We start from the raw sequence: 72,089 nt of genomic DNA, 5'->3' as shown, positions 1-72,089 counted from the left end.
GCTCCACTGGCCCTTGCTACTCTTGGTTACTTCCTAGTTGACTCATCAGTTCCTGCACATGGTGCATCTTTGGAGGAAATTAGGCCACATGCTTTTCATGGCCTAGAGCTAGAAACGTGAACATCTCAAATTTTTACCTTTCATTTCTAAGGGTTCTTTCCACTACAATTTTTAAGAGTAAGGGGTGCAGTTCTTAGTTCACTGAAAGAAGGACAAATACCCATGACAAACAGAAGCAAGAAAGATGGATCACTATCATTCATTGTTACTCTTCTACATCTACCTGAGCATGGTAAAAACTGGAAAATAAATAGCTAAATAAATTGGGAAGGAAGAAACAAACCTTCCTTCTGCACAGATGTTATGAGTATATACATAGATAATCTAAGCAAATTTATGTCACCTTTTTAATGAGTTTAGAAACTAGATGGAGACAAATAAATATAAAAAAATTAATCACTTTTCTATAACCTGCAACAGAGTGTTAAAATGTAATTTTAATAAATATGCTGCTTATAATAACGATAAAAGCAACAAAATACATAAGAATAAATCTAATAAATGTTGTTTAAAAACTTTAAAAAATAATGTTATTGTAGGACCTAATGAAAGGTTTAGAAAAAGAAGAGATGGTTTCTATTCCCATTTAGGCAGAATAAATATTGTAAATGTAACAATACTCTAATAAATCTGCATATTCAATGTAATTCCACTTAAAATTATTAGTATAGTTTAAAAGAAAAATCTAAATTCAACAATCTGAGTGTAAAACTTTCAAAAGCAAACCCAGTAAAGGGCCGAGAGATGAGAGTAAAACAAAATTTAATTGTTTGGTGATTTCACCCACTGTTATAATCATTATGCATGCAATGATATGCCATTAAGAATAAAAGTTGCTGTAGGCTTTTGATAACCTTTTTCAGATTAAAGAAGTTCCCTTCTATTCCTAGTTTGCTGCTTTTTTATCATAAAAGGATGTTTAATTTTATCAAAATGCTGTGCCTCTATTGTAATAATTATAAGCTTTTTACTTTTCTACCATATTAATATGGTGAATAAGTTTCATATCATTAACCTTTCTTCCATTCTTTTGATAAACTCTATCTTATTGTGATTTGAAGATAATTGATAAATGTAGCTAACTGTTTTATTATAGGACTTTTGTATGTAGTTTAGGAAATGAGATTTGCTTATTTGTCCGTTTTCCCTCGATTATGGTACTCACCTATTTGGGGAGAATTTTCCTCTCTCACCTTTCTGGAAAGGTATTTATCAAGTAGGGTAATTTGGTCCTTGAAAGAGTGGTAGAATTTACCTGCAAAAACTGTTAGATCTGATTTATTATTGTTTTGTGGGTAGATTTTAAGCTGATGATTTTATTTCTTTAATGATTGTAGATTTATTCCACATCACCTAGACACTAATTCCAACAGGTTCCTTGAGATACTGCCTCCTGTGTACCCTCTCATGCCTAGTGACTTCATCTTTTCACTTCCAGCCCTTAAGCAATCCTAGTAGGCTGACAGACCAACCCAGTCAGTAACTGGCCATTACTTAACTCTGGCCAGTTGACTCTAAGGACAGCTGGTTGACTCTAAGGACAAGTGTTTACCCATCACCTGCTGTCCTTAGGCCCTAACTTAGGTTCCTGGCTGGGCCCTGTTGTTGAGAGCCACAGCCGAAGGGGCCCCAGCAAACTTCCAGCTGCCAGCAAACTTCCAGCTGCCGGCTGACGATTGGCTCACAGCAGCCCCAGCAACATCTAGCTGATTGGCTCCTCTGCGGTGATGCTCATTGGACTGTTTCCCTGCCCTTTCAGACCACGGAGCTGCTCATTGGGGGACTTTTTTGGCTCCGCCCACGTGACCCAGCCAATCGGCCTCAAGAGCAGGAGGATTGTGGGAGGTGGAGAGAAGCTTGTGTGGGAGAGAGAGGCTTGGGGAAAGCCGGTGGTGGCAGTTGAGGCTCTGAGGGTTTTTCCTGAGAGACTATTTTGTTTGTCGTGTGTGGTTCAAAAAATAAAGTTAGTTTCTTTTGACAAGTGGCTCCTGATTGTGCCCAGCCAGACTGCGGCATTTGGTGGCTCGCACGGGGAGCGACTGAGGGTAAGTGAAACTGCTCGCCCCTGAGGGCAGGGCGAGAGGATGGGTAGCCATTTTAAGATTCCTCTTTTATTTTGCTTCACTTTTGTTTTAAGTTGCCTGTCCCTGGAGATGAGTGAGACGGAAGAAAAACCGCTCACATCTGAGGAAAAACTATTTACGTCTGAGGAACAGATAGGGAGAAAGGACGGATGCACATGTCAGGAGGATAGAAAGGCTATAATGACTTTTTGTTGTTCCCTTTTTATTTCATTCTGTCTCGGTTTTGTTTGGCGTCATCTTGTTGGGTTGTATTATAGTAGAAATATGGGATCAGAAATTAGTAAAAAACAAACTGAAAGAGTGTTAAGTAAATTGTTAGAGGAAGGAGGCATCCCAATAAAATCAAGAGCAGTCAGGGCATACGTTGATACAATACAAAAATGTAGCCCATGGCTTTTTAAGAAGGAGTTGTTGAATATATCACAATGGAACCATCATGGTGAAGATTTAAAAAGAATAGAAAAGAAAAGCCCAGGGACTCTGCCAGTTGGCACATTGCCATTGTGGACATTCGTATCTTGTTTGCTTAGTCCAAAGCCTTCAGTTCAGACAATGGTAGAGGAAGGAGAAGACATAATGATTCAAGTAAAAGAGAAGGTCTCTCAAGTTAGTCAGACAGAGGAAAAGATTCAAGTAAAAGAGAAGGCCTCTCAAGCTAGTCAGACAGAGAAAGAAAGTGTAAAACAGAAAAAGCCATCAGGGGGAAAGTTACAACAAGAGACTGCTACTAACACCTTTCTATCACCAGAGGGTGTAAGTGTCCAACCAACAGCACCACCTCTACAGGAGACTGCTACTAACACCTTTCTATCACCAGAGGGCGTAAGTGTCCAACCAACAGCGCCACCTCCATATGCTGGGAGGCCCCCAACCCCCGCAGTTGATAGTTGGGATCCTGAGACAAGGTCTCAAATATTAACATGCCCTGTATTTGAGGCAGGAGGGCAGCGATTTTACCAAGTTTTAAATTTCAAAACAGTGAAGCAGCTAAAAGAGGCTGTAACAACCTATGGTCCTCAAGCACCCTTCACTGTAAGCTTGGTTGAATCCATTAACAACTTGAACATGACGCCAGCAGATTGGGCTAATATGTGTAAAGCTGTGCTAAATGGAGGACAATACCTGTTATGGAAGGTTGCCAATGAGGAATTTTGCAAGGAGACGGCTAGGCGAAATGCAGCAGCTGGTTATCCTCAGAGAAATCTAGATATGTTGTTAGGAAAGGGACCTTATGAGGATCAGCAGCAACAAATTGCATATGATCCTGGCGTATACGCACAAATTGCTGCAGATGCAATTAAGGCATGGAAGACTTTACAAGGACATGGAGGTTTACAAGGTCAATTATCTAAGGTAATACAAGGAGCTAATGAACCTTATGCTGAATTTGTAGATAGGCTTATTCAAACAGCTACCAGAGTTTTTGGGAATACAGAACAAGCAATGCCATTACTAAAACACCTGGCTTATGAGCAAGCGAATCGTTGGTGCAGAGATATCATTAGACCATGGAAACATGAAGATTTAAACACATATATTAAATTATGTAGAGACATTAATGAACAAGAGCAAGTCGTGGCAGCTGCAGTAAAACAGGCTTTAGATGCCAGAGACATTAATGAACAAGGGCAAATTGTGGCAGCTGCAGTAAAACAGGCTTTAGATGCCAGGCCAAGAACATGCTACAATTGTGAACAAACAGGACATTTTAAAAGGAATTGCCCCATTGGAGGAGGGTTTAACAAAACTAGGTATCAAAGAAGTAGAATACCAGGTATTTGCCCACGATGCCGTAGAGGGAGACATTGGGCTAATGAATGCCGTTCTCAAACCACCATAGAGGGTACTCCATTATCAAAAAACGAACAAGGACCAGGTGTTTATCCACGATATCGTGGAGAAAGGCATCGGGCTCCATTGCCAAAAAATGGACAGGGGGGCCCAATGCTCCGGGGCCCCAAACCACAAATATACGGAGCACTGGAGGAACCCAGCAACCCCATCAGGGTAGTGCCCAGGACACATTGTCCATCAGATCCCTCATCAGACAAACCAGGGGGAGCGCAGGGTTGGACATCTGCGCCTCCGCCAGAGCAGTACTAACTCCAGAGATGGGAGTTCAAATCATTCCCACAGGGGTGAAAGGACCTCTTCCCAAAGGAACAGTAGGCTTATTATTGGGACGCAGCTCTTCTACTCTAAAAGGACTTATGATAAGTCCTGGGGTAATTGATCCCGATTATGAAGGTGAAATAAAAATTATAGCCAGTTCTCCAAAGGGTATATCAGTAATTTCACCAGGAGATAGAATAGCACAGTTACTAATAATACCCAGCCTACATGATAAATTTTCCAGTCGTACTGTAGAAAGAGGTTCCAAGGGATTAGGCTCCACAGGTGTAGATTGGGCTATGCTTTCTTTAAATTTAGATTCTCGCCCCATGCTAAAACTAAATATTCAAGGACATGAATTTAATGGGCTACTGGATACAGGTGCAGACCTTAGCATCATCTCTCGTCAAGAATGGCCAAAACATTGGCCATTACAACAAGCCACTCAAACGCTTCGAGGCCTAGGAGTGGCGACTAATCCCCATAGAAGTGCAATGGTATTAGATTGGAAGGATCCTGAAGGATGTGAAGGAACTATACAGCCATATGTATTGGATCATCTTCCCGTAAATTTATGGGGACGATATGTCCTAGATCAATTAGGTTTGACATTAACAAATAACATCAACCAAAATGCACCCACTATTATGACTAGACAAGGTTTTAGGAAAGGAAAAAGATTAGAAAAACAAGAACAAGGTATAGCAGCACCAATACAAATAGATCAAGGAACAGACAGACATGGGTTGGATTTTCAGAAAGGGCCACTGAGACAATAAAAATTACTTGGAAATCAGAAAGACCAGTATGGGTTCCTCAGTGGCCCCTGACTAAAGAAAAGATACAAGCAGCCCATGACCTGGTCAAACAACAATTAGCAGAAGGACATATACAACCTTCTGTATCTCCCCATAATACTCCCATTTTTGTCATCAAAAAGAAATCTGGTAAATGGAGATTATTGCAAGATTTAAGAGCCATTAATAATGAGATGGTTATTATGGGACCTGCTCAATCAGGGATTCCTCAGTTGTCTGCTTTGCCAAAAACCTGGTATGTTTTAGTTATAGATATTAAAGATTGTTTTTTTTCGATTCCAATTCATCCTGAGGATAGTCCACGTTTTGCATTTACTATCCCTGCACTGAATCATGAAGGTCCTGATCAGAGATATGAATGGAAAGTACTCCCTCAAGGGATGGCTAACAGCCCAACTATGTGTCAAATTTATGTTAACAAAGTAATCCAGCCACTTAGAAATCAAAATCCTGAACTACAAATATTTCACTATATGGATGATGTATTATTAGCACACAAAGATAAAAACACATTGCTAGAATGTTATGCCACACTTACAAACTTATTAAAAAATTATAATCTAGAGATAGCAATAGATAAAGTACAATTAAATTTTCCAATTAATTATTTAGGAGTTCTATTATCCTCAACCATGGTCCGTCCACCAAAAATTCAAATACGAGTAGATCAACTCAAATCACTTAATGACTTTCAAAAGTTATTAGGAGACATAAATTGGATAAGGCCTTATTTAGGTATACCAACAGGAGAGTTGGGACCTTTATTTGATATCCTAAAAGGTCCATCAGATCCAAATTCACCCCGAATGTTAACGCCTGAAGCAAGAAAGGCATTAAAAATCATTGAAACATATATGGAAAATATGCATTTGGATAGAATTGATATAAGTTTGCCTTTATTATTTATTGTACTACCAACAAAAAATATTCCTACAGGAGTATTTTGGCAAGAAGGTCCATTATTATGGATACATTTATCTTATTCTCCTAACACTATTCTTACTAGGTATCCTGAGGCTGTAGGACAATTAATACTCAAAGGAATAAAAGCAGCAAAGGGAGTGTTTGGAATTTCTCCCAATAAAATTATTACTCCATATACTATGAATCAAATTGATGAGTTAGCTAATGAGTTAAATACTTGGGCAATAATCATGTGTAAATCTAATGTTTCATTTGATAACCACTTACCATCTAATCCTTTATTGTCTTTTTGGTCATTGCATCCTGTAATTTTTCCAAAAATGACAAGAAAAACACCTATCATGAATGCTCCAAATATATTCACTGATGGGTCAAATAATGGTACAGCAGCAGTAGTTACCCCTGATCAAACTTTTACATTTTTAGTTACCAAACAATCAGCTCAAAAGGTAGATCTTAATGCAGTTTTACAAGCTTTTGTGATGTTTAAAGATTCTGTATTTAATTTATTTTCTGATAGTCAGTATGTAGTTAATGCTATAGTATCTCTTGAAGATGCTGGTAGGATTTCCCCTTCTTCTACTGTTTTCTCTTTGCTTTCCACTATACAAAGTCTAATCTGGGACAGAAAAGATCCATTCTTTATAGGACATATCAGGGCACATACAGGATTGCCTGGAGCCCTTAGTTTGGGCAATGATTTAGCAGATAAAACTACACATGACATACATATTTTCTCTACACTAATAGAAGCTATAAATTTTCATAAAAAGTTCCATGTCAATGCTAATACTTTACAAAAGCGTTTTAAAATAACTAAGGAACAAGCTAGACAAATAATAAAACAATGTCAAAATTGTGTGACCTTTTTACCACAAGTTAATCTTGGAGTCAATCCTAGAGGATTGATACCTAACCATATTTGGCAGATGGACTTCACACACTTGCCAGAATTTGAAAAATTAAAATATTTGCATGTTACAGTTGATACTTCTTCTGGATTTTTGATGGGCTCCCTTCATGCCGGAGAAAAAACTAAAGATGTTATAGCTCATTGCTTACAAAATTTTGCCACTGTGGGTGTTCCAAAACAGTTAAAAACAGATAATGCCCCTGGTTATACTTCTACCTCTTTTAAACAATTTTGCTCAACATTTGGCATTACTCATATAACAGGAATCCCATACAATCCACAGGGACAAGGCATAGTTGAAAGAGCTCATCAAACTATTAAAATGTACTTATTAAAGCAAAAAGAAGGAATTGGGAAGGGGTATATATTCCCCAAAGATAAACTTAAAATAACCCTTTTTACTCTAAACTTTTTAAATTTGGATTCATCAGGACTTAGTGCTGCAGAAAGGCATATGTGTCCAAAAAATGTACATAAGCCCAAGGTACTTTGGAAGGATATTCTAACAGGACAATGGAAAGGTCCTGACCCAGTAATTGTCTGGAGTCGGGGGTCTGTTTGTGTGTTTCCACAGGGAGAACAGCAGGCGATTTGGATTCCAGAGAGATTAACCAAGGTCCTGACCCAGTGATTGTCTGGAGTCGGGGGTCTGTTTATGTGTTTCCACAGGGAGAACAGCAGCCGATTTGGATTCCAGAAAGATTAACTAAAGCGATTTCTACAGACCAAAAAGAAGATGATTTGGCTCAAATCCATAACAACTGATATCCAAAACTCCAGTTTGGCTATTCTTACATCTGCAACAGAACCAGGATGCTTTTTTCAATATCTATTTTATTATTGCCCTTTGCCATATCATGAAGTTCTATTTTGTTTTTTGAGCTCATACAGACCTAGGTTAATGTTTTGCTGATCAGTTCTATTTTTTGACTATAGAGTTTTTAAGCATTGCAATGGAGATTTCACCTGTAAAAAGTTATAAGGCCTTTACTATAATGTTATGTGTTGTATGTATTATATTATGTGTGCACACTTGTGTTTTGTGTTATATGTTTGAATGTACGTATGTCCATATATCATATATGATGAGCGCTCATGATAAAATGGATCCAAATTTTTTTTTTTCACGTGATTTATATGGTTTAATTTAAATTGGGTAAACAACTGTTGAGGATTGTTTTAATATGTAAACAAAAAAGAAGGTTAACAGATCTGTTTACTTTCACCTTTCCTTTTCATTATATTTAATAATTCTCTTAAAGATAATGTAAATTGTTAAGAAAATTGTTTTCTTTTAGTGCCTTCTGTAATGTTACATAATTTTTTCTTTAGCCATTATTGCCAGAATTCCTATCTTCATCCCAGTGCTGGTGAAGTCAAAGATAAAACCAATCTACAGCTTCTACAATAGCCATCACTGAACTGCTTGCAGAACTTGCCTGGACACATTGTGAGCTCACCTGTATGCATTGTGAACTATCTGTTGGTACAGCGAATTGTGGTAGTGCTGGAGTATTTTTGCTGATGATGTCACCGGTGGTACAATTTTTCAAAGGAGCCCTCAATTGGCTTAATGTCATGGCATTTTGCATCCTCCTCTACTAGTGATGGTCTAAAATTTGGGGGCCAACAGAGGTGAGGCAAAGAACCTCACCCCCCCACTGGTGCAAAGGCCTATCCACAAGTATGGCTGTATGCTGGACCGGTAGTCAGTGACGGGTATGATCCAATTGCAGTGGTACCAACCTAAGACAGGAGGCTGACGCCTAGAGGTCAGTTCATCCGATGACGGGTAAGGACCATATGTTGAATTGGACTGCCTAACAGGCACGGTCCCTAAGCCACATGCTTGTTGTTTAAACAGAGAGGGGGAGATGTTGAGAGCCACAGCCGAAGGGGCCCCAGCAAACTTCCAGCTGCCAGCAAACTTCCAGCTGCCGGCTGACGATTGGCTCACAGCAGCCCCAGCAACATCTAGCTGATTGGCTCCTCTGCGGTGATGCTCATTGGACTGTTTCCCTGCCCTTTCAGACCACGGAGCTGCTCATTGGGGGACTTTTTTGGCTCCGCCCACGTGACCCAGCCAATCGGCCTCAAGAGCAGGAGGATTGTGGGAGGTGGAGAGAAGCTTGTGTGGGAGAGAGAGGCTTGGGGAAAGCCGGTGGTGGCAGTTGAGGCTCTGAGGGTTTTTCCTGAGAGACTATTTTGTTTGTCGTGTGTGGTTCAAAAAATAAAGTTAGTTTCTTTTGACAAGTGGCTCCTGATTGTGCCCAGCCAGACTGCGGCACCCTGTAATGTTGCTGCCCTTGTGCAGTCTTATCAGGAAGTGGTCTTTCCTTTACTCAGACTGCTGTGCCCAGGGTGATTTAGGTGCATTTTTCAGTCTTTAGTCTTGCTTCCAGAAAATTCTATCCTTAGTGACCCTAAGCTTTTGAAAATATCGTACCATCAATATTTACCATATTTTTTTCTGAGAGATATAATGTGGGCAGGGGCTCAGTTAATTCTAAGTCCTGGTAATTAGGGTGTTCATTGCCTGTAGAGAATTTTAAAAGAAATAATAAAACTAACACAAATAAACTATGTTTTTTATTATCACCATGCTTCTCCAGTTCTAAACAAGGTCACGACCCTGTGGTATGTCATTGCACACTATCCTTTCTTATCCTAGGCCTTTCCTTCTTTTGTTGGAAGATTCTGTTTCTGGCTCACTGTCCATTTCTTCTTATGTGATTATTATTATTTTTTTAATTTCACTATTGAAGTAGATAATCTTTTAATACACCCAGTTCAACCTCTGCTTCTCCAGGGATCAGATCTCCCACCCCATTTCAATGGTTTAATTTTACTGTCCTATACCAGTTCTTTCCATGGCTAAAAATGGCAACATATCTATAACCTTAGTTTGAGCATACCACACTTTCATAACTACATCCTAGGTTTCCAGTTCCTATAGTAATTCCGTCTAATCCCACTGCTTTTAAACCACATCCCTGATATCCTTTTCTCTTTCCCTTCCTTAACTTAAACTTCATCCAGTGTTTATAACTACTTCCTGCAATATAGGCTGTGGAGAGGAGTTAGTCTCCGAATGGCAGCTCTCATATAACAGGCCACTGCATGTTCCACATTCCTCATCCTTCAGGGAGACCCATTCTTGAAGCCATTCTTGATGGATCTTCAGAGGTTCCTAGAGGAATAGAGCCCCAGTTTCCCAAATTGGTTACTGGTTAAATAACATACCCTTTATTGGATTTTTTTTTCCGCTTTATCCCACTGTTCTTAATTCTTCATTTCTGATTCCTAGGATTCCTTAACAAACAAGCTAACTGTATGAAATGCTTGTAACTGGTTCTGTACTCAGAGGAACTCAATTAAGCAAGTATGGATGAGACTCATACACCCCCCGGTAAGGTCAGCCCTCTGCTTGGTACTAGATCCTGCTCCCCTTGCCCAGTCAGGTACATTGCTTCAGCTATTACCCTGATTTCTTATATTATTTTCTCTCTTATCTACTAATTGTTATACCAACTTTTCTTTCTACATACTGTCTGATTTATTTACTTCTCTTACAGTTTAACTCAGGGAAAATGTTTTTAAAAATTATCATAAAAATAATTAAGGTGATTTGTGACTTCTCTGGCATTGAGTCTAGGGGTCAAGCTTTAGTCTTCCTTTCCTTGGTTGACTCTAAGGACAACTATTTGCTCATCACCTGCTGTTCTCAGGCCTTAACCCCAGGGGTTTCATCCTTCTGAGACTGACCTCTTGCACAACCACTTCTGCTCACAATGATGAGTTCTCCTCACTACCCTGTGATGAGACTCATCTATATTCTCACTGCTTCCTATGACAACCTAAGGCTTTTACATGAAACCTCCTCCTCTGATATTTCAAATCCCCATGTTTCCACTAGTTCATGGCAAGTTTGTTAGGGAATTCAAATAAATTCTGTAGAAATATCTCACAGATTTTTCTTCTATTTGGTTAATTATTGTGATTGTGATTGATTGTGATTCTCTCTGATTTCTGTAATCTCTTCAGGTTGTTTTTATTGTTTTGGAAAGATGTTAGAAGTTTAAATCACCTATCAGTATTAATGGGAACTTAAGCAGTATTGAGTTACCTCAACAAGCTGGGGCTTCTCATACCCTGCACATTTCAAAGAAACTCTATCTGCAGTTGAGTTGGCCCTTGTCCTGTTCCTAGAAGATAATCTTTGAGCCTTTGGAACACACTGGCTGATAAGAATGTTTTAGCATACTCCAGGCCTTAATCCACTGGGTATCTGTTTGACCAGATAAGTTAAGCTAACAAAGTTACTTACACTGAAATTTTATTTTTATATATTTTAGGCTGCAAGCCATGCTGTATCAGTTGGATCTCTGGGAGGTCATGTGGGTCCACATACCTGTATGATTAATTCTCAGTTGGGTCCATTGATGTCAAACTTGAATGAGCTCTCTGATTGACAGCATTTGGTTTGTTTTGTCACACATCCTTGCTGGGAGAGTTAGTGTGTCCCATGCAACACTGTCAGGAGGGGTCACAGGGAGTCTTATACCAGGTTTCCAGTTTTCTCTTAGACTTAGTCTGTATACTTTTTCTCTTTGTCAATTTAGATTTGTATCCCTTTGCTGCAATAAAATGCAATATGCTTATAACATTTTTCTGAGTTCCATTAATTCTTCTAGTGAATCACTAAGTTTAAAGTTTGCCATGGGGGGGGCCTTACCACAGAATCAAATATTTATAATAAGGATGTAAAAAAGACCAGGATTACAGAGATTATTAAAAAAGATTTCCAGAAGGATTTCTCAAAGAGATCTTCTCCATCATCCCCCACTCTCCACAAAAAACAAACAAACAAAACCCCATAAAATCACCCACCAAACATGTAGCTAACTCCAAATACATGCCAAGTCTGGGTAACACGAAGTCAACTTAATGAAATATCCATTAAGCAAGAACTTTTCTACCCTTACCTTTTCTCCTTCGGCATTTGTGCCTGACAGGATATGCTGGGACATTCTGATTGGAAAGATAAGGAGAGGAGAGCATAAGGGAGAGGGAGAACAGAGAGAAAAGGACCATCAACATTTTCCATACTTGCCACTTGATACACATTCTAAAGAACTAAAATGGTTTTACTTAGGAACAGGTTTAGAATTTTGATTAAGTTTAAAGCTAGATATTCTTCTGTTGTCTGAATTGGGACTGAATAACAATTAAACCATAGGGCATTTTGTTGTCTACAAAAACGGGTTATGGGACAATGAAAGTTTCTCTTTTTTAAATTTATTTTTTTTCAGGAACATGGAAGAATCTTTCCCACTAAATGCATTTGAAATAGCTATTAGAGAGGAAAAAGCATTATTCTATTCCATAAAGACTCCTGCTTATTTAATAAATCTGTAATACACATTGTGCTTGTTTGCAAGAATGTGAGTCATGTTTCCTCTCCTGTGAATTGGTACAAACTCCTCAAGGGGGATAATATTTTTGTTTCTTTTCTTTCTTTTTTCTTTTTGCTCTTTAGTTGGTGATCTTCTGTCCCAATTGCTAGAGCAGTACCAAGTCAGAAGAAGGGACCAATATGGACTGGTTATATAATATCCTTTTCAATGTGGTCCATTTGTCTAACTGATATTTCTGCCTTGCATTTGCTTTGGATGCTCCAGGCAGTACCTGAGCATAAATTTACTGAAGGACACTAGACCCCGCCTGAGAAGAACAGGTTATGAGAGAAACTTCAGGGACCTACTCTCAGTTTTCTTATTTCTTCCTAAGAGTGTATGTTCTTGATGAACAAAGAAATCACCCTGAGCAGGAGACGTGGTTGATAATCATCCGCAATATAATGAAGGGAGATTTGAGTGTTGTATCACACTGCATCATAATTACTGTATTTTCAGTGGGTTTTGCAAAAGTAAGAGAAGCAGAAAATAAGCAGCTTTTTAACTGCCAGGAATGAGCTATTCGCTCAGTGCAGTCCTTATTCCTCCATGAGTTGAATAGGGCCTCTTTTATTTAACAAAACAAATTCCAAGAATCTGTCAAGGCAGTAGGAAAGAATTAGAAAAGAAAGACAGATAGTGGCAGGTAGGCCATTACTAATTGTAAATTTCCTAGGTCCCTCATGTGGAAAAAGTCAACCTTGATACTCTTTTTGGCAAGTAGAGAAGATAGGTTTTCATACCTGAAATTCTTATCTTAGTGCAGGTGGGTTGAAGCAGAGCTGAAGCCACTTAGTCTGTTTGTGACCCATAGTCAAATACAAATTCTCAGTCTTGATTTCCCAGGTGCAGAGAGCCACACAAATAAAATCTGCCTTTAAGTTTAATTATATCAATAGACACACAAGTATCACATTGAGATATTCAAAACTGATAGTTGATGGATTTTTCCTATATTAACCATTTAAGTAAGATAATTATTTGCCATAGTGTGACATGTAATTATAATGCTATGACTGATCCACATAGTTTGAAGGGAAAAAATGCTTTATATGTCATTTAAAATTTATATGATTTAAACTGTAGAAAAGACTGCTTGGAAAAATGCAGAGGTGGCTCCCAAGAGCTCTTGATTACCTTCTGTATCAAGACTATTTTTTAAAAGGCAGCTGTACTAGTACAGCGTGATTTCAAGGTGACCACCTGTCAAAGAGCTTCTGGGGAAAAAGGCAAAATGTCTCCCTGTCTCATTTGAGCATTTATTCTTATAAGCATTTCTAATTTTCCAGAGGGTATTATAGGCTAAGGTTTTAATGGGATGGTAATAGTTAGCAATGAGTAAATAATACGAATTCTCAGTTGACATAAATTTCATGCCAGTTGTGAATGATGAAGGTAAAAGCTATCATAGAATCTGGAAATACATTTATTTGCAGATGTTCAGTTGAGCAGGAGAGATCTATACGAATGGCAAAGTTTGTCCTTATTTGTATTGACAACTCTCAATTTCTTCCTTTGGAAGGAAGTGAATGGTATTTTGGACTGAGCTGAGTCGTAATTAAGCAGTGCTAAGAAAACATTCAAGTAACAATGATTTGCAAATGATCAAATTATTGTGGGTTTAGCTTAGGGCTTCACCAGCTGGAGTGATTTCTCTATTATAACCATATGTTTGTTAATAAATTTGTTTCAAATGTAAAACAATTACAGATATTTGAAAGACTGGGCAGAGCAATTAAAAACAGATAAGGTTGTTCTTGTGACTTGGTCTTAAAATAAATGAAAACAATAAAATGGTGAAGCTGAACACTACTTGGCTAAATATTATGAGATCTGATAAAGTAGTTAGCATATTTTGAATTTAATTGTCTTGCATATAATATGTTGACCCATCACACAAGAATGGCTTGACAGAGTAGAACTTAAAACATTTGTGTGGGCTTCTGAGGAATTCCCCTATTACTTTCCAGAGTTTACCTCATGCATATTTCAGTGAAAGCAGGGCATGATCATTAGCAAGGTGAAATCAGAGAGTAGATCATTTAGGGCAAAATACTGTACTTGACTTTTAAAAGTGCAACTGTCTTGGTAAAGGTATAGGTGAGAAGGGGAGTTTCTTGGGTTATTCTTTTACAGTTCTTTGAAAGAGAAGAGGCTTCACCTTCTAGAAACTGGTTAATCTTCCTTTCTCCTTAAATCTGCTCATCAAGCTTTTTTAAATAAAATTAATCTGCAATGTCCCATACTCTCCTATCACATATTCCAGTTTAAATTATCTAGGCGAGCTGGCCATAATTCTCTATCTTTAGTAATTCATGATCTTTTAAGAAGAGTGTTACTGGAACTGCTGACCTCTCCCATCCTCACATCTTACAACAACATGCTCCTGACAGCTGTATTAGCAAAATTGTAAATTCAGTAAAGAAGGTATTAATCTGGAAAGGTCAGTACATGTCAGAAATGGTAACATGTGAATAACTGATAGAAAATTACAAATTGGGAACTTCTTAGATGAAGGCAAAAGACCCTTTGACAGGTTCAATATATTTAAACTTCTGAAAATTTGTTTAATGACTTGAGTCATTGTGAATCATTTTGAAATTGATTGAATCCTATATTCCTCTTTGAGGGGTATTTCTGCTATCTCTGTATTTCTTTATCACAAGCACACTTTTTCCTTTTTCAGATAGCTTTTAAAAATATAACTGTTAATTTCTCTTTGTACAAAAACAACATGGTTTCTTGAAGGTGCAGTTATTCTCACTCAAATATTGGAATTGTTTTGAGAAGTAAATACACATAAAAAATAGTTTGAGAAATTTAAAACTATTTTATATTATTTTTTACAATCAGCAACATGTATAGGTGTATAAAGTAATGTAAACATTAGTTGTCCTGAGAAACCTATGGGGCATAGCATTTATAATTGTTTTTGAACAAACTATTTTCAATGTTAGCAACCAAAGGTAAGAATGAAAGACTACTTCCCTGAATAAGTTAACATTATTTATTCAAAAATACATCTGTATCTGTTCTTATTTAATGTTCTTAATTATCTAAAAAAGGGATGGCCTAGTGAGACTACAAATTTTAGATGGTGCTAATCTCTCTGAAGTAGTCAGTAGCTAGCCTCTGGTAATGAGCTTCGGGATTCTGTAAGGTAATTAGAATGTTATTATTATATTAGAATCATTGCATTTTTTGCATTACATTTTTTATTAATTATTTAAAATTTGATTATAGGGACAGGACATTTTGTGTTGCTTTTTTTTTTTTTTTTAACAGATAAACAAATTGAAGTGGTGAGAAGTAAAAGGATTTCCCTAAATTTGTTCACCCAGTAGGAGAAACAGTTGGTTCTAAAACAAAAGATATTTGACTCCTAACCCAAGGCTGGCTAATATAACAGAGGCATCCGAGGCCAAATAAATGTATATGTTCACAAAGGATTTAGATAAATCCTTAGATGTCAGATTCATAACAGATTATTAAAGGTCATCATTTGTTCTTAATATACATCTCCTGCTTCCTCAGGCTAATGTCATGGAGGGTAGTCATGCGATCCCCTAAAAATCCCTTTGCTGTCACTGTTGGAGACAGAATCCTGGACTCCAGGCCCATTGGCCTGTCCCAGTGAGCCATTTCTCAAGTCCTTATCTTTTGGATACAGAAGCATATTACTAGGGAGTGTGAAGGGGAAGTTGACTTTAATCTTAATTGCCTGCATAACAGTATTTTTTAAATGATCTCACTCTGTAAAATATAAAAACCCTACCACTACCATAAAAGTCAGGAATCCTAGAGCAGAGCAAAGGTTATTAGAAAAGTCATGCTTGCAATAACTATATCTTCTATCTGTCTGAATTTGCCATCAAAATACAGATGCAATTCCAAGCAGACCATAGCCAGATTATAGAATGTGCTGTCTGTGAATGACTCTATGCCTGTTCAATTTGCATGCTAGGAAAGGACAGGTATTTATCTGGATGTTATTTGATTTTTTTTTCTTCCTTGATGTTAGAACACTCCTGTAAATTGTTTTTTCTTTGTGAAAGTAGCTCAATTCCGAGAAAAAGTGCAATGCATGTGGCCTTTTATATGATGTATATTTTGTTAATCAATATTGTAATTTCATTATACTTAGTGTTATGGTTAAATCTGTGACTTGCCCTCATTTAGGAGTTAACCAATTTTACTAAAAGATATATGGAACTCAAATCATGGGCTCAAGTGTTGGAGCATGTTTTTGTTGGCCAGTACAAAGTAAATAAATCTGTGTTAGTCAGTCTTATGCCACTATGATAAAATAAGCTGAAAAGAACAACTTAAAGGAAGAAAGATTTATTTTGGCTCACAGTTTCAAAGGTTTTAGTCCATAGTTGCTTGGCCCTCATCACCATGGGGATTGTGTTGTAGAGGGAAAACAACTGGCCTCATTGCAGCCATGAAGGAGAGAGAGAGAAAGAGAGAGATAGAGTTCCTAAGGAAGGGGATGGGACAGAACATCCTTCAAAGGCACATCTCTGTGACCTACTTTCTCTAACAAGGCTCCATCTCCTAAGGTTTGCACCACAACCCAACACCTTCAGCCACAACCAAGCCTTGAACACATGAGCATTTGGAATATCCCTGATAAAACTATAAGAATAATCTGGCTTCATCACATAGCTTTAGATTTTAATGTTTCTAAATTGAAGTATTCTAAACCTGTGTTAATAATGTGATATGCTTTCAATTGTGTTTGTGCAATAATTTGTGATCTAACATATTAAGAGAAACTATGTATAAAAAATGCATTTAATTACTAACTTTCTGTAAATGTGGCTTGAGAGGCAGGAGAACACATCCCTCTAGGTTGCTTTTGCATGAAGACAGTTAATCCACTCAGAAAGCTATTTGTTCTCATCATGAACAGAAAGTTCATGAGTAGTTTCTGCAGAAGAAACTGAGATACAGGGTCCAGACCAGTGTTGCATGTTAACAGTGGTGACAGTCTCTAGAAGGCTTTTAATAATTTTTAATGCATTTCATCTTGGCTGACAAAGGTACAATTTCATTATATGTCAATTTCTATTCATATGTATATTATTATGTATATTATGGTACACACAGTTTTGGGGCCCAAAGACTTGGAATTGAACCCTTGTAAATCCTGATGTTTATTTGCTCTGTCTTGTTGGCCAAATAATTTTACACCTTAGGTTTTTAGTTTCTCTATCTGTAAAAACTGAAAATAAAATCCGCTTTGATTAACTTACATATGTCCAAGTGTGGGGAAAAATTCTTGTTAATAAAAAAGTAATTTTTATTAATTTTTAGTAATTTTTTGGAATTGAATATGACAATACATGTAAAAATACTCTTAAAACATTAAAATATTAGGCATAGTTAGCTACTACTGTAAATATTTCAAATAATGTTAATGGTAAATGTACTAAGCATATACATCTATGAAATTTCAGATTATTCATACAAATATGTATATAATTTTAAAGCTAACTTTTGAAATACCAAGTAAAGTGTTTTAATTAATAGGAATATGTATGCATATGTGCTTATACACATATTTAATATCATTTGGCATATGCCTATTAAAATTGCTAATATAGAAATCTTACTTTGTGATTTGGGTAATGTATTCTCCTTTACTAACCTGAAGAAGTTTGTTTTGTTTTCTTTTTTTTTTTCTATTTCATTCACTAAGTGAGATTAAAACAATCTGTATCATCATGGATTTGTGGCTAGAATTAAATGAAGCTAGTTTACCTAGAAATAGAACTTCAAATGACCCCTGATAATTATTAGTTGAATATGGACTGGACAGAATTCAACTATATACAGGCAAACTGTCTTTCAAACCTCTTTTTTCAGCTCTATTATATTTTTCTCCATAAAACTTTCTACTTGTAATAATAATATACTTAGAAAGAATAAATGAACATAATTGGCTTATATTCAGAGCACACACATAAGCATTTTTTAGTATGGAAGATCCTGACATTTCTAATTTTTCACTAATTTCTTAGCATAGACTTCAACTTTGGATATTATGAATCTTAGCCTTCCCAGGATTCTGTCACATTAGAGTTTTCCAATACATATTTTTAATGAGAAGACTATCCATACTACAGAAAGGAGAAGACGACGAAATCATTTGGGGGCATCTATTGCTCTTGGACATGTATTTTCTTATGTAGTTTCTGGGCCTACACTATTATCACAGCCTCCCTATGGGGACAGTGTGCATATAAAACCCAATATAGTGTGACAGGACTCCAGTACCTTTCTCCTTGCCACAGAGTATTTCTTCACCAGGTTTAATGAGCTGTGTTTGCATGTAACTCTGCTGAAATACTACTATTTTAAGACATATAAAACTGCACATCTTCCTATATGATCCAATGGGACATCTCTAAACAATGTTATGATAGCCATATGCTCATCATTTCTATTCCTGGAGGGTTGAAGAAAGCTGTCCTGAGCTTACTTTCCATGTTGCTTTTCCAAATCAGACTGTCTTATTTGTTAGATGATTCCAAGTCAGAACACAGAAATATACATGGATTTTTAAACATTGTCTTCGTTTTTCTTTAAATCTGAGCAATATTCATAGGACCCCTAACCCTGCCAAAAATATTTTAACATATGTATGAAAGGAGAACCATGTGCTTTTAGCAGTGATCTATGCTGCTTCAGTCTTTGGATGGATGTTTTAATCAGTTTTTCACTTTTGTGACCGACAGACCTAATAGTAGTAAGTTTAGGAAAAAAAGTTTATTTGGGGGCTCACAGTTTCAGAAGTCTCAGTTCATAGATGGCCAACTCCATTACTCTTTGCCAGAGATGAAGAAGAAAATTGTGGTGGAAGGGTCTGACATTGGAAAGCAGCTCAGAATATCACAAGATGAAGCAAAGCAAGACTTCTCCTCTCACCAAGGACAAAATATATACTCCAAAGGTATGTCCCAGTGACTCCTCAAGCCATACCCTTCATCCCTACAGTTACCACTCAGTTAACCTTAATTGCTCTGATTAGGTTAAAATACATAACCCATCAGTGAATTTCATCATTTTTGGATCCATAGATTGTTGCCTCCTTAATAAATCTTGATGTGGATATTTTAATGATTGCACTTGGTGGTTGCATATTTTAGGATTTCTTTAAATACTTTAAAGTAAATGCTAGAACATCACAATGTTTTTTAACTTGTAACTTTATTCTTCTAATTAGCTCATCCCTAGTAAAGTAGGAGTCTTGGATTACTTCAAATTGATCTTGCTTCTTCTCTAATAAAGGGATTCACTTAAGACTAGAAATTGCATTGTATGATTCAGGTGGAAATGAAGTTCCAGAAGCATACACAATGGATGGTTTATGGCTTCCCATGCTGAAAATAATTAGCAATAGATCTGTTGCTTATCATGGTGAAGATCTTCTGGAGACAGTGATTATGGGATAAAATCATTCTAAATAAAGTCTTCAGGGGACAGAGCATAGGCATATGTCTATATTAGGCACTTTGTCAAATAATAATGATGGCTAACATACCTGCTATTGTATATTTAACAAATTTATCCTAGGTTTTCTCTCTTCATTTTCACAAATAATATGCTAACATTATATATCCTTATTAGACAGATGCATTACTTCAGAAATTAATTAATTTCTCAATGGTCACTCTTCTTAAAAGTAGTAGAGTCAGGCTAGGCAGAGTGGTACACATATATAATCGCAGTGACTCAGGAGGATGAGGCAGGAAGATCACAAGCTTGAAACTAGCCTTGGCAACTTAATGAGACCCTGTCTCAAAATGAAAAACTTTAAAAAGCTAGGGGTGTAGTTCAGTGGTAGAACACCCTTGAGTTCAGACCCCAGTATTGGAAAAGAAAAAAAAAATATAAGACTTGTCTATCTGATTTTAAGCCCATGATTTTCTACTACTCTACATTGCTTCACTAATAACAACCAAAATTAGAAAAATAGTAATAAAAATAAAGAATAGCTTGGAATGAATCATGAACAATAACAATATTGAATCAAGTCTAATAGGAAACATTCAATTGCAGAATTTGTAAGAGCCTGGATGGACCTAGTAAAATTTCATGTGAAAAAGAGTTAGGATGAGAAAGTTATAGCTAAATTAATTTTATGTTCATACTGTGACATAGTTTTCAAATCTTGGACCATGCTTACAGTGTTTCTCCATGGGGCTGTTGTTTGGGGTATGAAAAAGTTTTATTGTGTAGTGCAATCTCTATTTGGCAAGATATTTAATCCCTACACACCTATACCATTTTATACCCAGACAATAAGAGAAAGACTCTTTCTAGAAAAACACCCTCTATACCTGCACTGCCTTGGTTGGACACTGCTGTGTTAGTGGACAGATATCAGTCATACAAAGAAAATAAAACATAAACTTTACTTTGAACTGGTCAGAAATTATTGAGGCTATTTCCATCACATTTTAAAAGGAAGCTCTATTGTCAAAAGAAAGGATAATAGATTTGAACTTTTTGGATTTTGTGAAACATCCCAGTACATGTGATATATTTTCTTCCTTGCCTAACTAGTTTTCAGTCATTTATAACTAAAACATCCTAAATAATATGCAAGCACATAGTTCCTAAGCCTTGGAAGTAGGTAGTATGAAAAAATGCCAAAAGAACTGGAATTAAGAACAAAACTTGAGAATAAATAGTGTTTTACAAAATTGTATGAAAAAATATGATTAAGGAATTAGACTTGTGTTATGGGCCTCAGGTGGTAGAATTGAGATCAGTGGCTACATGAATGAATAATTAGGAATGGCCCCAAATAAAAAAGTGGGGCACAATTATCATTAAATATGTTCAGAGGGATGCTACTTTTGGAGATGATCTCTATGAAAGATACAAGATATTGGACTAGTGAGGTCTCATTCAGTGATTTTAAGTCCTATGATTCTAAGTCTTTTGGGTGTAAGGTCATCGTAGATTCACTTACTTCTACTATTTTTTAATAAAATGCCTGCCTTTTCTTTCTATATTCCCTGAATACATATCAAGTAATGCTTTCTCTTGAAGACCTATTTTTAGATGCACAAAAACTGCATAGATTTAGACTGAGATCAAAATATTCAGGCAGCACATCAGGGTCCCCAGAGCTTTCTGCACCTGGAAAGAAGAAAAGAAAAATCCAAACACTTTATTAGCAACTGTATACTCTCCTTAGAGCACATAGGCTTAGCCTGCTGTGCTCCCATCGCTTAGTCTTCCCTCCTCCAGGGAGGCACTCAAAGCCAAGCTCATCGGGCTGCAAAACATTCTGTGAGGGAACAAAGCACTCATGGTTAATGAACTGGTCCAGCAGGACTAGCCTGCTAATGGGAAACTGGTCTTCTAACACTCAGGTGAAAGATTTTCCCTGTCCTCATAGCCCCCTACATCCATCGTTCGTTCATTCTTTTCTTTCTTTCTTTCTTCCTTCCTTTCTTCCTTCCTTCCTTTCTTTCTTTATTTCTCTTTCTTTCTTCCTTCCTTCCTTCCTTTCTTTCTTCCTTCCTTCCTTCCTTCCTTCCTTCCTTCCTTCCTTCCTTCCTTTCCTTCCTTCCTTCCTTCCTTCCTTCCTTCCTTCTTTCTTTCTTTCTTTCTTTCTTTCTTTCTTTCTTTCTAACAGGAGAAGGAAAATCTCTTTGATTACTATTAAGTTCTTAGGAGGCCATGAAAATCTGCTATCAGAATGGCAGTAACTATGTGCCACACAGAATTGTTACAATTGTGCTACAATCAACAAAGATTACTCAATGCAAGGACACTTACACCCCATTTCCTTTCTCTCAGGGTGCATTTATTTCCTTCACATGGTGTACACCCAGAAGAAGAAATAGAAGGCATCCCAACTGATGGGGCTTAGTAAAAGTTGTAGCATTTCACTTCTGGAATAGTGCTTGAATGGAAGAACTTGGATCTTAGGCTCCACTCAGAATAATTATCTAAAAACAGCCAAGTCCAGCTTACCTTTCCTGTGAGTGAAAGGATTGTATCTTTATACTTTTGTGTGATTCATCTCACCTTTCTCTCCTATTGCCATCTTTCCTGTTGCCTGCATTAACTAGATTTTCTAATGACGACCCATAAGGTTTACTATAGACCTTCTGCTCTTTCTTGTATTACAGAGTCCTTTAGAATACTTTACCCCTTGATGATTGCACCTTTATGTCTGAATTTTATACCACCTATTGTTGATCTCCATGGAGATTTGTATTTCTTATTTTTTAAATTGATTCCTAGGGAGGTCCTTCTAGTACCACTAAAATGTAATCTGATAACAGCAAGTTTATTTCCTTCCCAGAATAGTTGCAGCCTGAATTATCACCAACATTAGGACCTCAGATTGTGCTGTTTCCACATGTGGAAACCTCCAATATGCTATGTCTCACCATTCCAATCTACATACAATCTTTACCCCTTATCTGAGGGGTTATAATCGAAGATACTTTAGGAATGCCTGAAATCATACATAATACCAAACCCTACATGCACTGGGGTTTTTTTCCTTAATAATAAAATCAAATTTGTAATTTAGGAAGAGTAACAAATTATCAATAATAACTAAAAATAAAGTTGAACAATTTTAACAATATGCTGTCATAAAAGCTATGTGCATTTGATCTCTCTCAAAATATCTTACTGTACTATACTTAACACTTATTCTTCTTATAATGATATCAGATGATACAATGCCTATGTGATGAGATAAAGAGAGGTGAATGATGTACACTTGTGATGTAATGTTAAGCTACTATACAAGGGTTACTTACACACAAGTAATGTGACACGGATAATTGAGATGACCACTAAGTGACTAACAGCCAGGTTGTATAGAGAGCACAAATTTGCTGAATAAGGAAAATTTCATCTCCTGGCTAAAACAAAGGGTACTGCATGAAATTTTATTTCAGTATTCAGAATGGCAAGCAATTTTAAAATAATTATTGTATTTTTCTTGAATTTTCCATTCAATATTTCATACTGTGTTGACCATAAGTAGCTAAAACACCAGAAAGTGAAACTCAGAAAATGGGAACTACTGTGTCACACACTTCCATCTTCAGTTTTGGACTATGTACTTAACTATCATAGGTCTGAACTAATCTGTCATTGCTTCATACATGGTATTCTTTCTTTTCCACAACATGTTTCAGTATGTATCTTAAACAGTGAACAAAAAAGTATTAAAAGTTTGGAAGGAAATGGCAGTCTGTTCCATGAGGCTAAAACCCCTCCATGTCTATGTCAAATATTAACTTTGGGTGGGCATGAAAGATTAAATACCATATCCAAGCTCATCAGTATTGTTCTCACTTGTCAATGGTAATAATACTATTCCTGGTCTTCAATGTGCCTTAGGCCTGGTAGCAATCTTACACTCAGAACCAATTCCACAGCTTGTTCCCTCTTCTACAGAGCATACTAAGACAGGAAGTGGTTAAGTATCTTGTGTAAAAATTATGCTTGAGCAAAGTGATGGCTGACTCTGGATCCCAAAGACACAGTTTCTCAGCCAAGACCTTTCTCATGTCAGGGATATGCTAGTGGTGCTGGGAGTGAGTATTATATTTTGCTTTCAATGTCTTCCTTCCCAAGACTGATTTCATTTGAATATTAATTGTTTCTATCATAAATTTTATCCATTTACTTTTTGTTCTGAGTAAAACTTCAAATGATTCCCACAGAACAGTTTCACTAGACATTTAATACTTAAGACTCACTGGTTAATATTGATTATAGTATTCTGTTTCTATTATACAACCCAGAGCTTAAAAGAATTTTGAAGTACTTAGCAAATGTGTCAAATGTGCATAATATGTAAAATACTCAAGTAATATACATTGATGTAATGCAACAATTATAAATAAAACACAGAGAATCAGGGAGGATTGATTTAAAAAGCTATGGTTAATTATAATTAATAATGTGAAAACATTGTCATTTCACAATGTTATTCAGATAAAAGTTGAAAGATCTGGTTTGTATCAACTATGATATCATCACAAGACTCTATTTGAGTATGTCTCTTGAAGCATTTGGAATTTGAGGAAAACATTGGCAGTTTTTGGAATGAAACAGAATCCTAATGATAAAAGATTTTCTTGGATAAATAACCTGGCCTCGGGGGTTCTTGAACATATCCTAACCAAAGAAACTATCTACAGTGCTGTCTTTTCTTCAGTTGGCTTCCTGAATGTATAAAAGTGCTGCAGAGCCTATCAGGAGAGTCTGCCTATTACCAACTTCTCTAAGTTCAGTGGCAGCTGGATCAGTCATTCTGGCTACTGCAATTCTGTCTGCTGGGTAATCCTTTTTTTTTCTTCAATCCATTGGTTTTTGAAGGTTAGTCTGAGAAAGTTTTGAGTTAAAATTTCATTTGATTTCCTATTACTTCTGCATTCACTATTACTTTAGAATGCTAGTAGCTAAATATCATCTTGTTTATTTAGTTAGGTTTTGCAGTTCTGGAGATTGAACCCAAGGCCTTGTACATGCTAGACAAATGCTCTACCACTGAACTACATCCCCAGCCCTCTTATATTTTATTTTGAGATACTACATTGTCCAGGCAGGACATAAACTCGTGATCTTCCTGTCAGTCTCTGAAGTATCTGGGATTAGAGGCATGTACCACTAAACTCAGGCATTGCCCTAATTTTTAATCAATCATCAGTCTTTAGTGAGCATGAGATTTATCCCCAAGTGATAATTGGCTGCCCCTCCATTTCACTGATGAAGAGAGTCTTCTTCAGGAAGTTGAGTCATTGTCTTTAAGTCTACAGTCAAGATTGCACAACATCTGAATGACTTCTAATTATATAACTAGGATTATGAATTCTATACATCAAATTTACTCTGTATTTAATATTTTCTGTTTGAAACATAGATGGGAAACCACAGGCTGGTATAGACAGAATAGTAGATACTTTTTTTTTTCTAATTATTATTTGAGTGTCGTTCCTTACTTATTCAATTTTGTCACTTTGGGGATTCATTTTAGATAATTGTCAGTAGAGTAAGATTTTCCTAGATTCTAATTTTCTTAGCATCTCATTCCTGTTCTCGAGTTTGCATAACCCCTAATTGGTGCACTGGCTTGAGGCTACAGGGCTTCAGTGAGGCCTTTAAATAGGGAAACCTCATTAGTGCTTAGATTCCTGACTATGGCAGAAAGCCTTTTCTTAAGAAATGCAGTTCTTCTGTTATTCCATTTCAGTTGTTCCAAGGCTGACTTCTATTATAGCTTCATAAACCATAGAAAATATACATATGCTCTACTATTCTGACATTTTTAAGTCTTCTTGAGTACATGTTTCAATCTCTAAAAACCTGAATAGGATAGTTTACATATCCTGGGAGGATAAGTTACCTCTCATAAGAATGATCAGGATCCGTATTGAATGTGTCTTACCTAATCCTACTTCATCCAGTTTCACATTATAGGTCTTATCAAGTTCAATCCTCACGTCTGGAAGCTATTTCTCTATCAATTCATTTCAAGCAGCAGAGAAACAATTCAAAATATGTACAATAGTTTTTATTTTTTTCCTTTTTTTTTTGAAATTGGGGATTGAACTGCCGATGTGACTCTACCACTGAGTCACATCCCCAGCACCATTAGACAGGATTTTGCTAAGTTGCTTACAGTCTCACTAAATTACTAATGCTGGCCTTGAACTTGCCACCCTCCTCTCTCAGCCTTCCAAGTCTCTGGGATCACAGGCATGCATCACTATGCCTGGCTTCTATACAGTACTTTTAACCAAAGGGGCTAATTTTTTACCATGTTGTTCCATAGAACCCAGAGATATGTCACTCTTAAATTTTGTGATTGGTTTTCAAGAAAAAAAAATGAACCAAATATTTTGGGAAAAACTTTCTCTCCCCCACCCTTGAAACTACAGTTATAGTTAAGGTAGAACCAGAGACTTGCTTGAAGAAGATATAAATGTTTGAGTTCTCTTGATAATCTCCCTGAATATATATCTCTCCATTATGTTGAGATTTTTGTGTGGTGTAGAGGGTCAAATGGTGGAAGAAGTGAAAAGTTATTATGATTTTGTAGGTTGTCTAATTTTTAAGAAAGCACACGTCTTACTTTATATTTTACAGGAATCATATAGATTATAATTATATATACTAGAGAATATTACTCAATTCACCTCACATATTTGCTCACAAAGGAGTCTATAACTCAATGCTTTGTTTTGAACTCAAACTCGAGTTCAGTACAACATGTCTCAGTGACTATTATTTGGGTCTACAGTGACTATTATTTGGGTCTATCACATAAAACTTTCTTCATTATTAAAATAATAGGGTACCCTTACTTTAGTGCACAGATTGAACATCTCTACTTCAAAAATCTCAACTCTAAAATACTCCAAAATATAAAAACTTTTTAAGAGTTGGCATGATGTCACAAGTAGAAAGTTTCAAACCTGACCTTGTCATATGGGTCACAGTTAAAATACAGGTGCATTAAAAACGTTGTATAAAATTACCTTCGGGCTATGAGTATAAGATATATCTGAACCATTATAGAATTTTGTGTCCTATTTTGGGGCTACCACTCTGGATTTGATTCCTAGGCCTAAAGTATTTCATTATGTATATTCCAGTAGTGTAGAGTCAAAAAAAAAAAATCAGAAATACAAAACACTGGCTGGTCTCCAATAATTCAGAAAAAAAGATAATCAACCTATATCATTAAAATAACCATTATTTAAGAAGTATTCCCTTTGTTCTTATTTCCCACTTAATATAGATATGCCAACCACTTTATTCAGCTATTTTTACAATGATAATATATCATAATAGTAAACACTTGAACTTAGTAGTTTATAATGATAACACTCGTTTTTCTTAGTCATGGTAGATATAGAGGTTTTGAGATGCTTAACTTATTTTTTTTTTGCTCAAGTCTACTTCATGTGCATTCCTATTTTTCATGGACTATCAGCTTCGTTAGACTTCTTATTGGCATGGTAAATCATTGGAGTGAATGAGGATAAGCAGAGACACTCGATATCTTCTGCCACCTTTGCCAGGACTACACATTTTAACTTCTACATTTCATTGACCAAATATGTCACATCAATTCCAACATCAGTGAGGCAGATAAACATATCCTTCCTTTGGTGGCAAAACTATGCAGGCATATGACAAAAGGTGTGGAAAGCCTGTTTAAGGGCAATCTTCAGTCAGCAGCCATGGTATAATATCACACTGAAGTGAAATGAATTATGCTTGTGAGTTTAAAAATATCTGATATTCTTCTTCCCACTATTGAGTGGCAGGAGCATAATAACTTTGTTTCTTTCTTACTTGCTGGCACTGGGAAATACAATGAAGTCTTCAGAGGACCTTGTTTTGGAACTTGCCAAATATCTAGGATAATGAACAGGGATCTTGAAACCTCACATAAACAGCAGTTTGTATACACAGGTATAAAACTAAATTAAATTATAACTCTCCTGCAAAATAGCTTAGTAAATGATCTTAGAATACCTTATTATTAAGTCAGCATTCTGCCTCCATTCTTTTGAAAGTCCAAAGATATTTTCCCATTTTTGAAGGGAAGTTATGAGTTTGATCCAACTTTCCCTTTACACTGAAGGGTATAAATTAAAAATAAATAAATAAATGAAGATCAACTGTAGCCTACATGTGTATTGTATTGTAGCTTGCTTCTCTTCTTCAGGCAATGATTTATAAAAGAATCAGAGAATAGCAGGTTCACACATTTCATTTGCTACTAAAGTAAGGATTTGCATTAAAAATAATTTGACACTGTTAAATATTACTGTGGCACTATGAAAATATCAACCAATACACAAACCAATATTTCTTTTCAAATACCAAAGGAGGGTTAATTATTTCAATTTAAAAGTTGCACAGACTTTATGTTCTTAATATTTTAGTATCTCCAAAGTTCACATTATCATCTTGCATATTGCATGAAAACAACAGAAGAAAAGAACACTGGGTTACCATCTTTAAAAAATATGTACCTAACAAAGCTGAGTAATATTTTAATTTAGTCTTGAATCTCTTCTTATTTTTTAATTTGAGAAGGAGTTTGTATCAGGAATTATTATTCTGGAGACTCTTTCAAATGTAATTTGAATTCTCTTATTTTTTCAAAAACAGAACTTAATCAAGGAATTGTAGTGGAAAGCAATGTGTGCAGGTTATAGAGTTATGCATTTTATTCTTTGCAACTAAACCAAGCGAAAATAAACAAAAGAGAAGACAGTTGGAGAAGCACCAGTTAAGGAATATCTGAGATTTAGGACATATTTTACTACATTCATTAGAATCATTTTATTGAGATAAAGTAGTGATTATTAGGATACACAAATAAGACTATTCTTATTGAATGAAATATGGCAAGAATCATTTCAGGTAGAAGCAATGGGGATTTAAGTGGTAGAGGTAGTATGTGTTTCTAGGTGATGTAATTCATTGCATTTAAATTTAATTTGGGGGACACCTATAGCATGCTGGATGCTACTTTTAACAATATGAGTCATGCAGAAAAGAACAATGCTTTGTTCTGAGACTTTAAGGAACTTACAGTTACAGCAGTAATTTAACAAGGCAAATGGTTTTGTTTAACTGAAATAAATCTAGTTTCTTACTATGTTAGTTAGGAAAAGAAAGAAGCTACCGAATAAATGTTATAGATACTTTGTTAGAGAAAATGTCACAGCATAGGAAGGAGGCATTTCCTGGGGAAGCAAGTTTCACAGACAATAGCTCTTTACTAAGAGTCTTGACTTATACTGTTTTACTTATTCCATGATACAGAGAGGCAGTATTTGTTTGTATAGATTTGACAATGATGTGTAAAATAGAATATGTGTAAATATCGAGCCACTCAAATTTCCTTCTTTTTAAAGCTAAATGGTGTTATTTTGAGTCCTTTTAGAAAGTCTAAAATTTTCAGAAACTTAAATTTAAAAATCAAATCATTTTATACAAAGAACTTGACTTAGGTGAACCTAAATAATCATAGATCCCAATAGTAAAATTCAGTGAATTTACAAAAATTGATATTGCAAAAAATAACTTTATTTACAAGTTTTGGTGCCAAATATATTTCCAGCTAATATCTTGCCCAATATAAATTCCATGCAATTTCCTACACTTTTCACTTGTGCAGATAGTGCAAACCGAGTGAGGACTCCAAGGCCCTGTAAGCTTTTCCAACATCAAAGAAGTTTCCATCATGTTTGATGTTTCCTCCCTATGAAAGCAGAAAATTGGACTGTTGCTTTTTAGGAAGGTTATAGACTATCCATTCTAGTTTGCCTTCAGTTAAACAAAAGAAAATGTTAATCCTCTATAACAGTGATTGGAGTGTAGCTTTGATTGAAATTTTATGGATAAACAATTATTTTTTTGAATTTCTTTGTTGTGTGTGTGTAAAAACTTTTTTCTAAATTGATATTTGCATGAGGGTTTAGGATTTGGGGATCTTTGTAGGGTGTCTGTGATCTTTAAAACTTACTGAATGTTCAGATTTAATATTCTCATTTGGGACAGTTGGCAAGCAACCCTGAAGGTTCTTGGCAAAAAGCATGAAGCTGCTGTTCAGAGGAGTCACTTATTTGTCTTCAGCCAGGAGCATTAATGACTCTCCTTATAGGTCTGAAAGATTTACTCTCTCTTTCCTTTATGCCCAGGTATTACCTTACTAGAAAGGCCTTCTCTTACCAGTACAAATAAAATATTCTTTTCCCTATTAATTTCTATGCTCCTTACCCTGTATGTATTTTTCTTCATGTGGCTTTTCATCAAATGACACATTGTGTATTTGTTTGCATCCCCCACTCAAATCAAAGACCATAAGAGCAAGGACATTCTGTGTTTTATTAATTTTTATATCCTCAACACCTAGATTAGCTCAGCACAATTAAGTGCTCAGTAATTTTTTTTCCCAATGAATGAATGAGCGTAGAGAGTGAGATTTGTCACCTGTTCAAACACTGTCGCATCTCATCTTTTATTATGAGGCTGGTACTTCTCATTAGGGATTGTAAGAGGTAATTTGGGTTTTTGTTTTCTACCTAACTGCATTTTATAAGGGAAAATACATGCTAAGGTCATGCCTGATAAAACCAAGGAGCCATGAATAACTACATATTTCCAGAATAAGAATCTACATACGTAATGCAGTTTTAAAATTTTTACATTCATCAGTGCAATGATATCCACACATCCACACACACATACCTATATGTGTATATCATAAAAATATTACCCTAAAAATGTTAATGTTAGGTCTTTAACTACCTAAATTCAGTCATTTCCTTTTTTTAACCTATCCGATATTTATTTCTGTTACCCTTTCATTCTTGCACAAACTGAACTTTTTACACTGTGTGTTAAATTGATCTAATATGAAATCCAGTTTAATTATTAAATTTAGTTCAATATTTAATTTGGTTTAATAAAAGTGATCTTGCATATAATATATGCATTTAATTGATATATTTAGGACAGGATAATTTTGAATAGGTTAAATATTTAATGTAGAGTAATTTTTTAAATTATTCAAGATTAAAAATAGAGTAGATCTATGTTATCAAAGTAGTGAGCAGATAAATGTCATGATTTAATAAATTTCTGTTCACATTGTGAAATACTGCCATTGCTTAATTTCTGATCACCAATCTGTCTTTGTCTAGGGTCTGACTCTGAACTCTATTTTATTAAGCAGGAAAGAAATTGAAGTTCTTCAATATCACAAATATCTTTCTTCTTTCTCTTTGAGGAACCTAGTACAGATGTCATTTTACACATGCTTTTTTCGCTTCTGTTAGTCATTCAGATTATTTTAATAGAGTATGAGTTTAGTATATCTTTTAAAATATAAGAGATTTAGAAAGAGTTAACATTTCCTTTTCCTTGCTTGCTCCTGAATTATGCAAAGGTTGCAAAATTGGTTGATATTAATTTCCCAGGTACAGCTCAAACCTTCCTTCCGTACATGTTGTCCTGTTGAGTTCACATATAATTGCTGATTGCTTCAGGGTTATTTGTGACTTTTTTCTCTCATCCTACTATCCCTTTAGTCCAGATTTGATCTCTGCTCCCACTGGTCGGTTCAGGCTTCATCATCCTCACTTTCTGTATTGTTATGGTTGTATCTTAAATAGTCCCCGCTCTCAGTTCCTTTTATTATGCCACTGTTTCTGCCCAACAGCATTGCCATACTGGAGGAATGAATTCACATACCTGTGTACTGTAGTCAAAGCCTTTCAAAACATGACTCTTAGCTAGTTATACTCTCTCAAAACATAGGATGCATTTTTAAGTTCCTTTTGTAATTATCTAATTGTGATTTGAGTGAAGAAATGTCAAATAAGCCTTGGTCTGTTACTTAAGTCAACTTATATTGAAGAGAATATTCTTCCTCCCATGGTCATTCCCATGGTTGTATCATATTGTATACTTATGACTCTGTCTTTCTGGCAGACTTATTCTAAGCCCTTTCTTCCTTGGTTTGATTGAGAGATTGACTATATTAGGAAGATCCATATGGCAAGGAACCATGGCAGCCTCTGGGAGTTAAGATAGCTTCTGGGAATGTGAGTTGCCTGTAGGAGTTGGAGGAATCTTCCAGGTGAGGGTCTGCAAGAAGCTGGTGTCCTTAGTCTTTCAGTAACAAGAAAACATCCTGGGCAAACATAAAAGTGAATTATTTTCCAGTTTTGTCTCCAGATGAGAAGGCAGACCAGTTGATATCTTGATTACACCTTAAAGATTCTGAAGTACAGGACTTAGTAATACTACACCTGGACTCCCAAGCTACTGAAACTATGGAATAATATGCATATATTGTTTGAAACTACTCAGTTTGTGAAAACTTGATATGTAGCAGTGAAACTAAAATATTATCTAAGCTAAATAAAAATCCCTCAAAATATTTCCCATGAATATCTTAAGTTTAGATGAAATTAGACAGATACTTACTCCACCATTACACTACTTATTCTCCACCCAACAGGCTTGTTCACATCTCTACCTGTGCTTATAAAAAGTTTTCTCATACAGCTTCCAGACGTGTAGGATATAGTCTTCTTAACAATAGACCTAATAAGTAAATACTTATGAGAGCACACATAGCATTAAAAGTAATTGTTTTGCAGTTTTAAAAAGTTTTCTCTTTTCAGTTTTCTTGGCATCAGTCTTAGTCTGCTTAGGCTGCTACAAAAAAGTACCACAGGATGGGTGGATTAAACAAAATGTTTTTCACAGTTCTGGAGGCTGGAATTCCAAGATCTAGGTGCTGGAATGATTGAGTTCTTGTACAAGTTATCTTCCTGGATTACAGATGTCCACAGTCTTGCTGTGACCTTAGAAAAGACAGAGAGACTATCTCTTCTTATAAGGGCATTAATCCCATCACAAAGGCCCCACCCTCATGATCTCATTAAACCTAATTGCTTCTCACAAACCTCATCCCAAATGCCACCACATTTGAATTTTGAGGAGACTCGATATAATCCACATCAATATGCTTTTTATTATTTTTTTAAACAAGTCTATTTTGTTCTGGTTCCTTGAATTAAATTAGCTGTTTTAAGAAGGGATGCAGCCAGGTGCAGTCGCATGTGCCTGTAATCCCATTGATTTGGTAGGCAAGAAGATTGGAAGTTTGAGCCCAGCCTTAGAGATATAGCAAGACCTTATCTCAAAATAAAACTAAAGAAGGACTAGGGATGTGATTCAGTGGTAAACTGCTCTTTAGTTCAATCAAAAAATAAAATAAAATAAAATAAAAAAGGGAAGATAAAGAAAAAAGCAAGCAAGTAAACATACTGTGAAACAGTTTTGACAGTCTTTAGTAGCAGTCACAGATGTAAAATATGATAATGTTTTCAATATATCTGGTTTTTAAATACTTTTTACTTTGTGGTAGATAAAATTATATTTTAACCTATGGAAGTCCTACCATGTTTTATATTCATGTGCATTTGTTTAAAAATTAAAACTCAAATAATAAAAAGGAAAGTATGAAGTAACTATAAATGCAATGTTAACATAGATCATGAATGTGGTCTATAGTGATTGATCTTTGGAAAATTTCTTAGTTTTTATCAAACATCCCATTTATACTTATTCCTCAAGGATCAACTCACATGTCCCCTGCTGACAATGACTCTCCTACCACCATTCTATTAATTACACCCTTTTTGATTTCATAGAACATGGCTCATATCAAATAATATAAAAAGTCATTAAAATTTGTTTCCCTCGATATATTATAAACTCTCAGTAGAAAGGCAAGACCATTTAATTTGTCTGTGTTCAGCCTCTAATATGGTGCCTTGACCATGGCAGAAATGTATAAGCAGTTTTAAATAAGATGCTGTCATATACCAGATGTTATATTGGCTGGTAGAGTTCTTAGGTAAGTAATACACCTTTCTTTATGCTGACTATAAAATAAAACCACAGAAGTGAATCATTTCACTAAATTCATAACTAAGACAACAAAATACAATTAAACAGGAGTGCACAACATATCACAAATATTACATATTATAAATTAATTTTAATGAGTATTATCTAAATAAATTCAATCTTGAGGTTATTCAAGGCAGTGTACTGCTCTAGCAGCAATAGTTATTGGTGAAGGAGGAGGTATTTGTACATGCTATGTAAACAGGGAAGAAAATCTACTAATATTCAAATACTTTAGCTGAACAAATGCTTATCTTAACCAAATAAAACTATTTGAGTTCCCACTTTTTTTAATCTAAATTTTAGGATTCTGATTATTTCCTCTTTTCTTCTACATGTTTTTTGATCATGAGACATAGTGAATCATTTCTCCCCATGGTGAGGGAAAATGCTATAGCATCTGAAATTATTCTCATTGTTTAAGAATATTAATTCAAGAATTGCCATGCTATTATTGGCTGAGATACAATTTGCTTGTACTTGATAATATTACGGATGCAGTATGAATAAAAATGCTGCAGATAGTCTCCAGTATAATAAATGAGAGGGGCCTTGCCATAGAAATAGTAATATTTAAAAGTACTTAGCTTGAGCAATGAAATTAATTTATTATAGTATTGCTCTATAATGAGAAAGGGAATTTCTCCTCCTCGGTATTATAGATCTATGTGGAGACAAAGGGAAAAATAAGTGAAAAATGTGGTTCAATTGACCCTGGAAGGGAAAAGTTATTTCATATGTCGGTAGAGGTTTGAAACTCATTTGCCATGCACTTCTTGTTATTGCATTTTAATTATAGTGAGTACACATATGCTGACAGTGCATGAGATCATATTTGTTAAATGGACCTCAACTTGTGCAGCACTCATCAGAAAGCCTCCAGGATTATACAACATATAAGCTTTGTTATGCTTACAAAATAGAGGACAGCTCTTCAGTATTATTTCAAGGATAAAGATATGAACTAAGGAAGCACATTCTAAATTTTTAAAGAATTAAAGAAAGAAAACATAAAATGATCCTGACAAGGACAGCATATAGATTAAATCACTTTCAAGAAACAGATTAGAATACTCATTTGATGGTGGGTTATCTTTGATATCTATATAAATACATATTAACATTACACGATAAAAATTCATGCTGTATATATATATATACACACACACACACTAAGTGAGTTTTATTTCTGAGAGTAAGAGGTTTGTGAGGTTGAGGCTGAGGATTCAATCTTGATCTTCACCATTTAGCTCTGCTTTTTGCTAAAGCCACATGCATCCTCATTAATTTCCACCACTGCATACAATTGCTCATAAAAGTAGAATCCAAAGCTGCACCCTCACATTCAAATAAACATCTAGAAGATGAATCTTATTAATGGGGTTTCCTCAGTGTAGGCAATGAAGTAGGAGTTCTTTAAAATATGGGCCAAGAGAATTATTTTTATACAAGAAGTGCTAATTTGCCTTTCCCTACCTTAATGCCATATAAAATAATTATTGTAGTGTTATATATTAATATATATGAGTTACATATTATTGAACTTGCATAACTGATGGTCATTTTAATTATATTATTTAAATATTAATAATATAATTTAGAATCACAATGAGGGTAGTGATAGCTTTTGTTGATTTTATTATGAAATATTTTAGATATTCACAAAGGTATGAGTGGTTCAGTGAATGGCTATGTATTTTTCATGCACCTTAAAACATAAACACTACAGTGTAAATCCAGAGATATGAAAATTTGTGCTCTACATGTATAATATGAATTGTAATACATTATGCTCACATACATAACAAATTAGAATAAAAAAATTCAAAAAAACCCATAAACACTACAAATATAGCTAAGCCCTCTATAACCATGTTCCTCTCTCAATCTTCTCTGAAAAACATCTATCTTGGATTTGATATTTATTATTCCTAAGAATTTGTTGATTCCCTCTATGACATAAATGCAGTCTCAAATGAGTTTTCTATATTAAAAATTTTACAAAGGCTATGCTATATTTTGTTTTGCAGTTCTCTTTTATGCTTATTTTATCTGTATGTTATTTTTGATTTATATGTCTCTAATTTGCAATGGTATAGGATATACCACTGGATTCTTATTTCAGATGTAATTTATTCATTCATTTGGTTGTAGAAATTTAGTCTATTTTCACTATATTATTAACCATGTCCAAGGGTTTATTTTAGAACCTAGCTGGTCATTTCCTTTCATCCACTTCTCAGTGGCCCTGCTCAGGGCCACTTCAGTCCTTCAATGCCCTTCTCTCTGGCTCTTTAATGGGTTTGGTCCAAGGGAGGAACCATCAGGAAGCCAATGAATGAAAGGCAAGCAAGAGTGAGGTAAGTACTTTTTAAATAATTTTTAAATTACACTTTTAATTGAACAAAGGCATAAATTTCCAACCTGATAAACTTTTACAAAGTGAACTCACCTTGATACCAATGAACCCATTAAGATATAGAATAGTATTAGCATCCTAGAAGCTTCCTATCTCCTAGTCATGACTATCCACATTTTTCAATATAGATTTGTTTTATTGTCTTGAACATTAAATTACTGGAACAATACTTTTGTGTTTTTTTCTAATTCAGTATATTTGTGAAATTGATCTATGATATTCTGTGGAGCTCTGACGATTTTTCTTTGGTAATGAATAGTTTGCATTCCATTGTATGAAAACACCTCGATTTGTCAGTTCCGTGTTGATAGATTTGGGATGTTCCTAGTTTACTGGAATTGCAAATAATGCATCTATGACCATATTCATACACGATTTACCTACATATATAATCACATTAATCACTTTACTGTCAGATCACTAGTGTATAATAGCTCCTTTTGCCCCACATACTCCTAGTACTTTCCAGTAGTTTTAAATTTAAGCTACAGTATTCGTCTATAGGTTCAGTCTTTAAATTTAAATTTCCATTTCCCTAATGACTAATAATATTGAGTACTTGTGTTAATTGGAAGTACAGGAATTCTCTTTGAGATATTCTTTTCTAAATCTCTTGCTGTCTTTAATTGGGTCATGCCTATTTTTCTTCTCTTTGTTGGAGAGTCTTGTGTTGTATATATATATATATATATATATATATATATATATATATATATATATATATATATATTACAAAGACTTATAATTTTAAGCTTACTTTGTCATTCTGTTGGCAATCTTTCTTAATAAAAAGTGGTTCCTAATTGTAATAAACATCAATTTATGTCATTCTTTTATTTTTATGGTTTTCTTGAGTTCCCTTTAAGAAGTATTTTTTTTATTCCAAGGTCATGAATATATTTTGCTATGCTAAAATCTATAATTTAAATGTTTTATCATATTCTGATTTATAGATCACTGGGAAATGATTTCACATCTCTGCACATGAAAGACTGGTCTGTAATTATTCTCACTTGTACTAACTTTATTTGTTTATACTTCTACAAAAAATGTAGATTTCATATTTTAAGCATGTCTCTTGCAAACAACACACAGTGGGAGTTTTAAAATCTTTGTTTTTACTGGCAATTGAAGTCCACTTACATTTCTTATCATTACTGGTATATTTATAATATTTTATAGCTTCTATTTGTTTTACATTTTCTCTTTTTTAAAAATGTTTTTTAGTTGTAGAAATACACAATACCTTTATTTTATTTATTTAATTTTATGTGTAGCTGGGGATCAAACCCAGTGTCTCACACATGCTAGTCAAGCATTCTATCTCTAAGCAACAACCGAAGCCCCTTGTTTTGCCTTTTCTATGCTTAGTTTTTCAGTTCTTCTTTTGGATTGATTTTACTAATATTATTCTATAGTATCTCCTCAACTGTGACCCGTGTTTCCTCATCTTTTTGTGAATATCGTTAGAATTTTAATACACAAAATTATATTAAATTTCTTTAACACTATCACTTGCTACTTTCATATTTGCTAAGTTTCTAATATTAGGAACACTTAAGATTTTCAAATTCTGAAGTTAAATGTAATGATATTGTTAGGTTTTAAATTTATCCTCATACTTGACTATATGTATGTTCCAAGTTATTTTTTGTATCTCATATTTTCATCATGTTCTGGTTTTCTTTTTTTCTAAAACACAATTTTTTAAAAGACCTCTACTGATTATACATTAGTGGTATTCTTGCTCAATTTTTTTTGAATTATATTTATATTAGCTTTTATTCTTTCAGACTAGTTTAGCTGGGTATATGATCATGTTGTATACTTTTTCAATTTTTCTTGTTTCCACTTTTGCCACCAAAAAGGTTTTTTTAAATATCTGACATATTTGAATCCCTGCCTTTATATAGTATTCTATAGTGTATCTATAACATTTCTGGTATGATATGTATTTTATTCTGCTTTAGATTTATTAATTTTGAATTACAAAAATTATATTTTCCATTAAGTCTGGAATTATTATTATTGGATATGCCATTTTTATCCTGTTTTTTTCTTTCTTGGACTCTGATTTAATATATAATATTAAATTTATTAATATTAATAAGTATTATATATAGTATTTAATATCAATATATGATGATCATAGTACCTGATATATAATATATTTTTATCTAATGAGAATGCTTCTTTTATTTTTCTCAACTTTTTTATGCTGAGTGTTTGTTTTTTTTCAAATTTTTGTCTTCAATTGTGTATTTAATCTGTTATTTCAGTGTATATAGTTTTTCATTTCTATGATGTTGTTTTATTGATTATTACATACAGTATTTGGCTTTCTTATTTTGATAGGACTTTGTTTTTTTTAATATCCTACATTATATTTTACTTTCTTGAAACTTTTAGAAAGATAATAAATATGTATGTTATTATATATATATATAGATAGATAGATAGATAGATATAGATATAGATATAGATAGATATAGATTGATAGTTTATATTCTGTACCCAACTTCTTATTTGGATAATGTCTTTTGTGCTGTTTATTTTTTCTTCTGATTCATTTATGCTAACTTGTGTATTGTGCAATTTCTGTTTGTAGTTTCTCTGGCAAAACTGCATTCCTTGAATTGAAGATATATCCAGAGAAAATATTTATTTGCTTTTCCTGATGGCTGGTTCACTAACAGTCCTGGTCAATTTTAAAGAAAAATTCTTATCTTAGAGTTTCCCTGATCTATGTATTTTACATTTGATTTTGAAACCCTAGACTGGTAAGCTGCCGATTATACAGACCGAACCCACTTCCAAAGTCCTCATATAGGTAAATTTCCTTGAATTCTTGAGCTTGTAAGTTGACTATTTTTCAAGTTTCACCCTTCACACATGGTATAGCCCTTTTAAAGTCTTAGTTTCATATGAAGTGTATGTCAATTCCACATGTGAATTTAATTTCATGGGAAGTATGTATCAACACAAACTTTCATGATTCTCATGGTTTTATGAATCTTAAATACCAGTATAGTCCCACTACTTTGGTTTTCATCCTTCTTTCATTTTTAGATTCCTAATGGTTTTCCAACTTTGCTCAATCTTAGATATATACTTAAAAGTATATTGGATTTTTTTTTTGTCTTTTTCATTTCAAAGTGTTTTATATTGGGCGATTATTCAAAATATATAGTCTATTTATTAGTGGAAACAAAAGAGGGTTATGCATTTTTTAAAATTCTAAGTATTTCACATGGGAGTATGTGGAATATTAATGGTTCAAACTTATGTTTAGTTTTACCTCAATAAAATGAAGATCCTGAAATGACATATGATGTATATAATCTCAAAAGCAAAGCCAAGCAAAACAAACAAAATAACCTCATGGTTTTAGAGTCCTACTTGATCTGTGTGATTATTTATATGCCCCTGATTGAAAGCCACCCTTATTTTTTTCTGCCAGCATTTTCTTTACTTTCGGTCTCTGTAAGGTACTTCTCCTTGAAGGTAGTGTCAAAGTTCCTTTACAAATTTTATTGGATTACACAGTAATGAGGAGTTATTTTCCTTCTTTATTTTCTTTTCTTACAACTTTTTAGTGCACAAGTGTTTTTGTTTTTAGGAAAATCAATTCTACTTGTAGCTTTTTTTCTAAATTTAAAAAAGTTCAGTATATGTCAATTTTATTTATTTATTTAACTATTTAGCGTTTAGGACTTTTTGTTAACTACTTAACTATTCCATAAACTTATGGTTAGCATTCAATAGTCGAATGCATTCATTGCTAAGCATCTCAAGTATTAAAATTTTTGAAGAAAATGACTTTATTATCACTCCAAATTTTCTTTAGTTTCTATTTTCTTGTGTATTTAAATACAAACAGTTTTAAAATAAATTTTACAATATTATCATAAATAATGTACTGGAATTTATTCACTGGTATTGAGGTGATATTTTTTCTGTATAACACTTAACTATTTGTCTTATTTCAAAAAAGTGGTATATAAAAGCCTTTATCTCCATAACCAAGAATAAAACAAAAGGCCTGGACATACTACTGTATAAATATAAATAGTGGCCTTTCCTCAAATTTTTATGTTTTCCTTTAGATGTTCTTCCTAATGTTAGAGGTTTTTTTGTTTACATTATGATTCCTCTTGCCTAAGGAAAACCCATAGGAGAGCCTGCTTTGCTAAAGTCTTTGACAGCTAGGCAAGAACTTGTGACCCAGGCTCCACCAATCAGGTATATCCAGTCAAGATTCTCTTTTTGTGGTGAATTACAAGGGAAGCAGTTGTGTGGCCTTCTGAATGGATGAGTATCTTGGTGGAGCTGACCTTAGCTGATGCATAAGTCCCCAAATATCATATGTGTTAGAGTGAACTGTGGGCACATTGTGAGTGGTGAGGACAAAACATACTACACAAGCTTAATTCAGGGTCATTTTTCCCTTGCTACACAGGCCTAATTCAGGATTATTGCCATCTGGAAACATCCAATCATGCTCTTTGGCCCCAGTAAGATTCTGTGAGCTACCAAATTTACTTTCACAGACTATTGTGTTAAAGTTAAAGACTTTAGCAAGACAGAGAGAATTCTGTTAATTTTAATTCAGGATTCTTCAAAACAAAACAAAACAAAAAAGGAAAATTAATGGATCTTATCAAGTATTTTCTTCTTTCCCTTCTCCTCCAAAGCTCAAATCCCCTCAGATATTCCTCATTTTTTAAAGAACAGACTTTATCCTATATCATTAACATTTTGAAAACAAAATGCAAAATAAAACCTCCAGATTATCATGGATTGGTTTATAAGAACTACTTGTAAACTACATTATTAGTGTGAAGTCCACTCATGTAGCATACTTAAGGCTGTTTATTCTAGTGCATGTTACTGGTAGTATATGTTACTTTCACCTCAATGGTGGAGATGTTTTCTTGTGGAGATATGCATTTATTCCAGTTCTGAAGGATGGTGTCTTGGGCTGAAAGCAATGCACAGGGGTAGTCTAATGTTTACAGAAGGAAAGTAATTATATCTCTTATTGTTTTCATATTATATTTATCAATGCAGTGCAAGTTCAGGTTAGCTTTGTCAATATACTTATATTTTTAAATAAGTGATTTGTAATTAAAGATAAAATATTATAGCTGCAGGTATATTCTACCCCAACACCCCCAAAATGAAGTCTGTGAATGAGGTACTATACTAGTTCATGGAACCACATCAAATCAAATTTTACTAATTAAAATGTTTTCCTCAGATACATTTTTGTTGTTTCTTAATTAAAATCATAAGCTATTTATTCAATGATAGAGTACAATTTAAGTAATAGTTCTTCCAAATGTTGTTAATTTGGTAGCTATTGAAATGGTCCTTTTTTGGGCTTCAGTTGAGAAGCAAGGTCTAGGTGCTTGTGTAGAAATTTGAGTATTCACTGTAGAAATTAAGCATGTATTGCAAGGCACAATAGATTGTAACCTAGAGTCTAGCTCATTTTTTCCTAGACATTTTGTTGTATATAAAAATTATTTATAGTTTGGAAAGCCATGTAACAAATTTTTTGTCTTGGAAAAATTTATGTATTTAAATGTAATATTAGAGCCCGGTGTGGTGGCACATACCTGTAATCTCAGCAGCTCCGGAGGCTGAGGCAGGATGATTGCAAGTTCAAAGCCAATCTCAGCAACAGCAAGGCGCTAAGCAACTTGGTAAGACACTGTCTCTATGTAAAATACAAAATAGGGTTGGGTATGTGGCTCAGTGGTTGAGTGCCCCCGAGTTCAATTCCCAGTACTCCAAAAACTAAAATAAATAAATAAATAAATAAATAAATGTAGTATTAGAGTAAAATGTTTAGAATTTCCTGATATGTGGACAATGATGCACTGTTTTAAAAAGATAATAAGTCCTTAATAAGGGTATGTTCTAGAAAAATTACAAGTTGACTTTTCCACTGTTTTTCCAATTGTGTGTTGCCATGCAAATATACACATGTTGGAAGCATAATTTAGATCAATTAGTTGATGAAAAAATATTGATTGGGAACTTGGAAAAATCAGCCTGATATTGTTTGAAAGTTAGATAATGTAAACTAAACCATCTAAACTCTAAGAAAATATGAAACCTCTAGAGGTTGAAATAGCAGAAAGAAATGATGTTTATGAGGGCTTGTCTATCATTTTTATGATCTGCAGAAGAGTAGCATCCAATGTAAGTGAAAAGAACAACACAGAGGTTTGGTGGAATAATTGTGATGACATCTGTTAATGTGGGTTTGCTGAATTTTTTTTTTCACATCAGATACTAAACAAGAAGCTAATGTCCAACATTTTTAAGTGTCAGTCAAGATAATGGGAAATAACTGAAAATGATCTGAAATCATAAAGAGTTTATAAAGCTATGCAAGTGGGTAGCACATGGCTGCATTAGTAAGAAGCCTGAAGTTTATTTGAGGCATCCAAAGACCCAGTGTGCACTTCTCTCTTAGGAGTTTAGTCATTTGGCTTGAAAGGCTTGTCATTTCAAGATTGAGACAGATTTAAAGTTTCTCAAAGCATGACCTTTTTAAAAAAAAAAAAAAACTCTTGATCAACTCAGGCTAAAATTGAAAGTATAAAGAAAGACTTGAGAACAATTTCAAAGCTTTTACTTAAAAACGCCTCTTTAAACTGCTGTGCAGAACATTCTGCTAACGTATTTTTTACTTTCGTGTTCACAGTAAAGTTTAGGGAATTTGAAATCTCTCTGGCTTGGTATGTGGTTCTTGTAAGTGCTCTTTCACATTAGCAGCACATTGAAACTATCACTAATGGACAGCCAATTTGAAAATTAAATTAACTTTGCACATCTTTTGAAATAAAACTTGAATAGGTTAGTATATCTGAAAAATTAATATCCTGTTAGTTTAACTTTTCTCTAATGGGTGAATGCAATTTATGACCAGGGAAGCATTTAGCTGTCTCGTTTTTGTTTGCTTTAAATCTATATAAACTTGAAATACAGTCTTCTTGAAAAATGAGGTTACTAGAAACTAAATGGGAATTCTTATTTGCCACCACAATGGTGACATGAAGAATCACAGCCTTTAGCTCAGGGCTACTAAGCTCTTAATAATGAGAGAAAGGTGTTCCATCTTCACCTGTAGTAGACCCACAATTACAATGAACAAAAATAGCTGCCAAGGCTTCTCAAAAAAATATTCATGACAGTGAGAAAAATATTGATTTTAAATGCCAAGAAATGAAATATCTTCTAAAGTGTTCATTTCAATCCAGCTATTATTTTCCAAAAGAAACTGAATGGACTGTAAAGTGTTTCACAGTGATATTTCACATTTAACACTTTTTTTTTTCCCCAAGGAAAATCCAAAGCAAGAACTTGAACTTGTAATCAATCTCTTTATTTCTCATTCCTCTCTCTCTCTTTCTTTCTTTCTCTCTCTCTCTCTCTCTCTCTCTCTCTCTCTCTCTCTCTCTCTCCTTTGCTCTCTCACTCTCCAGGAAACACACACACACACACACACAAATACATACAAAACAAATAAACAAACAAAAAAACCTTACAATGTGTGGGAGACAAACACATTTTATGAGGATAAAATTGGCTTAATTGATACTTTCTCATTTTAAGCAGAGTAGTAAAAGAGAAATAATGCATGTAGTATTAAAAATGCAAAAGCAATATTATCTTTGATTGGGGCATCACACTGTCTTTCAGGCCTCATACCAAATGCACAAACTTATTTATCATATGATATCTATTATATTATTATACAAATTCTTCAATACTATTAATCTGCCTTTATAACACAGTTGGTTGGATTATTTGCCACATATTTCTGCATAAATTGTGTAATTACTGTGACATGAAAGTTAGAAGACTTTTATCTTTTTGCAATTGGTATCTTTGTTTTAAATGAACTCTCAGTTCAAGGTAAGAAAGACAACAAGTCATTTAAAAATTGAATTGGACTCCTCTTGTTTTTCAATTTATGTTATCTTCTTCTCAACTTCATCTATTGCAGTCATGATTGGTTTTTGATCAGCTTGTACTAGGTGCAACCTGAGAGGACATCACTGTGGGTTGGAATGGGGCTTCCTTGATGCTACCTCCAGGACATGCTGAAAAATAAACAAACACATAAACAATTGGAATTTACCCAAATGTAACTTGGAAGTCTGAGGATACTGATATCCATAAGGGTATCTTCACCAATGCTACAGGAGCACGTGATAATGCTTCCCCTTTTTGTCACTTACCTGGATGTTTTAGAGATGATTTCATAAGGTTCCTCAGAAAATTCAGGTGACAGTATTCAATGAGAAGGCAGCAATACATTTCTGAGTGGCTTTCCCTTCTTCTGTTGTATATCTGCTTCACTTCCCCCGTCCTACTGTACTGTATTATCAAGCCATACGCACAAAAGTCTTTCAAAGTTTCTGCCGCTGGGGAATACCAGAGTAAAACAAGAATATTTACCAAAAAAAAAAAAAAGCATTGAAAGTCATTTACAGATTATTATCTGACAATATATTTGGCGATTATTGAAGCATTAATAAATTCCAGAAATCACTATAGTGATGAAAACACCAAGATGGAGACTGTGATGGCTGATTTCTTATTCTCAGTTGCCTCTATTTCTGCATGAACTGGGCCAGAATAAATAGACAAAAATACTCTGTCACAGCTGATCTGGGTAATGCTCTGAAAAGAGAGTACCCGAGATGAGTTATATCCCCTATCCTGAACTGAAAATACAATCCAGTGAATTACTCAGTACTATTTCCACCAAGTTTTCCAAAATCCTCAGTAGTGAAAATAATTCATGATTTGCAGATAGCACCTACAGAAAACTAAATGAGAATTCTAATAGATATGACACATCAAAATTATAAAATGTCTTACATTTGACTATTTGAATGGAAAATGAACTTCTAAGGGACTAGACAATATATTTGGCCATTTATTTTTTTTTAAAGTTTTAGTTCCTTTACCATGGTTTCCATATTATTATTGCCCTTGATTTTGTCTATTATTTTACCTTCAATTATTTTTTTATGTAGGTTAAATTTTCTTTATATTTATTATAACAATTTTAAATGCATGAAAATATGTAAAGCCAGTAGAAAGTATAGAAAAAATACACCTCAAATAATATATTAAAGGGACTGTAAAATTTTAAAAGAAAATATTTGGTAGCGAAAGTTTTAGGCTAATCAATGTTACTGTTTACACTTAGAAACTCATTGTGGATTTTTTTTAACATGTACTCTTTTTTTTATTGTGGAATTTTATTCAAGAAATGAAACAATTATTATGTTGCTTAGATTTCCACTTGAATCATAATTGTAGATGTAATCTAACAAGTTTTTCCAAATGAGATACACAATCAATGAAATAAAAATGTTAAAATACTATTTTGAGGTTTATATTTCATTTGTTTAAAAAGCTGTAAAATGTAACTCTAAGGCTCATGGCACAACATTAAATTATATAGCATTACAAAAGTTATCAGACTAAGATAAGGTTCAAGTTATACTAAAATTTTAATTTTTTATAAGTAGGATATAATGTTAAAATAATGAAGAGCTAGGCTTGAAATCCCAGCAGGTAGGGAGGCCTAGGCAGGATTATCATAAATTCAAAGCTAGCCTCAGCAATTTAGCAAGGCCTTGAGCAACTTATTGAGACCCTATCTCAAAACAAATTATAAAAGAGACTGAGGATGCATTTCAGTGGTTAAATGCCCCTATATTCAATCTCTGGTCCAAACAAACAAAAAAGCAGTGAAGGTCTCTTCCTCCTTCTTTTCCACAACTAATCTCTTTGATTTTAATTGACTTACAAAGCTAAGAAATATAATTAATATGGGTGAAGAATTAAGTAATCTACATGTCATATATTAGGCCTTCTATAAATAATAATTATAAATATTATTGCTATTAGCATTTATATACCTCTCACAAAATGGGTAGAAGGGGTGTATTTTCTATAATGGATGCATTGTCTTTAACAAGAAAAGATGAACTGAAATCTTTTTATTTCACATCCCCTGGTAACTCCGTTCAGCAGAATGCCCTGTAATGAGAATGTCTCATTTTTTAATGTGTTGTGAACTTGTGCCTACAACATTGGCGGGGAGCTTTAATACCTGTGGAAAGCAGGTGCTGCAGAACTGCAGGGCTCCACCAACGTGTGAAACTAGGAGCCTTGGGCTGTGTTTTCATTAAGTGCACTTGGCTTTCCTGCTGCTTTTCTGACTAAGCTCCACCCTGAAAAGCACAGGCCTCTTTAGCAAAATTAAGAGAAAACAGAGTGATCTCTCTTTGGGCAGTAATCGTGTGAAATAGATTAAGAAATACACTGGCTCATGCCAGCAGGCAGCAACTAAGCACTAACAAATGTTTGCAGATTCGAATCTCAGAACAGAGGCAGTGTAGGGAGAGTCTTATTGTTTATCTTTATCCAGGAATGTACATAAATGTGTGAATATGTGTGTGTTGGGGGCAGGGGGAGAGGCAGAAATCTTCCCCAGAGAAAGCAGGCAAATAACTAAAATAACAGAGAAGAAAAGAGTTTGTAAAACAGAGGTTTTTGTTGTTGGGTTTGTTTTGTTTTGTTTTCCTGTCAAGGTTAAAAATTAAACAAGAATTCCACCAAAAATGCAGTCAAAATTTAATGTCTGACTCTTCCAGAATTGCTTTGGGTAAATTTGGGTAATTGCCTTGAATTCACATCATGAAAAACTTAAGCACACTGTGGATTATTAATTGTTTCTTTCCTCAACGTTCTTTCATTATAACTAGATTTTTATATTATAGGATCGTCCCAGGACTGGCCAAAGGTTTGAGTACCCCAGTGTGGGCTTTCCCCAGCTTAACTCAAAGGGGGATGCTGATTAGGTAGGGAATAAAATAAATTCCTTCATCACTCTGTTCAGACCTTCCTGTGATGTCTATTGCAAAATGAAAGCAAACTGAGCACGCTGTTGATAGCATATGCCTAAGCAGAAACCTCTGGCCAGTCTTATACACTACCATGCTAGATTCAATTACTTCATTCAATATTTTATAAAAATTAACTGGGATTCCATTGAATCAATGTAATGGTCTCAACTTGCTGGTAGGCATAGATTCCACTATGTTAAGAAAGAGTGGATATCGGTGTTAGAATCAAGTCTACTTTTCAATGATAATATGATCTCATAAAGAGAAGGAACATATCACCTAGTGATAGGACACTTTAGTTTATTAGAAGGCTAAAGAAAAATTTATGGGAGAATGAATCTTAAGATCAAGGTCTGAGTGACAAAGGACACAGCTGTAGTAGCTACAGGAGCTTCGTAAAGAATTTTGATTCCACATTTTGGAGGAAATTCCTATGGATTTCCTTTTTGACATTTAGGTAGCACCATAATTGGGAGGGCATGACTTCTTGGAACACGTTTAACAGTGATAAAGATGAATCAAATAACAGGGTTTACCTGATTATGCTGTGGAGAATCCAGCTTGACAGTAATGATATTGGCCATCAACAGAGTGAGGAGATGCTGCCATCTGAGGGATTGGGGAAAGGAGGGCACAGCTACAGATGCTGGAAGAATAAATCCCTTATGGGAAATCTAGAACATGGTTCTAATGATCCAAGGTAAGAATTCATTAAGGGGGAGTGGCTCTGGGTTGTCTTATTTTTTTAGTAGACTTTTGAAATTCCATTGGGTATTTTTGTAGATCACAAATCTATTCTAATATTCTTAATAATATAGCTCTTTATCCCATATAAACAAACACAAGGTAACTTTTTGCATGATTTTAATGTATATCAAAGTTTCTCGGATTGTGGATTTTCTGTAACTCTAGGGAACACTTCAATTTATTTTGTTCAGAACGTTTAAAGAATTGTTTATCATATAATAGAAAATCACATTATGCCCACCCTTGTCATAATGAAATCTGAGCAGCCAATAAACATACCTGAAGCAGTAGGTTTTTGTAGCTCTTTCATTTAAGGTATTTTTAATAGATGCAAAGATATAACCACTTTATTTTTCATTGTACTGCAAAACATTTACATGTGAACTACACATTGCTTTATGATAAATTATATCCCTCTTATTTACCTTTTATGTCATGATATCATATTGATTCTCCAAAATTGTATGTACTGGTATATTGCATTATCTATGAATTTCATTCCAAAACTGTAGATACTGTCAGATATTTGTAATAAAAGGGGAACTTCACTTGATAAGGCTCAGAATTTTCTTCTGGTTACTGATATATTAGAAAATATTCCCTGAGAGAAACTGAGAAATAAGAGGGCACTTTGAAACCTTGGTTTCTTGTTATTTTTCAATTGCAAATCTAGTGTAAAAAGCCATGCTAAGTAGTTGTTCAATGTTTTCCTTAGAAAACGAGAAAAGTTTTGGAATTTCTGGCAATTTCATTTCTTTTAGGTATAAAAGGTCATTACTTTTATTGTGGGGAATTCACCAGAACATGCTTTTTAACTTCATGAAAAAAAAGAAAAATATAAAATAATTATTTTGAAAGAAAAAGGAAAATGTACAGTTACCTTAATGTAGAGTATATATCTTATGTGCAGAGTATGTAAGTTGTGGGAGTATATCGACTAAAGCAAATTAGAGATCTCATCAACTGTGACGAAAGAGGAAAGAATTTTTCCCCCAAACTTGAGATATTTATCACAGATCTGCAATTCCCTCATGTGAAGTTATTAATTATGGTGTCATTGAGGCATGGGAAATGTGCAGCAGATTATTTTGTGCTTGTCCTTCTGGGCCTTGGGGCCCACAGTATTTTTATTTTTATAATTCTATAGAAAGGGGCTTAAGATCATCATTAAAAGAGATGGAACTAAATATTATGCGAAAAAGCATGTGCCCTGAAATAGTAAAATGGTAATATTGTTCCAAGAACATTTAGTTGTGGTCATCTAATTCACCATTTGCTTTGGGGTAGCTCATACCAGCCAATTCTGGGTATTTTCTTCCTTCCCTCCCCCTTTCTATCTCACACTTTAGTTGCTTGCTTTCTAAGCACTCAATTTAGCACTACTTGATATTCATAATAGTGTAATTTAGAGTCTGAATGTTGAGTTTCTGACACACTTTTTATATGTTCTCAATAGGCAAGAATGAGTGTAGATATAATCTACTTATATTATTTCAATCTCTGATTTTTTTCTATCCATTGACAAGTTGAACTTTAGCTAAAGGAATGACTAAGGACAGATGCCCCCTGATAGAATGGGATAAAATGGATTAGAGTGGAATTATAATAGAATGCTAGGAGATGTGATTTGGTGATCTGATCCATAGCCAGAGCTCCTTTGTTGTGTCAGGCAGACAGAAAGTTTTTCCCTACCTTTCCTGAAGTAGGAGGTTAGATTGAATGACTTTTTTTTTTATTCTTTAAGCCCAGCCTGAAATGGAAAGAAATCATAATAAAATTTCACACCCACATGTTTTTATATTTTTACTTTTCTTCCACATATATTTTTCCATATGCTGATTGCACGCCCACACTTACATGTAGGAAACAAGGATTTTAATAGCAGAAGTCATTAGAAATAAAACACAGAAGATTATATACAGAATTGAAATAATTTCTGAACAAGGCATCTATAAATATTCATTGCCTGAGTTGAAGTTTTCTTATCTTTTAGGTTAAGGATAGTGCTTGTTCTTTAGGTGTTCACATGATGATTTTTTATTAATTTATAGTTCTGAGGGGCCAACTCAGGGCTTCATACATGCCAAGCAAACTCTACCTTTGTACTGTACTCTTACCCCCCATGATGCTCATTGCTCATTTATTTTGAATACAGAATAGTGCAATCAATTTTTTTTTTTTTTAGGTTTAGGTTTAGAAAGCTTCTGATAACAAAGGACATGGAAACACAGACTTGAAAACCCTAAGAGAAACCTCTGGAGATTATAACCTGACATGATATTACTCGAGTAACAGGACAATGAAGTATCTTATTAGATAACCGGAAAGGCATAACACTGTTTTTAAACACACTGTTTCCACAATATATAGTATCATTTATTTATTTATTTTTATTTAGTTAAATATCTATTGATTTACTTATTTCTAGCACTGGGGTTCAAACCCGGGCTTCACACATACAGGACAAGCAATCTACCACTACACAACAACCCCAGCCCTAGTTGAATAGAGTTTTAGCCTCTTTATACAGAAGTTTGGAAAGTAAAGTTCTGTGTTGTCAACGTTTCTTTATTCACATGAAATTCATAAACAGTACATTCACCCACTTAAAGTACACAATTCAATGTTTTTGATTCATAATATTACTAATTTTTAAAAATTGTGTTAATATATTTAAATATATATATATATATATATATATATATATATATATATATATATATATATATATTGGTACTGGGGATTGAATTAGGGGTGTTAAACCACTAAGCTACATCCCCAGCCGTTTTTATTTTTTATTTTGAGACAGGGCCTCACTAAGTTCCTGAGGCTGGTTTTGAACTTATGATGTTCCTGCATCAGTCTCTTTACCTTCTGGGATTGCAGGAGTATACTACAGCACTGGGCAACAATCTCCCACTCTTGATTCAGAGAAATTGAACCACAGATTAATAAAATTATTATTTTCAACTAGAAAGAAATATTTTAAAGTGTTTCCTGTGCATATCAGTAACTCTAATAAATAAAGGAAAAAAGTAGTTCATGTGACATTTAGGAGTCTATGATGGAATCTCTGCATGCTCCCACCATGTGACTACATAGCTGCCCATGATTTCAAATCTGGCACATGTCTACTCATATATACATGGACACATTATAAACACTGGTGTTCCTGTATTTCTGCAACATGCATATCTTACAGATATGAACCCAAACTTGCACATAGGAATATTGAGAATGGACAACTCTCTGCTAAGAAAGCTTATCTGTACTGAGATGGATAAATGAAGGATGAATGGGGGTATGCCAATTAGCAAAGAAGAATGTCTGGAGACTAGAGATTAGATAAATTTGGTGATTCTAAAATATGCCAATGAGTTTTTTTAAAACAATATTCTTTTTTTCATTCAGAGATAGAGATTCCAATTCTTTCCCCTTTAAAAATATGAGTTGGACTTTCATACTTCTTTATAAATAGTAAAATGTAGGGGAAATGAGACTGATAATTTCTGAATTTAGGTTAAGTAAGGCCATGCAGCTTCTGTTGGTCTCCTGACTCATACTTGGATGTGGCTTCTGTGATGTGGGAAAGCACAGTCTACATGGAATGGCGTGTGTAGGAATTTTGACAGAAAGATCCCACTGAAATCCTAGTGGACAGAAACTATTCATCACTAGACATGTAAAAGAGGAAGCTATCAAAATAACCTCAGCCCTACCTACCACTGATGAAAACTTAGAGAACTGATAAGAAGCAAACAACTAATGTGTCATGAGTGATTAGAATAATAAATGATCATCACTTTTTTACCACTAAATTTGGGATAACTTTTTATGCAGAACTACTTAATCAGAACAGAAAGTGAAGTGATTAAAATATGTTAATATTTTAAATGTTATATGGGGAGCAGTCTGGAAAAGCTAAGAATAAGGCCTTTTTCGCCTTTTTCATATCCTCTTTCCTTGAAAAAGAAAAGATTTTAAAGTTATTTTTATTTTTTTCTGTTATGAAAATTGAGCAACATAATTTCAAATAAAAATCATACTAAAACTCTTTATAGAGAAGAGGGACATGATTTTTCTAATTCAATATAGATATTTAAGTTTCTCTGTTACTCTTTTGTTGAGTAAGGCATACTTCTTATCTTTGGAACAATATTCTTATTTGGCATTAAAATAAATAAAAAAATCTCATAAACATTTGACTTGTGTCATAAGTAATCCCAGTTATTTTTGTTCATTCCGTAAACATCATTTGTTAAACATCTATTAAGTGCCAACTATTCTAGAAACAGAATAGCTAATTAGATATAGTCTTGACACTCAAGAATTTAGAAGAAAATTTTGGGGGAGAGACAAGGAAGGAAGCCAGCAATTAGGAAATAGTATGAAAATGCCTATATAGAGATAAATACAAGATCTGTGATACCATATAGGGACATCTCATCAGCTCTTGCATTAAAGTCGGGAGGTATTAGGAAAAATTCTTAGAGATCATGGCTGCATTGATACTGAAGGAGAAAAGTAAGAGCTCAACCAGTGAAACTCAGAAGTAGATGGGGATGTTGGGTGAGGAAGGATAACAGTTTGGGCAGGGGCCACAAAATGTTCCGAGAACTGGAGGCAAGAATGCACATAACGAATTTTGGGAATTGGCTAGTCTCAATATGACTGGAACAGAGACCACAAGACAGGGGAACAATAAGACAAAACACCTGGGGTAGCCTCTGTCATGTTAATAATTCTCAACTTTATCCCCAGAACTTTGGGAAACCACTGAGCTCTTCTACAGCAAAAAGTCTCTTTGATCCAATTTGAACATGATATGGAAAATACTTAAAATAATTAAGGTTTGGCTCTGGAAGATCAATCTAAACACTCTTGTAATAATTAAGGTTAGGGAAGTCAGAAACTAACTGGGTAGTGGTATAGAAAAAAATCTTTTTGTGAAGAGGGAACCAAGCAAGCCATTGTTCATTCCCAGCCCAGAGATCTTCAACTCTGCGCAAAATCCGTTTGGACATAGATAAAGTTAGTAATCAAATTTCAGGAGGTACAGATCCTTGGTATGTATTTCAGAATGCCAAAGCCTACCCAGAAAGTGACACCCATGTGGCATTTTGGATTGAGTACCATTGTGTTGTAGTTGCAGAGAGGTGCTTTGATAAGCTAGCAACAGATTTCAACACAAAAAAATCTCTTTTAATGAGAAATATTTGCCACACCAGTAACTTATATGAAAACAGAGGCTCATGTGCATGTGTTTGTATCAAATGAATATTTGTTCTTCATATGTACTTGAATATTTTCCTAGTTTGACTGTGAATGAAGGGGTCAAGCACCATTCATTAGAAACCATGCTAACTCTTTGCATAGAAACCTACATGATGTTGCAAATTAGAAGTTCCACAGCCCTTCTGAAGTGTTAAAAATGGCAGTGTGCTTTAAATGAAATCATCATGTGTAGATACGTTAATTTATTAACCATAACATATGTAAGTATATGCATTCATGTCATATACATACATTAAATAATTATATGTTTATAAATGCACAAATATGGGGAATAAACAAATAAATCATTCAAGAACAGGATCTTCTTCTAATGAATTTCATGTAAATTCATGAGGAATTAAAGATTTTTATTTTTATTTTTTTTTTGCCAACGGAATGGCTTATACAATAGGATAACTGCTTTCTTCTGCTGTCCTAGAACAAAATAACATTACTGTGGAGAGCAAAAATGAGTAGTAGTTTCCAGCAATTCATATAATGAATAACCATAGTAGCTGTAGCTATTGTCATTGCACCAAAAATGCTTTAATTTAAATCATTTATACTAATTACCGAAATTGCTAAGGAATTGTTAGGAATGAGTACTTAAAGAACTCAGAAAGGAAATTCAGTGTTGCTACAGATTCCAACTTTGAATTCTTTATTTCACTTTATTTTCAAATGTTGTGATAAAGAGATATTAATCTAGGGTTTGGAAAGACAGGTCAGAATAATAACAAACAGGGATCTCTCTGTCAGGGTAAAGGACAAATATTTATTATAGCTGGAGAGTAGAAACTTACAGCTTTGCAAGTCACTTATTATATTTTAATCTTTTAGATACGAGATACTTATTGTGTTTGTCCAACTTGGAAGGAAAACAAGCAAGAAAAAAAAGAGTATTTACTATGTGCCAGACATAGTAATAGTGTTCCTGTCAATCATCATAATTACTCTTTGAGTTGGTTACAATTCACATCATTTTCAAATGAGCCATCTTTGACTTTCAATGTTATATCAACTAAGGTCCTCTTGCCAGTAATTCTATCTGGTTAGATCTCAATCTGTGGGAATATTAGCCAGATCTTCCTGCTAACCTCCATGTTCTCATAGAGTGGTTGAGAGTGTCACCTTTCTAGAGAGAGATACAAATGTTCTTACATAAGTAAGAGCCAAATAAGCAGGAACTACATTTTTTTATTATAAAATTAAAGTAGTTTTGAATTGGAAGGGAACTTGGAGGTCTTTTAGTTTGAAGGCATTGATTACAGAGAAAGCAAATGAAGCTCATAGAGAAAATGCAATTGACTCCATGTTGTTCCCAGTGTGAGCAGTGGAGTTGAGAGTAGAATTCACATCGTTAGGGACATTCTGGAAACCGATTTTCTGTGTCATAAATCATATTCAAAGAAGACCTAATAGTCACAAGAAATGCCTGTCTAAACTAAACATGTCCTATTCGGCTCTTCTTGATTTTTCAGTTTTACTTTTCAGAAAATCACGATCTATGTTCGAATGTTTCCCTATGCTGTGTCTCTGTTCTTTTCACTATAGCAGTGAAAAGAACTGTCTCCAAACTCCACAATCCTTCACTTTCATCCGAAGATGAAATAAAACATTGACACTTAAAATGCAAAAATGTTAAATTATATAATATATGCTCACTTTAAGATGAGTTCATTCTTGGCTTAATGCAATTTTGGCTGGGGTTTCTCTTTTCTCTCACACATTGGTAAGTTCTTTTAAGGAACATACCCTGGGATTTATCACTTTTTCTTACCTATTCATATTCTCTGAGGCATGCTGGAACTATTATTCTGAAGTTCTGTTCTTGTTAATACTACATTCCTTAGTTTGAATCTCAGTTTGAGGTAGAATCTGTTTTTTTTTTTTTTAATTTCTAGATATTTTTGACATTTTCCATAGAATTTATATGAACTAATATAATACATTGAATAGACATGGAACATAGATTGACAGACTCTTGTCCCCACTGGCCTGGAACATGAAAGTTCATATCCAAGAATATCTGTCTCAGGCATATTGAATAAGAACCATTTTGTTCTGTTTTGTTCCGTTTAGAGAAATAATAAGAGGATTTGTTAGCTTACTTATTATAAATTGTGTACTATAAGTCTGGGGAATGCACATACTTCAGGTTTAGTCTGATCAAGTTCTGGCTTTTTTCTTTTCTTTCTCAAGGTCCTTCTTCCCTTCCTGTGCACCTTATCCTTGAACTGGCATTTCTTGTCTTCCTCCCCATCCCAAACATTTCTCTGACTACTGATAGAATTCTAGATTCAGAGTTATTTCCCCTCAAAGCTTTGAGGATGTTTTCCCATTGTTTTCTCATAATCATCAATGCTGCCAATTGAAGTCCACTGCCAGCCTATTTCTGCTTCCTTGTCGGTCTCATCTCAGGCAGATATTACAACTTTCTCTTCACTATACTTTGTATTTCCAAATGTGTGCTTTTCTCCTTTCCTATGAAGGATGTTATATTTTTCTTCAATTGGGGAGATTATTAGTCATTATTTCTTTGCATGCTGCTCTCCTGCAAATGTTCCATTCCTATCAGTAGCATAGAAACAGTATTTAATGTCATATTCCACAGATTTTATTTGGATTTTCAAACAGCTTTTGATTTGGATGGATAGAAATCATTGCCATAATTTTGTAAAATTGTTTGAACTCCAATTCTACAATTGACTCTTTGATCAACGTTGGTGAATGTTGGTTACACATGTCATCTATAATTCAGTTGATTCCTTTTCATTTGCTTCTTAAGGGCCACCTTGATCTTTTGTGTTTCATTTTATTCATCTATTAAAAAAACAAAAACAACACAAAAAATAAAATACCACTTGACAAAGTAAGTGACCCACGTGTGTCATCCTTTTACTCAAATTGCAGTGAAAGCTTAGTACTTGAAGAAATTAAATGACTCGCTCAAGGTCCTTTTTTTTTTTTTTAATGTCTGCTGCCTCCAGTGTTTAGTTGCCTCTCTTCTTATAGCCTACCAGGTTCTTTCAGGTTCCTCACCTTATGCACTGTCTCCAAACTCCAAAATCCTTACCTGTGTGTCCCCTCGGCATCTGCATGTCTCTCCAGGTAGCAGGATATCTATCCTCAGAGAAAAGAAATTGGGTTACCAAAGTCATCTGACTTGACCATTTTCAAACTCTTTACCTTTCATCCATTCTAACTTTCTTTCTAGGACTTCTTAATTTCAACAACTGTTAGAGAGGTGATGGGAGAAGATTATTTCTCATAATGTGCTAGGATTATTCTTTCTCACAAAAGAGGCATGTGAAAAACAGCAAAATGGTTATAAAATTACCATTTTTTTTTGAAAGCTCACAAAACAATTTCTGTAACAGAGTCAAGCAGCATGAGGTGAACTATTGTAATTATCCGGGGAATACCAAAGAAAGACTAGACCTAGAAAACTAGGTTAGATATAAAAATAAGTGTGAAATATGTAGAATATTCGCTATTTTAAATTTCCTACCAAAATCAGGCACTTTATACAGATTTATATACATATTTGTATATATACATATTTAAGTTCTATCTCAACTGATGACAATTTTTACGAAACAAAAAAGAAAAAGAATGAGAATTATGGACTCTCCAATTTTAGCCCAGTTCATGAAATGGAAGAATTTACTTCAGAATAGATGACATGTGTAACCAACTAAAATACAATAAACATTCACCAAAGTATAATCTATAGGATCCCCATGAGAACAAGAAAAATAAGTTTTTTTCCAAAATGAATATAATGACTGCCATGGATTCTGAATCATTCATTTATCTCTCTCTCTCTCTCTCTCTCTCTCTCTCTCTCTCTCTCTCTCTCTATATATATATATATATATATATATACATATTTTATATTTAAATATATATATATATATATATATATATATATATATATATATAAAATTGGAGAGTCCATAATTCTCATTCTTTCTCTTTTTTGCTTTGCAAAAATTGTCTTCAGTTGAGATAGAACTTAAATCACGGAGAACTGAATAAAGGATAGGTTAATATGAAAGTGAGTAAAATAGTTAAAAGAGGATAATTACTAACTAGTGAAATCATTAAATGAAAGTTAAGATAATATACAAAGTCAGAATTGCATTCATTATTTTCTAGTAGTACCTGATATGCTAAAAGCCTCAAATATTGGTTTTGTCAGTTGCCTTTAGCAAGTCACTTCAGGCAAGAGCCAAGCGTAATGACAAACAGACAGACACAATTAACAAATTTGGGGATTCATTTTCAAATGTATTTTCCTTCATAATCCCAAAATATTTTGAATTTCATGATGAACTTATAGGGTGAACTAAAGTAGATGGAAAGCTGTAAGAGTTAATCATTCAAATTCATTTTGTTCTGAACAGCTGACATCCTCTGTATAGTAAGCTCTGCTTCAGTCACCCCCCTCTTCCGACACATGCACACTTTGTCAAAGACATGTTTTTAATTTTTATAAAAGTCTATATTTTAGCCAGGAGGATTATATCAAGAATAAGCCATCAAGTTATAGGGAGATGAAGAATGAAGGTCACGACCTCTCTATTTTATCTTTCTATTACTCCCAGCCTAAAACTGGCTCCTGGGGTAATGCCTATTTCTGTAAGAAATTCTTTTCACTGATCTCTGCTTTGTGACCATTATAATAGGCTGCATTCAAGAGCATGTAAGCATCTAATGTACATGCACAGAAACTTCTTCCAGAGAGAAGAACCAGGCTTCTAAGGCCTATAGGCTGCCACTTGACATCAGGAATTCTGAAGTGCTACACTCGAAAAAAAAAATCATTCTCTTCCCTGGTATTCCTGATTAAAAATGGCAAATCAAAACATTTATTTAAGAGGTTCAGACTCCAGAGGGCTGGGCCAAGTGTCCCTCTTCTCTATACAGGTGGTGGTTTATAGAGTATGGTTTGGCAATGTCTTATAGTGTTTTCACTTTCTATTAAGAGAATTATTACAAAAATGGAGCCTGTTGCTGGCAGTATACTAAAACACATGCACTTTCTCTACTCTGGCCATATCTATACATAGATATGCAACGAGAGATTTAAAATACAGATAAAATTTCTTAACAAAGCTGTTTAAGGCACATTTCAAAATATTCCTTTTGAAAATCTCACTTTGGATTATTTCCTTCCTCCCTCCCCCTTTCATTTTCCTCTCATTCTCCCATCTTTCCATTTTTCCATCTTTCTATCTTTATACACACACACACACAAACACACACACGTATATATTTAAGTACAATCATTGCTCACTAAAAACTGCAATGTTTGTGTTATCATTTAGGCTTATATAAACTTTAAGGTTTAATGTTTATTTCTGAAATTGCTCGGCACCAATCCTTCCAATTCTTCTTGAATATCATATTCCAATTATGCATATGTAGACTGCAAATGCACAGGTGTGCTATTTGATAAACGAACTATCTGTTAACTTGCCTTTCATAATTACATTTTCATCTCATTTTGTCTTTTACCATCACTCTTTTAACCTTTGATTTCTCTGTTGAATTGTATAAAGTCTTCTGTGATTTGAAATTATTTCATCATAGGATGCCAGAGGAATTTTCTGATGCCTCTCAGGTGTGGTTTTTATTAGCAAGCCAAATGTTTCTCTCTACTTTGTACCTACCTCCTATGAAATGTTTGTAATGGATCTAGCATCATAACAAATCATTGCATTACCCTGTTTCATGAGTAGAAAATAAAACGATTTAGTGAGAAAAGAATTTCTCAAATATTATCAAATATTATCTCACAATCTAAAGTATATTATCTGAGTTTAGATAACTTACAAATGAAACTATAAGATTATAAATTGTCTAAATGCTAGGCAATAAAATCAAGTATTTTTTGATAGAACATGACCATCACCTTATTTTACGTTGACTCATTTGTTTTCCTTGACTTTTTAAAATAAGAAAAGCTGTTATTTTTAATCTTCCATTTGCCTGTAGGGACTTTAGTCACAGAGATTATGTCATTTGCCTGAGGTTTCTGCTGCTGGAAAATACAGCAGCCTAGAAAAGAAGTTATTGAAAACAACTAAGCATCCATTTCTTTAAAACCTATTGTTAACAAACTTTGTTCTGGAGCTGTTAGGTGCTCAATGTTTTTCAGAGCCATCTAGATTTAAACTGCTCTATTAATTGTAGTCCCTTGTTTTTGCCCTGACTGATGGATGTTGGGAAGTTAATTACAAAGAACATGGATTTAAAACACGTGTTATGTGTCTTCCTACACAGAACTTTCCACTATGGTATGTGCAGTTTATATTTTACTATCTCTGTCCCCTTTCTTTCCATTCCCTTCTTTCATTAATTCATTATTAAAAATATCTTATTAGGTGTCCATTTTATTGGAGGTACAGATATAGGAGTGGGGAACACCATCTTGAATGGAAATAGATCCTTCATATAAAGAAACACATTGTGATTATAAGAGCAAATAATTCATTGTGACCATTATGACCATATAGTGTACAAGGGGAACAAAGGCTGGAGGTGGACTGGGTAGAGAAGGACTAGCTAAATCAATTGTGGTGTCATGAGGGTGGTTGTTGCTGGTGATGTTGTACGTATTTTATGTTTTTCTTGAATGGGTGGCCTTCAGATGAACCACATTTATTGGCAGTGCATTATATCAATATACTTCATAAGTTCGAAGTCATAGTAATGACAGATTCTTGGGAAGAGACCAAAATCAGATCAAGTGAATAATTGTCTAGCCCAAGCTTTTCCTCCCACTTAAATTAAGCTTTAAAAAGATAGTTTGTTTTTTTTTTTCTATTTCTGGTCACAAGTATAATATCAAAAAGCTATTCTACAGGAATCATATTCATATTAACTTTAAGGGTTTTGACCTCTTGAGGAATTGAAAATTATGTTTCTGAGATACCCCCAAACAATTTCACATCGACCATGCTGTTCTTGCTTATTGTTTCTTTTTCCAACATATTTTATTTTTTAATTTTAGTTATAGATGATGGTAGAATATATTTTGAGATACACATATATGAAGTGTAACTTCCCAATCTTGAGGTTGTAGTAACATAACACCAAGCATACATTAAAGATGAAATATATAATCTCAAATAAATAAATAAATAAATGAACTGCTGTATGTTGGGGCCATTCCTTTCTTAGATGAACTTGCCTGGTATGTTATACACCATAATAGTCTGGGTGTTACTTTGCAATTAAAAAAAAAGTTATATGAATAGAGGATGAATTAGACATTTAAACGTATGATTACTATATAAAAATGCCTTTCAGGCTATTAGTAGATTTTTTTCTTTTATTCTTAAAACATATTCTTAAAATATAAAAATCACCACTAACTATATCTGAGATATTTATGAATATAACTATAAAAGTATCCTACAGGTATTGAAGTCAAAACAAATACACTTTATTGTTTTATGTTTTCAATGACAACATTCAGTGAAGTATGTCATAAAAAACCCTATTGCTCCCAATTTATAGTTGAGAGAATGGTAATATGTCAATAACATTATCATTTCATTTTAACAATATTTTATTGTTATTCCAGATGAAATTTGACAGCAGGCAACAAAACCTTTTTACTGATATTCATACCTACAAATTTCTTTGCTCAAGCAAGTAAAATCACTTAAAACCAGCAAGAAATTGTTATTGGAAAATATATGGAATGTTTACTTTTAAACAGCATCAATGGTAATTTATAACCTACATAGATTCACATTGCTACATTTTATTTAAGGAAATAAGGAGATCTTGAAATATTTCAGTATATCTCATTTCCCCCCCAATCTCTGGAGATTAGAAAACAATGCCAGTAAATTTAGACAAATCTTTATCAGATTTAGTGTAGAGACAGAGAACTTGCCCTTACATGTAATGTTGATGAATACTTGATTTGAAAGATAGCCTTAAAAGGTTAGATTAGACTATTTAAAATACTTTAATTAGCTTAAGTTTTTTTAGCATCTATGTGGAAGGAAATCGAGTTTTAGAGGCAATTAAAAGCTCATTCAAATTGTAGCCATAATGGACAGTGGAGAACAGATTTAAACCACATACTTCAGTTTCTAAGGTGAGTGATATTTCCAGTATTCTACCCTTCTTTTCACCTCCGGGCTTACCATTACTGACCTTGTAAAAATAAACACTACTTCAAGCAAAATATTGGTAACAATGTAAACATTCCATATTGTATTGTGCATGTAGAACAAATTATGCCATGGGCCATCATTTGCACTAATATATATGGTCAAAAAAAACAATGCTTTTCGAATATTGAGCTAGGTTTATACCACATACCAATCTTGTGGCAGGCATGAAGAAATTGTTTTTAAATTTATTTTACATTCTTATTCAAAGTGTTTTCAAATCAAACATCCTTCAGACGTCCTTTAAGTATTTTTCTGGGGCTTAGGAAAAAATGCAGAGCAATAGACTTTCAGGTGTACACTGTACAGTATAATTTGCATACAAATGCATTTTTACTGAAAAAGATCAGGGCAGGGTTTTAAATGTTTCTACAGTGAACTTTTAGGCATCTTGTAAAGTTGAATATAATATAAAATTTGGAACTCTCTCTAGTCCTACATACTCTCTATGGAATGTGTTTTTCAGAGTATGGGTACTAATGTCACCAAAGCTGCTATGGAAAGAGTCACAAGCATTAAGCATCATTAATGAATCAGATCATTGAATATGTTTTCGTTCTTATACTTAATCAAAATCTTTCAAACCCAAATACTAATTTCTGATGAATCTTTACAGGTGGGGATCTTGATGGAATAAAGGGATTGAGAGAATTTTTTCCCAATGTCATATAAGACATTAGTAAAAAAAAATATGTCTGTTTAGTGAATTTTAGTATTTCAGTATAATTTTCTATGTCAATGCATAAAAATGAGGTGAAACGCAAAAAGAAAATAATATGATGTATGCACCAAACAAGATGAAATGCATATAATGCACTCCCTAGGTATTAGAGAAGCCAGACAACCAAGGGGAAATACAACAGTTGAAGAAGGCTGGATCAGGTATGATAATTTCAGGATCAATAAAGTTGTTAAGGTGTATAAAATAATTGAATAATATTTCTCTTAATTTATTGTTTTCTAAATAATGATTGAATAAAATACATTCTCTTCTTTCAGATTAGTATATGTTTATGCAGATAGGCTAACTGTGATTTGAAAAGATGCAAAAGGCTATTAATCAGAAAGGGGAGCTAGTGGTATTTGAGGAAGGAACCCTGAAAATGCAGTACTTGTTTATTCTTATATAAAGAAAAAAATCATTTACTCAGGAAATGTTTCCCAAGAAAAACATTCTATAGAGCATGCATTTCTCCAAATACCAGGGATACTGGTAGTGAGCCAACAGTTCTTTCCTTGGAATTTCTATGGTGACTTTCATCCTAGAAGAATTCAACAGGGAGCCATAAACATTATACACTGTGGGCACCTACTAATGTAGCTATGGGAGTCTCTGTGTGTGTGTGTGTGCGTGTGTGTATGTGCGTGTATGTGGGTGTGTGTGTGTGTGTGTGAGAGAGAGAGAGAGAGAGAGAGAGAGAGAGAGAGAGAGAGAAAGATAGAAAGAAAGAAAGAGAAAGAAAGAAAGAAAGACTTAACAGAACTTTACAAAAACATCATGGAAAGATTTACACCTCTTTCATTAATTGTCATATCAGGAAAATTAAAATTTTAAAGATATGGGACTTTTGCATGGAGAATTAATGAATGTAATTTCATGGACATTTATGGAATCCTTCAGTCAGGAACTGGGGTATATAAATCTCTTTATTCCAAACACACTTAGTACCTTCTGAAAATTACATACTAGAATTATACATAAAAAAATTGAAAAATGGAATATTATAAAACAGTTTTAAATTTGGAAATCAACATTATACAATCACTTTAAAGCTCTCTATATTTGGAGATTTAAAAACACATAGTGTTTATGGCTGTAATGTGAATGACTCAGGAGGCTGAGGCAGGAGGATTGCAAGTTTGAGGCCAGCCTCAGCAACTGAATATGATCCTGTCTCAAATTATTAAAAAAAAAAAATTAAAAGGGTTAGGAATATAACTTGGTAAGACACATCTTGAGTACAATCTCCAGCAACAAAATAATGATGATGATGATGATGATGATGATGATAAAAATAACAAAATGAAAACATTAAGAAATGACTTAGTTGTCAAATAACAAATTTTAACAAATTAGAAAATAAATATATAAAAATAACAAAATGTCAAAGATTATAAAATACTCTTGACCATTCAAGAGTGCATAGGTAAACTTGTAGATTAAAATGCTTCTATTGAAGCATACTAGCTACAGATAGCATATCGCCCTTAAAGTCCAAAATGTTTGCTATCTAGCCCTTTATAGAGAGGGAAAAAAAAAAGCTGGATGAAGCTGGATGCAGTGGCACAGGCCTGTAATCCAATGACTCAAAAGCTGAGGCAGGAGGATTGCAAGTTCAAAGACAGCCTGAGCAAATTAAGCAACTTAGTGAGACCCTGTCTCTAAAAGAAAAATGAAAAAAAAAAAAAAAAAGGCTGTGGATATGGATCAGTGAGTGGTTCAACCCCTTTGGATTCAATTCTTGGTACCAAGAAAACAAAATGCTTCTATTGCAAAAAAGAGAGAGGGAGAGGGAGAGGGAAAGGGAGAGGGAGAAAAAGAGGGAGAAGGAGAGGGAGAGGGAGAGGGAGACAGAGAGAGAACATAAACATTAGGAAGCTGAATTTTCAATTTAAGAAGTCAAAATAGAAAAATGAAATAAATACTAATGAAGTACAGGGTGAAAAAAAACAGAACCTAATGAAATAAACAATATAATCAGAGGATTAATCAATGTACACAACAGTTCTTTGAGAACAATAGAAAGATTGGTATTCCCTAGTCAAGAATAATAAAGTAACATAAAGATGTTTCAAATAATATTAGGATTAAAAACCTGTATGTAACTACAAATGTGGAAATTATAAAATTACTAAAGTTATGTTACAAATAAATCAGTGCCAACAAATTGAAAGCTTAGTAAAAATATATTTCTACAAAAATTAAAATTAACTAAACTAAATTAAGATAAAAAAGAAAATTGAATAATTATGTAATTGTTAAAAAAATAAAATAAATGAACCAGTGGTTGCTACAATTTGGATCTTGAATGTCCCTCAAAGTCCCATGTGGGGAAGGCTTAGTCCTGTGTGGTTACAACCCAGGAACTTAGTTCATTTGGATGTGTTCTTGAATCTAGAATCTTTCTTTTTTTTATACATTCTGTTTGCTATGAGGTGAACAGGACTCATTTGTACATGCTTTTCACATGATATACTATGCCAGCACAGGCCTGAAGCAACAGGGATAAGTGAACATAGACTGAAACTGGAAACCCTGAGTGAAAATAAGCCTTTCTTTTTGTTACACTAATTACCTCAGGTATTTTATCACAGTAGTGGAAAGCTGACTAACACAGTGGTTGATAATCTTTCCACAGAGATTTTAATAGGTACAGAAAATTTTATAGAGCATCTGAAAATCCAAGGAAGAATTAATTTGAAAGCACACAAAACTATTCCAGAGATTAAAAAAAAATAATAATAACTTCTTGCATCTTCAAACCAGACAAGAACAAGAAGAAAAAAAAAATGAACAGGTCAATTATACTCACAAAAATAAATGCCAAAATTTTTTTAAAAATATTTTTTTAGTTGTAGATGGGCACAATACCTTTATTTGTTTATTCATTTTTTATGTGGTGCTGAGGATCTAACCCAGGGCCTCACATGTACTAGGTAAGTGCTCTACCACTAAGCCACAGCCCCAGCCCCAAATGCCAAAATTTTTTATGAAGGAAAAAAAAATATTTTTAATAATATAATAATGTACAAATATATAAAAGATGTGATGTTTAGCATTTGACAATCTGTTAATGTAAATCGTAAAATTAACATATTAAGACTGAAAAATCATTTAAACATCTCAATAGACCAGAAAAAAAAAACATAATAAAAAATTTCACACACTGGATACAAAGGAAACCTATAATATGTTGAAGTTTACCAGTCTAAACCTACAATAAACATCATATAATTGAAGTATTATGTACTCTTTAACATTGGAAACAAGACAGAAGTTTACTATCAACATTTCTGTTAAATTTTGAGTGTTCTAGCTAGTGAAGTTACAAAATAAAAATGAATAAAGAGGACAAGAATTTAAAAAGAAAGAAGAAACAACAACACTATTTTTGATATAATAGCCTAGAACAGGAATCACTGAATTATATGGTTTAGTGGCCAGCTTTGGCTCACCACCTAATTTAATTGTTTTGGAACACAGTCGTGCCATATTTGTTCATTCTATATTGTCCATGACTGCTTTCATCTAAAATGGCACAATTGAATACGAGCTATAGATACCATATGGCCCTTAAAGTCCAAAATGGACTCATGGAACTTGAATTTATATTTTACAAGTAGCTAAAAAATGGTAGGGTTTAAGGTAGTAAATTGTGGCAGATATTTTTCTATCATATGACATAGTAGGTAATAATATTTAAATTATAAGGTTATTCAGGGAAGGATAGGAAAAAAGAATGCTAAAAAATAAGGAGACACTGATAAATATGGAAATGATCTACAACAAGCATGGTATTAGAATGTACTGAGGCAAATATATATTTTTTATGAAAACGGTACAACATAATTGTTCATCCATAAACATATAGAACAATTTCAGATATATTAAGAAGATAATTGTACAATCTAAGAAGATAATTTAGGATAGATTTTATGAAATTAATGAAGGGAATTTTTTGTAAAAAATACAAAATGCATAAAATGTAAGAGAAAAATATTGACACACCTGAGCCCATTAAAATTAAGAGCATCTGTTTTTACGTGTGCCATAAAAGTGTCAAAATACAAACATTGGCTTACAATAGTCATTTTATGTTAGAGTCTGTAAACAAGTCAAGATGGCGCCTGGCATTTTGCCAGAGGGAGTGGTTTGAGAAGTAACACCAGCAAGCCATTAAGTGTGGAGATTCCTTATTGGTTGACTGCTGTATCTAGTTTATGTTAATTAAGATAAGCTGTGTGGAATGTGTATATACCCCTCCTGTCCTACAATAAACGGCTCCCACTCCTACTGCATCAATGTACACAAGTTGCTCGTCACCCCCGGTTATTTTGCTGCAGCCGGACTGCGGCAATTTTTCATGTAGTTAACCAACAACGTATTACTATCCAGAATATGTAAAAAATTTACCTTATAATAATAATAACATTCCAATAGGAAAATGAACACAACAAAATAAACAGAAATTCAATAATCTGGTGATCAATATTCTTAACACATTAGTTTTCTTTTAAATAAATGAGAACAGCAATATGAACTCTTTACGGTCACCAGAGTAGCAGAATTTTTTTAAAAAATTGAAAATAACTTATAGGCTTTTATTTCTTGCTGAGAGTATGGCTTCTTATAACCACTTCAATCAAATAGTTTTATTTCTAGGTATACACCCCAGATAAACTGCCAAGTGCTCTAGGAAACTTGCATAAGAATATTTAAGGCAGCAGTGTATGAAGCAACAACTTCCTAGATACAAAATAACTGAATAAACTATTCCTCAGGACCAATCTCCAAGGCAGAATGCTCAGTGAATACAGCAAAATGCACAGGAGAATGTACAGTGTAATTATGCGAATAAAATAATCCCAAACATGCAAGATTAAACTTATCATGTTGAGGAATTCATGTGAACATGGTCAAACTCTGAAGAAAATAAAAGAAATGGTCAACTTGGAAAATGTGGAACAATGTAAACCTCTAATATGATTTGAATGTGAGATGTTCTCTGAACAGTTCATATGAGGCAATACAGGAATTTTCCAAGGTCAAATGATCAGATCATGAGAGCTGCAAACTAATCAATGTATTAATCCATTTGATGAATTAAAATTTGAATGATTACTGAGTGATAAGAGTAGGCAGTTTTGGTGTGGTTGGAGGAAATCGATCACAGGGGGTGGGTCCTTTGACTTTAATGTTGTCCCTGGCTTCTTCTCTCTCTCTCTCTCTCTCTCTCTCTCTCTCTCTCTCTCTCTCTCTCTCTCTCTCTCTCTCTCTCTCCCCCATGAGCTGAGCAGCTTTCCTTTGCCATACCCTTCTCCCATGATATTCTGACTTACTCAGGCCCAGAGGAATGGAGTCAGACCACCAGGGACTGAACCTCTAAAAAACCTGAGCCAAAATACACTTTTTCGCCTCTAAATTTTTCTTGTTAAATATTTTGGTCACACTGATGAAAACTGTCAGTGACTGACTAACATAGCCTTCAAGGCAAAAGAGATGCTGTTATTATTAATGTTGAATTCCTTACCATGAAAGACTAGAACCTGCTCATTAATTTGGTTATTCTAATAAGCATATATGTAAGCTCTACCTTTTGTCATGAATGATACATTTTAATAAAAAAACCTAGATTATTTAGAATAAACTAGATAGTAAATAAAGTGAATGTTTCTACCTAGGGTTAAAGTTGAAGTTTTCATATCAGATGAATAAATTTTCATCTTTAGTATCACACTTTAATAATCAGTGGTTAATTTCCAACCCCTTCAATACAGCTTATCTTCATTTTCACTCACCATTTCCAGGCATATGCATACATGTGTGATTATTAACAATTTTTTCATAGCTGAGAGCATTTATGTGGCATTGGACCTCTTGATTTTACATAGGGTAGGGCAAAAGAAGAAGAAAAACAAATACCACCACATACCATTTGTAATTCTTTGTTTTTTAGAGTCACATTGGAAAATGTGCTGTATCCATTAACCTTTTTGCAAAGAGCAGAAGGTACGCTAGTTAACATTTGACAGCTTCACAGAGTCTATCGACTTGTAATGAAAAATATGCTGCTACTTCATTCTCTGTACCTGTCAGTTGCAGAGAGTTTGTTACAAGGAGAGCTATTACTATCACTGTGTTTTACTTCCTTAATCTCCCATCTTCTGCCAGTAAATATAAATTGAGAGCAATCTTGACTTATTACCATATGCATTTTAATTTTCCCATTCAGTAATCCCATATTGACCAGTTCTTTGTTAATGGTTTATTCTGTGCATAATAAATGAATTCCACAGTATTTCTAAGTAGTGCTTAATAGGGATCCTGCAGGATAGCCTACAGTTAACCGTCTTGTCTTTAAACACAAAACAAGAAAAGACTAATGGAAACGACATATACTTCTCTGGCCTTGGAAATGATCCAGCATGCTCCCATAATCACAGAATGATTAAAAATGATGATGGTATCATGGAATATTTGTGTAAAGGACAACAAAGATGCAGGTGCACTAATAATAATATGGTGACAGAGTCCCAAAAGGAAAAAGGTGAGAAGAGTTTCCAGTGGAGAGTATAATCAATCAGTAAGTAGATGTCCTCCTTGGCATGTAATTAATAGCCTGGGATTTCACTCAGTAATTGGTTATTACATAAGCCTTAACCATTTGCTGATAGTTAATTTAAAACTCCCTAGAGCTGATTGCCAATCCTTTACAAATGCAGATGACAGAGCATACACCCTTTTCCAATTCCTTTTAAGCTGTCTATATCCATATAATCCTTTGCATTTGTATCATGTATAGAACTGATGAAATCATCATTTTGGATGATTTCAACTTCAGGTAATAGCCTTAGTTAGCTGTAGTAGTGTTGTGTATGTGTGTTTGTATATATACATGTCTTCCAGAAAGGATCCATTATTCTACATGCCTCTTAAGAAGACTAATGATTTTGGGGAAGAGGTAAAAATATTAACATTAATGAGAATTTGGAAGAAGTTGATTTCATCTCTCATGACCAACTTTGAAAGATTCAAATGATATATAGCATATGTGGGTAATATATTTTTATTTTTATACAATTATATATATAATTTTACTGCATTTCACTTAATTGTGCTTTGTAGATGCTTCATTGTGTGCACATTGAAGTTTTGTGGCAACCTTATGTTCAACAAGTCTACTAGTGTCATTTTTATAGCAGCATGTATCACATCCTGTCTCTGTGTCACATTTGGTAATTCTCACAATATTTTAAATATTTTAATCATTATTGTATTTTCCATATTGACCTATGAACAGTGACAGTTGATATTATCATTGTAATTTGGGGGGTATACATAAGCCATGCCCATATGATAGCAAACTTAATTGATAAATGTGTTTGTTCTATCTGCTCCTATAAATGGCTATTTCCCCATTTCTCTTCCTCTTCTGGGGCCCCTGTATTGCCTGAAATGCAACAGTATTGAAATTACATCAATTAATAACCTCTAAATGCTCAGGTGAAAGAAGGGTCATATGTTCCTTATTTTAAATAAAAAAAAAAAGAAATGATCTTGTGTAGTGAGGAAGGCATGTTGAAAGCCAACAAGATAGGCTGACAGCTAGGTGTCTACTATTAAACAGTTAGCCAAGCTATAAACACAAAGGAGTATACTTGAAGGTAATTAAAAATGCTTCTTCAGGGAACACAAAATGATAAGAAAGCAAAACATCCTTATCCTTGATATGGACAAAGTTCTAATGGTTCAGCTAGAGATCAAACCAGTCACAACATTCCCTTAAACCAAAACTTAATCCAGTGTAAGACCCTTACTCCCTTCAATTCTATAAAATTTAAAAGAGGTGAACTAACTGAATAACAAATGTTTGAAAGTAGCAGAGCTACTGAGGTTTAATAAAAGAAGCCACCTCCACAACACAAAAGAATAAGGTAAAATGGCAAGTGCTCATGTAGAAGATGCAGCAATGTCTCCAGATCTAGCTAAAATAAATAATGAAGATGGCCCCATAAAACAACAGATTTTCAATGGACATGGGATACTTTTACACTGGAAGAGGGCACCATCTAGTACTTTCATTTATACAGAGTAGAAGTCAATAACTGTGTTAAAATGAGAGGTTGGCTCTCTTATTAGGGGCTCCTGTAGCTGAATTGAAGTTAATGTTGATTTATCATTCTAAAAACCCTAGGGTCCTTAAAAATTATACTAAATCTACTTGCCAGAGCTATATAAGGGGAAAAAAAAGCCTAGATGCAGCGCATTGTGGTTTACTGAATATTTCAAGCCAAACATTGAAACTTATTCCTCAGATAGAAAGATTGCTTTCAAAATGTTAGTGTTCATTGATAATGTATGTAGTCACCCAAGAACTCTGATGGAGATGTACAAGATTAATGTTGTTCCAATGCCTACTAACACAAGATCCATTCTGCAGCCCAAGGATCAAGGAATGAGTTTGACTTTGAAGTGTTAGTAAGAAATGCATTTCCTATAACTATCGCTGCCCTAGAGAGTGATTCCTCTGATGTAACTGGGCAAAGTAAATTGAAAACGTTTTAGAAAGGACTCACCATTCTAGATGACTTTGAGAACATTAATGATTCTTGGGAGAAGACAAAAATATTAGTATTGACAGAGGTTTGAAAAAAGTTGAATTCATCTCTCATGGATGACTTTGAAAGATTTAGGACTTCAATAGAAAATGTAATTACCTATATAGCACAAATAGCAAGAGAATAGAATTAAAAGTGAAGCTTGAAGATGTGATGGGGTTGTTGTTGAACCATGATAAAACCTTAAAACATAGGGAATTGTTTCTTACAGATGAGAAAAAAAGTGATTTATTGAGATGGGAACCTACTCCTGGTAAAGATGCTGTGAACAATGTTGAAATGATAATAAAGGATTCAGAATATTCCATAAACTTGGTTGATATAGCAGTAGTAGAGTTAGAGAAGATTGACTCCAGTTTTGAAAGAAGTTATACTGTGGGTAGAATGCTATCAAACAGCATTTCATGCTACAGAGCAATCTTTTGTGAAAGAAAGAGTCAATTGATAAAGCAAAGATTATTTTTTGTCTTATTTTAAGAAATTTCTACAGCCACCTCAACCTTCACAATAGAAAGTAGCCATAAACATTGAGGCATGAGCCTTCACCAGCAAAAATATTATGACTTGCTGAAGGTTCAGATGATTTTCAGCATTTTTAGCAATAAAGATTTTCAAATTAAGATATGGAAATAGTTTTAGACATAATGCTATTTCACACTTAATGGACCACAGTATAAACGTAACTTTTATATGCATTGGGAATTTGAAATCCATATGACTGTCTTTATTGTAATAGTAGCTTCATTGTGGTGATTTGGAACTGAACCTGCCATATTTCTGAACTATGTTTGTATATAAAACATATTATGAATGTATGTGTAAACACACACACACACACACACACACACACCCCTCACATAACACCAAGTCCTGAAATGAGGTTTTAAGGTTAGTGATTTCCACAGATGAACAATATAACAATAGTGGGAATACACAGGTTTTTCTCTATCTCATTACTTGGCAATCTTCAGCCAGTTGACATTTGTTCTCAAGCCTGGCTCTTTGTCATCATGAGGAGCCTACAGGTCATGACCTCTGGTAGTGATTGCCTAAAAACTGAAAGGCAGTTGGTGGACTCAATATTTATATATCTTCCTCTGAGCAAAGAAGCTTCCCATGAATCACACTCTCTGTGCCCCTACAGAATCTCTTTCCTTATCAGATGGAAATGCACCATTTCCATTCTTACACCAGTCATCAGCAAGACAAATGGATTGAGTAAAGAAATATTTTCTTTCTGACCTACCATCAGCTGGTCAGGGCCACAAGTGTCACTGAAAGGCAGGATG

This window comes from Marmota monax, unplaced genomic scaffold, assembly GCF_021218885.2.
Source record: "Marmota monax isolate L192 unplaced genomic scaffold, Marmota_monax_Labrador192_F-V1.1 WCK01_AAM20220418_F8-fsc00013, whole genome shotgun sequence".
Lineage (NCBI taxonomy): Eukaryota > Metazoa > Chordata > Mammalia > Rodentia > Sciuridae > Marmota > Marmota monax.
Note: the sequence above shows the minus strand (reverse complement) of the source record.